Source organism: Microplitis demolitor, chromosome 1 (assembly GCF_026212275.2).
Source record: "Microplitis demolitor isolate Queensland-Clemson2020A chromosome 1, iyMicDemo2.1a, whole genome shotgun sequence".
NCBI classification, from domain to species: Eukaryota; Metazoa; Arthropoda; class Insecta; order Hymenoptera; family Braconidae; genus Microplitis; species Microplitis demolitor.
This window is the reverse complement of record NC_068545.1, coordinates 12,373,926-12,446,014: the sequence shown is the minus strand read 5'-3', so window position 1 is coordinate 12,446,014 and position 72,089 is coordinate 12,373,926. Positions and strand designations below refer to the sequence as shown.

Genomic DNA, 72,089 nt, shown 5'->3' with positions numbered 1-72,089 from the left:
ATCTCGAGTTGCGAAACGTCGTGAGATACGACCTGCACCGGTTGGTGGTGGCTCGGCTGAGTGTAGAGTTTTGATGATTTGGCAACATAGTAACGTTGCCGAGGTCAGCAAGAAAGACACATGGAGCTACTCGGCAACCGTCGAGTAGCCACGCATGACTTTAACATGTTGCACGAAACAAAGGCAGTTTGATTACACTCACAGCTGTCCATTTGTATGTTTTGTTATTATTAGAGGACAATCGCTAGTAATCACTGACAGATTCTGTGAGGCTGAGGAAAATTCCCTGGCTCCGACATGAATGGGTAGTGACGGCGTCTGAAAAGGAGATTGATGTCACTGAGGCCAAAGCATATATAGTTGGGTTAGGTGTATGCTATTCGAAAGCTGGGTCCAGCATGTGAATGATGTGCACAATATTATAGAGTTTTATGATATATTATGAATGCAGACAATGTTTTATCTGGTTTTTACGGAAGAAATGGCAGCAAGATATTGCATGATCAATTCCACTGAAATAATACTAATAAAGTATGAATTAATTTTCTAGATCGAAGGTAAAAGCAGAGTTGAGGCGCAGTAGTAAAAACACTTGGAGCTTTAATTGACTATTTACCGCGAGGACGCGACCATCATCAGGACAGCCGACTATAAGCTACTCTTTTCTAAATATCGAGCCAGTTGCTCAGTAGGCATCTTGAAGCTTGTAGCCTCTGATGTCAGGAGCTACGCCCAGCCTGTGAAAAGGTTCGAATCCACTAGAGACGGGCGAGTTGGACATCGAGGTGCACGAAGACGAGGCAATCCGACGGGACCCTCTGAAAGGACCCAACCTGACGTCTTCTAACTATTCTCACCCTTAACGTTTTTATATTATTTATTATGAACTGCCCATCTTATATGATTAGTTGTCGGGTTTAATAATTGTCACGATATTTTTATATCGCGGCAGTCTCGCATCAGGTCGGTGAGCAACAGAGGGCAGCACACGCTGCTCACACGTCTTATCCGACATTGTATTATAATTATTGTGTGTTTAAATGTAAGATTTTATTTAATTATTGTGTTTATAATACGTTATTGATTTCTTAGGTATAAATTGTATTGGAAGCAGGAGATTTCACTGATGAATTTGAGCATATATTTGGATTTTGTAGCGCTGGGGGAAATAGTTGCGCATTTCATTTATGTGCTTATGATTATTTTGAATTGGATGGCGCATGCGCGCCAACGCAACAATTAGCATCAGTAAATTTATTTATTATAAATAAACCTCTTAGTTTAGTAAATAAATCATTGATTGATTTATCTTAAATTTATATTAATACTTAATTATGAAAGGGCAACTGGTCATTTAGCGTCGGGAACTTGATAAATTACACGGCCACAGTTATGTAGTACGTTGGTGGTACTGTAAAAAGAAATAACATGCGACAGTTGTATATCTCCATTGGTCAAAGTGAGATATACGACAAAATGGCGTCGGCTTAAGTGCCGGCGTGAGATTCACGTGCTGCCATGGTCAGACGTGGGATAGTCTCTGTAAGAGTAGCGTGTGTGCTCTGTTACATTAAATTAATTATAAATTTGTCGCCATTTGGTATTTTGTGTAGATAATATAAACCTATTGGCATTAGTTTAGCATTTTGATAAATCACATAAAGGAAAATACATTTACCGTATTAGCGGGCAACCAAGGGAGTTGAATAATACGTAAACTGTAAGTACTTTTTGGCTAATACATTGGCGTGTAATTTTGGTTCCCGAGTTGGTGATCATTTGTATATAGCCTAAGCGTAAGAGAAATAGTAAATTCTGAGTATTAGTAACTGGTAATAAGCATATGATGGAATGCGTGAATGTTATACTCAGTAAATACGAGTACAGTCAGTGAAATTATTCAGTATTATTTTACCAAATGTTGAGTGTGGTAAATGTTTGGTTATTTTTCATTATGATTTATTAATAATTTGAGTTATAAATTATTATTTATTTGAGTATTATTTATGAATTATTATTGAGCTGAGTCATGAACTACTATTTACTTGAATATTGATTATGAATTATTATTAATTTGCGTATTGATTATTATTAATTTGAGTTGTTAATTATTGTGAATTTGAATTATAATTATATTTAATTTAAGTTTGATTCATCAAGTATTATTTAATTATCACGTGAAAGTGAGCAAGGTATAAATACCAGTCATAAGTATTATACCCAGTAGGTGATATTTATTTTATTATTATTTTGAAATACTGTAACTTTACCAGTGGAATTTACTGGGATGTTGTACTGGAAAATACTTCACATTCTTATATAAGATTATTTAGTTATTATTTCCTAATTTACATTTGTTTATATTCACGTGTGAGTGAGACTATTAATTATTAATAGATATATGTTTTGCAATACATTTATTGTTTATGCAATAGTATTATTATTTGAATTATAATCTTATATGCGCATACTACTATTATTAAATTTTTGTAAGTGATTTACTATTCTTTTCCGATATTATTTATGTGAGTATGCGATATATATATTGGACTGATTATTTTATTAATTAATGGATAATTAAAACAAATGGTCATCAACCCGGTATTTATTAAATTTTATTATTTTAATTACTGCTATCTTTCTTGCTATCCTTATTCCTAAACCTGAAATCGCTATCCTGTTATTTATTTTATTTTCATTTTCAGTTTTCTCCGTTGTGTAATTTTGTTCGTTGGGCACACGAACTGGCGCCCAACTAGGTTTTCTAACTCAGCCTGAGCAGAGCAGCCAGTCCAGGGAGATTCAGGATATCTCCAAGTGGGACATTTGTTTTCTGGGTTTGTTTATTTTCAGTTACCAACCAACGGAGAGCCATAACGGCTATTGAGCGTCAACCACACTCCGCCGTGGGACGCGTGAAATAGAAGAGAACGTTATATAATGATTGATTGCTAAATACGTATTTGGTTTTATCTACTAGCAAGTGAAAAATATTGGAGTATCCGCCTTACAAGGTATATTTTAATTTATTCGCCATTAAAAATTTCATTTGTTATAAACAAAAAAAGAAAAATCAAAAAGTAAGTTTCCGTTTTGTAACTATAACTTCAAAAATATTGAAAATATATGAATTTTAAACGACAAACACAAATAAGTATTTTCATTATTTTACTAATTATTTTGATATTTTACATATTATTTTGAGCAGCCACAAATGTAAACAGTGCACGGTAATCTACTTTTTAGTTTATTTTGAACTCCATTAGTAAAATTTCATCAAAACTAGAGTATTGATTCAATAAATTATTTAAACAGTACCGGTCGCTGGACGAACAGAAATCGGGGTTGAAGGCCCAACAAGATTTCAACGCTATTCGAGGCGAAGCAAAAATTTAATGGTCGACAAAAGACGAAGTGGCAAAATATGCGAAAAAACGTTTGGAAAATTATTGCCAAAAAAATAGTGGTAGAAAATCTCAAAGTATTTTTTATTATTATACAACAGGAAATAAATAGGTAAGTAAAAATTACTGCAGTAATAATGTAGAATACTTGGGTTCTCTACGAATGTTGTATGAGCAGTAATCGATAAACCTTTATACATGTAATTGATTTCAAAAGCGCGCTAATGTCATCATCGGAGCTAATATCTTACCGTATACTAGCTCTGATGATAGCATGACATGTATTTATGTATGATCTTTCAGAGGCTTCATATATTCAAACGTGGTATAGTACAGGCACTTGCGCGAAGCCTTGAAGTCCCTGCCATCTCGCAGTTTAGTTCTTCCCCCACCTCTCTGTTTTTGCGGATAATGTTATCAAATGTGTCGGTACTCGTGAAGTAGAGTTGGGGAAATTAAGCTGTGCAAATGCTTCGATGACCTTTGCGTCGATTACCGTTACTGAGTTCATATTTCAGACCAAGTGGGGGATTATGAACCTGCATCTTTTTACCCAATCACATCATCTTTCTACGTCATACGACAAGTCCAAACTCGTTTTTCGGCAACCGAGTGGGGGAATAAAGTGTTGAGTGGGCGACTCCTGCAGCCATATGCATCAGTCTGCTCAAGTGTTATAAAGTAGAAACAATTGTTGTGCTTTTCAAAACCTATAAAAAAGTAATTATCAAATGGACCGTCAAAATCTAAGGTATTATAAAAAAACATATCTTTTCAATTAAACTAGCGTACATCTTTCTCATTTGCAACCATATACCTGAACCACCTCTTTGCAGTCCTCATGTATGCACTGAACGTTGTGAACATTCAGCACAGATCGAATTCGAGGAAGTGAGTGAAGAAGAAGAAAATTACATTCATAAATTACTTACTAAAGAAATAGAAATTGTCTTACAAATCTTATATTGGAAGAACTTATTACTATCTTTTAAAGATCGTAAAGACTACGAACAAGCCTTTCACAGAATCACGTACGTTATAACTCATTCAATGTTCAAAACTAACTCATCAAAAAATTAAGTGTAGACACCTCAAATGGATCAACTAAGTGAAGAAGAATTAGATTATCTAATAAACCATCCGCCAAACGCTGTATTTGATGCCGATTTATTAACACGTTACTTTGAAGAACCGATTCAAGACTACATTAAAAGGTTTGTACGTGATATTCATCTTCTAGAAACTAATTTGAATATCAATCAAACTAGAAGTGATAAAAACGTGTGTCCATACTGCTGTGTATTTAAAGACTCCGTAAAAAAACTACATCTAGTGATCGAAAGTATCGAAAAACTAGAAGAACGTATCAACAAGAAATAAAAGACAATGGAATTCATCATAGATATCGCAGGGTTTGTTATGCCTGATGACACCTTAGTAGTGAAAGAATTGTGTGTAGTTGACATATATGAAAATTTCTCAAAATATAAGTGTAAACATTTTATCTTTCAACCACCATTGGAGTATGATGGAGCAATTCTGCAAGAAACTTTTGATGAGAGTGGGTGCGGCCATGGTATCCGGTGGGACTCAGGTGAAACACCATACGACAAACTCCAAGAAATTATTAAAGATTTAATGAGCAAAGTAAGTTTTATTTATGTTGACGGAAAGCAAAAATACAAATCGTTGACGGTCATGACCGATTACTCCGTACAAATTATCGACATCCAACTAATGAGACATTATTAGTACTATAATTTAATGCTTGAATTTTTTCTTTGTCTGAAAGGGTGACATACAGCACAATCCACTCGATTTTATGCAAAGTTAACTTTACTTCCTCAGCACTTGCTGCTTGTTGTATGTAAGCATTAATGTCACTGTTTGAAATTGTAAGAATTATCTCTAGCTGAACATTCATAAGAACTTTCAGATAATCTTCAGCAAAACCACTTAAAATATTCAGCGGAATCAATAAATCAAAGCTTCCTGCAGCGTTTGTTACTTTTACATCATCTTCCATTACCCAGCCAGCATTCTCCTTTTATGCTTGGTGCCGAATATTTATTTTTGCTATTTTTAAAATCTGTGCCGTATTTAGTTTGTTGGCTCTCTAAATACTTTTTTAAGTTCTTTGAAGCTTCGTTATTGGACATTATACTCAACAGCTCACCACCGAAGTCTTTCGACACGGGATTATGCAGCAGACATTGAATTTTATTTTGTGAATCTTCCACGTAAACGTAGTCCGAGACTTTTCAAGAACAGCTTGTTCTGATGTGTTAACGCCTTGTGAGGTGTTATTCGACTGATTGCGCTTGGCCATGTTGATAGCTTTTTATAGCCCGCACCACTTTTTGTATGATACACAATACCCATTTATATCGTTTTCATATGTAATCTTATGATTATAGTTTCACCCCTAAAATTTGCTAATTTTCCATCCTGATTTACTATACGTAGTCTTATATTACATATAGCATCTGCGGTGATTGAAAGGTAAATGACGTGTGATGGCAACTCAACGATCTTATATCCTGGTTGTACGCTCGGAAGAACTCATAAATTGTGTGAACTTCGTCTTCATTTATGTAAGCACCTGTGGTAATATTACACTCAACCCTTAAAGCATTTAGTTTTAATATAGCCACAGGTAATTTTGATGAGTGAGTTTTGTTTGGTTGAAGCCGACGATTCTTGAAACCTAACAGCCGACCAATAGAATCGTTAGGCATAAAATTTTTAACCTGATCACATTTAATTTCACTTCTTAGTTCATTATTATTTGCTTTTATACTGATGCAAAGTCTCGGCAATGACTTTTGTATGTATTTCTCAATATCTCTAATTTCATAACTACCGGATGGTATTTTAATTACTTTTTCTTTAACAGGGACGATTCTTTTGGGGATTGTATTTTTGGGAATCTCTTTTGCGGGTTGCACATCAATCTTCGGAACCAATGAAACATCATCATTTCTTGTCGCTATAGTCGCATCTCGTTTTTTCCTCTTTCCACCAGGTTTGTCGATATTTTCAACGTTGTTACCCTCAATGTCATTCGTAACTTCTTGTTCTTCATTGTCCAGAGGATAAGTTACATAATACTTATTAGCGCCAATGTCTATATTGGGTATCGAATTAAATGTCAGCAATTCTACAAGACCCAAGACATAATTTTTGTCCTCTAACAACTCGATTGGTGGGAAATAATTCGCCTCTAACACAGAGGACGATTCTGTCAGCGTTAACGTGAAAGACTCAGCCATGACTAATGTCCTGAGTAACTAGTCATGTCAATTTAAAGTTGTCCGGAAAGAAATTTTAGACACAAATGCCCACATATAGTTGTGTCAAAGTCTTGATATCTTTTATGATTATATTAGGTGTACAAAAAAGTTCTACCCGTTTTTTGTCAAAAAAAAATATATTTAAAAATTTTAAATAAAATACAAATTTTTGATCTTTTGTCGAAATGAAATCATCTATTGTTTTTTGCATTTCGTTTTAATTTTGTAAGTGTTTGTCAGCCAAGTAATTTTGCAATGAACGGAATAGGTGAAAATCACACGGTGCAAGGTCTGGTGAATACGCCAGGTGCGGTAAAACTTCCCACTGTAAATCATTTATAGTGTGGTGGACGATTAAACTTCTATGAGGCCTGGCGTTATCATGCTGCAGTATCACTGGTCGAGGTTTTTGTCCCGCAAATCGTCTTTTACTGTTGATTTCATCTGCTAATTTTTTTAATTGACAACTGTAGCGTTCTCCAGTAACGGTTTCTCCTGGTTTGAGTAACTCATAATATAGCACGCCCCACTCATCCCACCAAATACAAAGCAATATTTTTTTCCCAAAAACATTACGTTTTGGTGTTGATGTCGTTGGTTGTCCTGGGTCTACCCAATGTTTTCGACGTTTAGGATTCTCATAGTAAACCCACTTTTCGTCCCCTGTTACAAGTTTCCACAAAAAACTTTTTTTTTTATGTCGTGAAAGCAACGACAGGCAGGTGTCAACTCGTCTCTCTCGTTGTTCTGGAGTTAATTCATGAGGTACCCATTTTCCTTCTTTTTGAATCTCACCTAAAGCATGTAATCTTTCAGAAATAGCTTGTTGAGTAACGTTTAACTTTTTCGCAAGTTCTTGTTGTGTTTGTGCAGAATCTTGATTCAGTAATTCTTCCAATTTCTCGTCACCGATTGTTGAAGGTCTTCCAGAGCGTGGTTTATCATTTAAATTAAAATCTCCGTTTGTGAATTTCCGAAACTATCTTCGACAAGTACTGTCATCAATAACACTGTCACCATAAGTTGCACAGATTATTCTTTGAGCTTCAGCAGCACTTTTTCCTTGATGAAATTCATATAAAAGACAATGGCGGATATGCTCATTACTTACTTCCATTTTTAACTTAATAAAAAAATATATATATCGAAGATTGATATATTAAAAGTTTGATGAATTTAAAGAGAATAAACAGCTGTGCATGTACATATACGTATTCATAGCTAACCTATAAATAGCTGTTAGATAACTCCATCTTTGAAAAACGGGTAGAACTTTTTTGTACACCTAATATTTCACGCTACCAACATCGAGATATTTTATAAGGTCTTTCGGTGGTTGTAAATCACCAAGACTATCGAAATAAATTACATTATCACGACTTTTTTTGTATGCAACCCAATGAGTTCAAGATCCGAATCTGTCATCAAGATTGACAATAGCCGATTCGAATTCTTTAGGTCCAGTTTTGGGCAAATCGTTTCTCATGAAAACACCGCGGAAATTGGGTATCCTAAAAGCCTTGGCGTATTTCATCAAGTCTGTGTTTGTAAGTGCTCGATGTGGTAGCTCTACTTGGTTTTTGACATACATCCTCTACCAACCGATGGATATGGCTTCAAGTATAAGCCTTTACTTACAGCTATCTCTTCCATTTTTTAATTATGTCTCTTGCTCTCCTCTAACTGTCTTTTGAATGAACTAATATCGTTGACAGCCTTCGCAACCGCCGCAGCGCCACCAGCGAGAGCACCGGTTGCTGAAAGACCTGCAAATAGGGTTATCAAGAATGGAAGTACACCACCGATTTTAGATGGAACTGGTAAAAAACGTGGCTGTCGAACATTTTTCTTCCCGCAAGATTTTTTACCTCTTGTCGAGCCCCATTGAGTGCCGATTTAATTGGATCACCACCTGCTTGCTTAGCAGCCGTTACAATTTTTCTCAACGCCATCTTGGGTCGTCTGCTGGTACCTTTCTTCTTACCACACTTTCTCCTTTTCTTACCCACCATTCTTTCTTCTTACCACTCATTCCCTTCTTCTTCTTACTACCCATGCTCTTCTTCTTCTTCATTCCCATTCCGAAGCGTTTTTTTACATCTATGATTTTGTTTACACTCTGAGCAGCAACTTTTTCTCCAATAGAAGCGTCTTTCGCTTGAAAACGTTCCCACGCTCTGTCAGCTAATGTTTTATCAGCCTCGTGACGTGCTGCCAAATTTTCCCGATTTTTCGAATAAGCAATATCGTGATTCTTACACGCTGCATCCAAAGGATTGATGCCAGGATAACCACGAGCCAATCTCCTCTCTAACTTCGTTCCTGGTCCGCAATACTGATAACCGGGTATATGAAGTTCAAAAGGTAGCTTGTTAATGTTACTGTTGACAATACCTTTCCCACTAATACGTCCGCACTCCATCACAGTGACATAATGACTGATAATAAATCATTATAAATGATCATACTTATAGTCATAGAAAAGAGTTGTCACTCTAACAGTGAACCGTAAACATGGAGTTCAAAAAACACCACTCTAAATTACCTGTAATCAATTTCGATCAAATTGTTCAAGGTACAGGAGTACAAAAAATCAAAAAACATGGAGCTCTACTACCAAATACTGTACGAGCAGTATTTTGTGGTCCATCAAACTGTGGTAAAACAAATGCCTTATTATCACTTATTATACACCCCAATGATCTGAGATTCAACAACATTTACCTATACTCAAAATCTCTCAATAAGCCGAAATACGTTGTTAGAGGCGTTGCTGAAGCCCAAAGAGGGTGTAGGATTTATTCCATTCAGTGAGCATGAGGACATGATTAAACCTAAGGATGCAAAACCCAATTCACTGATGATATTTGACGATGTCGCTTGTGAAAAACAGGATCACATTAGAGCTTACTTTTGTATGGGTCGACACAAAGACGTAGACAGTTTTTATTTGTGTCAAACATATACACGGATTCTTAAGCATTTCATACGTGATAATGTAAATTTTTTAGTTCTGTTCCGTCAAGATGAAATGAATTTAAAACATGTATATGACGATCATGTAAATACTGACATGTCATACAATTCATTTAAAGAACTATGCTCTGCATGTTGGAATGATGGTAAATATGGTTCTGTGGTAATTGATAAAGATAGTGAGCTCAACAATGGACGATACAGAAACGGATTTGACTGCTTTATTAGTATAAATTAAAGTGTAACTATTAATATGAATCATATATGTAGTGAACTCTAATACATCAACATGAAGCCTGAAGCGATTTCAAAACAAAAAGATGCGCTGCGTCAGATATCTGAAGCAAATGACGCAATCAGACGAAAGCATAAAATGCTGAAGTTAGGAAAAGATAGCGCTGAAAAAGCTATGGGTGAAATTTTCAAACCCATAGTTACACCGTTGCAGAATCTAGTTGAAGCGTCGAAACAAATAATTAAACAAGAAGTCAAGAATGAAATTTAAGAAGAGGAGGTTACACAGAAAAGACAATTCAACACTGAACAACAAAACAGATTTTGATGATACATGTCATTATGATAGTTTTATTTCTGATGACGATGAGAGTAGTAGAACTCTTAATGAGAGCCAAATAAATCCTTCTGCTTTAAGTACTCCCGCTAAACCGAGCAGTTTAGTAAAATCCTATTCAGCCAAAGTGTATAGGAAAAGTAAAGAAATAAATTCGAAATATGGCGTCCGTCGGCGGTACAATGATTTTTACATTGGTGTTTCAGAAATAAATTTTGAAGTAAATACATTTTATGTTAAAGATCAGGAATACCCAATAACTCCTGGTTTATTGGAAATGTTATTCAAAAAATCACCCCATGATGCAAGTGTTACACAAGATGATAAAAATAAATACCTTGAGATCATTAAAAATACAAACGCTTATAGAAAAAATTACAAATCAGATGGTAGTATTTATGAAGACTCAACAATAATGTTTAATAATTATATTGCTAATTTTCTTACAAAAAATACAAAAGCATCTAAGGGAAAAGGGTTGCCTGAATATAAGATTGTAAAAAAGAAGAAAACACATATGGATTACGTTTATTGGGATGATCCAAACGAACTGGTTGATCGTCTACGTTTACTCTTGGCATCTCAAGCTGCCGGTTATCCAAGTCACACAAATGAAATTATATCGATAATCGAAGAGTTACGGGAGGCTGGAATTATATATTAACAGTATTTTTGAACTGTGTTGGCCAGTCTTTTACTGTTCATAGAAGTCTACAGAGCAAAAAAAATGAGCATCGACATATTTGGACGCTCGTTAACGACAGCTGCAGTTATTAGTGGGCCACCTCGACCACCTGGAGTTGGTTTTAAACTAACTCCTGGTGGAGATTATGATTTGGAGAGAAAAAAATTGTGTCGTGTTGGTGATCCTTCAGATGATAATGATGCAGCAAGATTGAAATTTACACGTTATATTGTCCATAAAAAATTGACTTTAATGTATGATAGTATGAAAGATGATCTGTCCGAGATCATTTCACTTTTGCGTGTTGAAGTGGTAACACTAGACTCTAGAGTCGTCTCATTAAAAAAAAGAGGTTCAAGAACTAAAATTAAAATTCAAAAAAACAAGAAAAGAATCACTTGATGACAATACCCGGCAAATAAAAAAAATTGGAAGCTAAAATTTTTAACGATGGAGGACAAGAAGTCAGTAATAGCTTATGAGCTCCATAAACAAGATTGTAGAAATTACCGGCGACGACATGTTGATATCCAAGGACTCAATGAAACCTGGCAGGCAGATTTAGTTGAAATGATCCCATTCGCTACATCAAATAAAGGAAATAAATACATGCTGTCGGTGATAGATATATTTTCCAAGTACGCTTGGGCTGTACCAAAAAAAAATAAAAGTGCTAGTGATGTTACGAATGCAATGAAATCTATATTCCAACAAGGACGTGTTCCAAAAAATCTTCATGTCGATCAAGGCAAAGAATTTTACAATAAAGAATTCAAAAATCGTATGAATCAGTATAAAATTAGTATCTACTCTACGTTCAGTAACCTGAAAGCATCCATTTGTGAGCGTTTTAACCGAACACTGAAAACTAATATGTGGCGTTAATTCTCTGCTCGTGGTAATTATAAATGGATCAACATGCTAGAAGAATTGTTAAATACTTATAATAATACTAAACATCGGACAATTAAAATGCTACCTGTTGATGTAACTGTTGCTAATGAAAAAGAACTGCTTAAAAATATATGCAAACCTCTTCAAATGCAGCAGCGAGTACGAAAATCTAAGTTCAAAGTTGGAGATAAAGTTCGAATTAGCAAACACAAACATGAGTTTGAGAAAGGTTACACTGCTAACTGGACAACAGAGATTTTCACTATAGAATCTGTACAAAATACGGTACCTACGACCTACAGACTTGTAGACTATCAGGATCAGCCTATAGAAGATGGTTTCTACGATGAAGAACTCAGCAAAGTTAAATATCCGGATGTTCACCTAGTAGGAAAAGTTATAAAAACACGTGGAAATGAATTATATGTAAAGTGGCTCGGCTTTGATAACTCTCACAATAGCTGGATAAATAAATCTGATCTGTAAAAAAATGTATTATACTTTTTAAATAAAACAAAATAATTTTTTAATCATGTATATAAGTTTTATTTTTTTACTTGCCTAAAATTTATAAATATTTTTTACATTTTCCGTCTTTTATTTGGTCTCGGAATAGTCACAATATCATCTCTTGATACTTTGTCACCCCATGGTACGGTCTCGGTACTGTTTAACAGAAGCTGACGCTTGTCATCTTCCCAATTTGAAGCTATCTTATTCCGAACTATTGTACTAACACTATGTTTGTTACTTTTAATAACATATTGTTTCTTACTTAAATTTACATGATCTTCTAAACATCGTTTGAAATCTTCAAAAGTGATAGTTCGCAAAATCGGACGTTTAATACCTTTGGCTCGCTTTTTTACCTGATCTTTATTATAAATTTTAAAAGCATACAACTTTGCTCTAAATCCAGTGAATTCTGTCATAATTTTGCCATTATTCTCATCCTTCATCAGACCTAAAACTTTCTTATTAACAAGTGGTATGTTGTAAACATTATCAGGTGGGGAATCAGAGGTGTCAAACTTGGTGATATCACGTTTGATGATCTCATAGATGTCTAGTACGATGAAATGGTAAATAAGACAATCAGAATCAGTGTACATTAGTTAAGATTAGTCATTTGAAAAATTTTGTTTTGCATAATTATAATGAAAGTCATATATGTAAGTTTTCGATAGATCTAATATACAAAAACCAACATAGATAGGTTTGTCAAAGCGTACTTTTGTCGCCTTTAATTCAATTATTATCATATTCTCATCAAAAATAGTAAGACTATGGAAGTTAGGCTTACAAATATAGTCAACAACGCTATATCTACCAGCCCATCTTGTTACTGTATGAACCTCTTTGTATTTTCTGACATTTTCCATAGTCTTACCAAAAACAGGATTATTCATAAGTTTATAAATGTCCGTTTCAAACTCATTTTAAGCAGCTTTCCTGCAATCTGTATTTTTATCTATATATGACTTGAGCCAGAGTGATTGCTCAAATCTTAAAACTCTGTGAATTTTTGTTAATTTTACTCCTAAATCTAAGCATTGTTTTAAATTCTTATAATGTATAACATAATTTTTCTTATCATATAAAGTAGTCGATAATTTAGTATACTTGCTACCCGGCGGTGAAAAGTGTTCAGGACATAGTGGTAAATCTTTATGTAGATCATGCAATTCCTGAGGATAATGTAGATCAACTTCTAATACATAGCCAACACTATCGATGTCGTTTACAAATTGATCTACGTTATCGACGTCAAAAGTAAGATCTTCAGGCGGGTAAACCCATTCAAATGAACCTTTTGGTAATGGCATACTCATAACAGCACCATACAAATTATTTACATCATAATACATTAAATAGGATTCAGCTTTATTAGGATCAAAGCTGGATACCATATAATTATTATTAGCCGCTGCATACCTATTTGTACACTGAGATACATCACCCCTTATCCCTTTTTCAATAAAAAGCATCATTTCAGGATCAGTAAAAAACTCGAGTTCAACATTTGTATATTTTAACATCGCATCGAAAGCGAGTCCCAGAGCCGTGTAGTAATGTAAAGGATCTAGGCTATAGGTAGCCATACAACTCTGTCTAAAATTTTGAAATATGTCCGCTAAATGAAGGACATCAGTCTTTAAATATAAATCTGAATATTTTCCTAATGTTTTAATATCAAATTTATTCTAAACTAGTTGAGGAAGGGCATAATCATTATCAGATACACTATTGTTCGATAATTTAGAATAAAATGAGTCCTGATCGGGCAGCTGTTTGTCATTAAGTTTGTCAATACCAGTTACATACTCGTATGAGAATATACCCTTACGATTAACTAATTTAAATTTTTCCGGATCACTGTAATGTTGTTGAGTAATTTGTTTATCACAATCATTTAAATTAGATGCTAGTTTATCAAGACTAAAAGCCATAAAACTGAATGAATCTATAAAACGTAAGCAAACTGATGTATTTTCAACATATTTCGTAAAAGATATATAACGTTCTTTGTTAATTGGTAATAATGTAATTTTACCCCTGAAAATTGATGATAAAGATTTTATTATAAAATGAGAATCGTAACCAGACAAATTATGAAATACTATTGGTATAGTGTGAGATTTTCTATAATTTATATTACAAGATAAGTGAGCTGGGCCACGGCAATTACTGGTAAAATGACAGTGATCGTAGCATTTATCTGTAGCAGAAGTAATAGATCTTTCACAAATATGACAAACAGTTGCTTGTTCATGACTCTCTTTTTGATGTCTCGACAGAGGTTTCATCACCAGGTTGGTAATCTCCGTCAAACTTCACCCTGAATCCTTTTGATTAAATTCTTCCACTTTGTTTAACATTTTTTCATATACAAAGTCCGTATACCACTCAGCTAGAGATGTTGCAGGTAAAATCGGCCGACTCTTAGTGTTAAAGGATTTCACTTCTTCTTCGATCGATGTATTTTTTTTTAATTTGCAGAAAAGTTCGACATTCACTTTGACACCTGCAACATTTTCCAGCATTTCTAGAATTTTATCCAAGACAATGTCTCTAGACACATTTAAAAAATCTCTCAAGTCAGTGTGAGAGGGGTTAATTATTGATCCTGTTTTGATGTTATTCGAAAAAGCGTTCTCAAGATCTTGCCATTTAATAAATGGATTATTTAAACTTGAATCACCACCTGCTACGTGCCCACTAAGTTGTAGAAACTGATTACTGTACCAACAAAGAACTGCTATGTTTGCTTGCACACTTCGTTGGACTTGAACGGTAGTATTAGGATCTGTCAAGATTGTATTGAAGTAGTCTATTGTATCATTACAAACACTGAAACACCTCTGACATTGCTCTTTATCAACCACCTCCGATTGCAAATCATTATATGATTGTGCTACCGTATTTACTAATGGAGAGCCATGGAGAGCTTTAATTAAACCTCGTTGAGACATTTTTTTTTTTTAATTGTTTGATAAAATAGTGTGGATAAAAATTTCGGATCACAAACTCTTGTGGAACAGGAATAATTATTTTATATAAAACTTAAGATGTGTTCACATAAGGATTTACAAGTCAACTGTAAATTAATTGCGTTCTCATAAGCTATTTAAGCTTTTGACTATAGGTGTATTGTCATCAACGTTTCTGAGTATTCAAAACGAGGGACACACAGAGCGTAAAAAAATAAATTTTATAAGACTGAGAATATCAAGTATTGATGATAGTAAAGATCTCATTAAGCAGCGTAATGGATATGTTATAAAAATGATTTACTTGGGTGGAATAGATTCAAAAGAAAAGTATACATCGACGATCGTTTAAGATTAAACATAGAGAGTAAAAATACATAACAAATTTAAGAATTATGAGTATCAAATATCGATGCTAGTACAAATCTCATTAAGCGGTGTAATAAAAATTGTTTACTTCCTGTGATAGATTAATATCGATGCTAGTACAGATCTCATTAAGCAGTGTAATAAAAATTGTTTACTTCCGGTGATAAAGTGATCGATGACAGATATGTTTAATTACGTAAAGTGTTACATATCAATAACACCATCAATCGTCTAAAATTTGAACAAAAAGAAGACGGAATATGTTTTATTTAGAAGGGTTTAATAAATTATAGAATTGATATGTGGATTGAGGTATCAAATATAAGAATTATTATATATACGGTTTGGATCATAAAAAAATGTTTATGTTGGACAAATCGTAGAAAAAGTTGTGAGAATATATGTAATTTAATATATGTTTACTTTAGATCGTAAGATCGATGATAATAATAATGTCTTTTAGGAAAGGTATATGTGAAAAAAAATGACGTTACTTAAGACGGATAAAACTGTTAATCTATGGAACTTTTTGTATGAATTGGATAATACAGATCCAGTATCGATTTTTTTCAGATAGATGCGAAAGTTAGCACGATTCCCTATTTTATCGATATATTCAAAAATTACAAATATATCATTTTAAATATATACCTTTTTTAATTACTATGAAAAAAAGTGATTTTCACATAGATACGATAAGGCAAATTAAATTATTATAGTTAATTTCGTAATGGATAATATGTTCATATAGATTTTTCAGAAAAAAATCTTGTAACATAAACGTTATTCCAAGTTAAAGTGAGACACCCATATCTAACACTGCATGTTAGAGTGAGATGCTCTATGGGTGTTTCTTACACATGCGAACGTTTTATGGGTTTGTTTATTAATTTTTGATACTCGACTGTGGTTTCATTGACAGACTATGTCTTGATCTCTCATTAGACAATGTTCACAGCTCGTGAAAGAGTCGATGACAATTAAAGTCAGACGTTTTAAAAAAATGTATTGTTTAAATTTATTTGAATCGATTTTAAAATTATTTCGGGAATTTACGGTAGGTGTTTTAAAGTGTTTATGTGCAATTCTTTAAATTATTTCTGAAAGATTCGGTGGATGTTGTAAAGTGTTTGCGGACTATTTTTATAGTATTGTAACTTGAAGCTTCTTTTATAATTAAGGAAAAAATAACTAAGGTAAGTTAGTTAGAAGTACTTCTTGTATTATAAGGTGGAAGATATTTTTATGTAAAAAAAATATAATTTGTAGATGGGGAACACATTTAGTTATGACATGATCATACCCCTCCGGTGATTAGGTTTCCAAGGTTGATAGACAGAGTAATGGATTTGATAGTAGATGCTTTGGAAAGGGCTGTTCGTCGAGGGAATAATTTAGACGGAACATTATTCCGATTTAAAGGATTGATAGCTGAATTAAACATTCAGCACAATGATCTTTGTTGGTGGTTCCGTATCCTTTATATCGATACTCATAGAACCGATCCGCGGTTCTACTATAATGCCACTCATGATCCATTTTTCGGAACCTAGCGCGAAGCGCTTAATAAATTCAAAAACCCCGGTCCTTCAGGTATTATTCTTTCATAATTTATCATTGTTATATAATACTTTTTTCACTATTGCTTTTTTTTACTACAGAGAATCATTTAGACGATTATTGCATCCGATATACGGTGTTACTCCTGAAACACTGGGTTCAGAGCTTTTCAGTTAAAGAGGTGAGATATTTTATCGAGCCTCAGTTATGGAATCGAGTGTCGGCAAATGAACCGATCAAAGATTCGATTGTTATCTTCTTCGATGAGGAGGCCTGCTTACAAATCAATGACGAAAAGGTTACGTGGCACTTCAAGCTCACGAGCGGATTCCAGGATGCCCGGAATTATATCACCGCTTATGGTTTGATTCCACCAATCTATTATACTTTGGGCGCAGCAGCATCCGAGTGGGAACATCGATTGTTCCATAATCGTGTTGTCGATGCTGTTACGGAGAAAGACCTTCATTGCTCAGAGGATGCTGATACTGTAATCCTCTCAGATCTGGAGGATGCTGACACTGTAATCCTCTCAGATCGGGCGGATGTGTAATCCGTTTTATTTTTTTTTTTTAAGTTTTTTTGAGTTTCTATTTTTTTAAGTTTTTATTATAGATTTAAAATTACAACAATGATATCATTATATTATTATAATTATTATTATTATTATAATTATTATTATTATAACTATTTTAATTATTATATTATATTCATTATTATTATTAATATTTTTTAAATGTTAATAAAAATTTTTTCTTTTGTATGTATGGGTTTAAAACTGATTTTTTTCGAGAAAGTCCTTCAACATGTGGCTATGTTTTTAATACGTTTTTATGGAAGGTTTTCATCGTATGATTCAATGGACCTGTGTGTGCTAGAGTAAAATCCCCAATGGAGGGCTAGAAGTTTTCTCACTCACTCACACAAGCGTGCATCATGGGCATGTTTTCGTTTTCTTACAAATACACACTAGCTGACATATTAAATAATGCTCTCTTTCAGCATTTTATTTAATTCTGTCATAAGTGTTTCGACGATCGTAGTGCAAGTTTCAACGGTTGTAGTGTGAGTTTAAAAAAAAAATTCCAGTAAAAACTTTTATATTGTTGAAAACGTAAATAATCATTCATATATGAATAATTTGAGTAGTTTCCTTTTTTTTTTTTGCAAAGTTATAATACTTTTTTATTTTTTATATCAGCAGAAAAAATATCAGAAAAAATCGGTAACGGATTAACTTATGGATACATTATCTCTGAAGAGTGGTCTACCGAGCCTGTAGGCTCCGTTTTCCGAGTTATCCTTCGAACCCTCAGACCAGTAATTGCATCTGGAAGGCGCTTGGAAGGGGTAACTGTTAACAGAAAAGATGTACCTGCTGAACTGAAAATCTGGAACTCTCGCCTGTGTTGGTGGTTTGCGAGACCAGCGGACATTGGGCTGACACCCCCAACTTACGTGTTCAGCCCCAATTTGATGTCGGAAATGTTTCCCGATCTGCAGTCTAGTTGGAGCATTCAATCTGCAGAATTCGATATGGGTGAAATTCTAAATGGTAAATATTTTTTTCTTTGTCTAGTGTTTATTGTTCTTGCGTTGGATTTTTTTGATGACTTAATATTGTTTTTATTTTTTTCTAGATGTTATGCTATTCAATGTAGTGCACATCATTATTATGCCAAAAACGTAGCTGAATCTGCATTTTGTGTCGTTAATTCCATTAATGATCCACTATACGGTGCCCGAGGATGACGATCCGGATCAGGCGATTTTCCGACTCGACGGTGTAAGAGTCAAGCTGGAAATTTCTTCGAAGGCTTTATGTTGGTGATTTCGAGCAATCGACGAGCCAGCGACTGAGTATTTCACGAGTGAAAATCACCTGACTCAGTCTTTAGTCGCTAATAACGGATCTCCAAGATTACGTGACGATAGCGAAGATGATGGGCTAAATAGCGAAAATGATTAATATATATTTAAACTTTATTGGCCAGAAAAAAATATACTTTTGTATCTACTGTTTTATTTTTTTTTATATTAATTTGTTAGTTTATGTAGAGATTTTTTTTAGTTACATTAAAATATATTTTATTCTTATAATATCTCTAATTTTCAAAATTTTTAATTTTTAATTTTTATATAGAGTCATTTATGTTATACTTGATAAATTGTTTTTATAGGATGTCATATTTGATTTTAATAAAGTTAAAAAAATTCATATTTTAACAATGTTATTTGCAAATATATTTTTTTAAATATCCTTTCTTGTTAAAATTAAAGTAACAGTAGTAAGGTAATTATCATTATTTTTTATTTCTATTTGTATGATTATTACTATAACTACAATACATTCTGCGCATGCGTCGATGTTAATCATCTTTGTCGAGTTATATGTTTAAGTTCTCATATCTACTTTTTGTCTTATAAAATTTTCTGGCCCTCGACAATTTTCTGGTGCGCAGGTGCCTTCGATCATATGACTTTTTTTTACGTAGAAGTAGGATCTCTTATTTGCCCTATGGTTGAGTGTTTTTACGGGTGATAACTGGAGATCTATTAGTATATTGAATTTTCTCTTAAGTGTATGATGGTAAGACTAACTCGAGATAAAGAAATTTTTTCACGATGATTTAAATAATGAATTTTTTTTCTGTGTGTTTATTATTATGTTCACGATAGTTATTGAAGATACATAGATATATAATAAATATGTGTGAAATTTACGTTTAAAGTATTGATACCCGAAGCTATATTGAGACTGGTGATTGTTCAGCCACAAATTCAAATTTGTTGTACTTGGTACCAAAAAAATGTAAGACAAAGCGAGTCTTCGGTCGCCATTTCGCTTAGGCTTTTCAACTTCTCTTCGTCAACCAGGAGTTCGTTGTTTGTACGGGTTGGAAAATAGATGGAGAATTCATTGTTGAGATGTGCAACGACTTTAGACCCGTACTTCGTGTTTATTTTTTTTATCTCAGTTATTTGATATAATTTTTCCGCTTCCAATTCTTGCATTTTTTGGTTGGCAAAATGTTTGCCAAATAGTAGACTTCATTGATAGCTGAGAGGTCGAATTTTGACACTAAAAGATAGACGAAAGAGAACATGTTTAAGGAATGCTATGTAAGACGTATCGGTGAGAGTGCGAATAATAAGAAATAGTACTTACTTATGGAATAGTTTCATTAATACACTCAAAGCCTTAAAAATATATGCACTTGTATTATCTACTTTTGTTTAGACAGAACAACATTAGTTTTTGCTTCAAAAACATAAGAAGACTCATGCATATGGCTGTGACATTTGTCCGCTCAACTCTTTATTCCCCCACCTTGTTACAGCAAAAACAAGTTTGAGCTTGTTGTATGACGTAAAAGATGATGTAATCAGGGTAAAAAGGCGCAGGTTCATATTTCCCCACTCAGTCACGGTAAACGACGCAGAAGGTGATGTCATCGTAGCATTTGCGCAGCTTCATTTCCCCCACTCTACATCATAAAAACGAATTTGATGATATTATTGGCTAAAACAGAGGGGTGGGGGAAGAACTCAACCGCGAGATGGCAGGGACTTTAAGGCTTATCGCAAGTGCCTGTACTACACCACGTTTGAATATATAAAGCCTTCGAGAGATCATACATATACATGTCATGCTATCATCAGAGCTGGTATACGGTAAGATACCAGCTCTGATGATAGTGTGACAGTATTTTTCGTCAAACCCATGATAATTGGCCGCTGGTCGATAAAATTTCACCAAGTGTCGGTATCAGCGACAATCGATAAAGATAATTCTTACTTTACCGAGCGAATATGCACTTTTCGCCTAGGATACGTACGAATTGCCGACCGGGGGTTTTGGTACATTACCGACAGGTGGTATTGGCGACGGTCGGTAAGGAAGTACCCTGCGTTATCGGGGGTCCCCCTGTCTAACTACTAGAGAGCTTGGATATCAGATTTCGAGGAGTGGCGCTTACATCTGCTTACCTAGAAGAAATAATTCACTGGTAGGAAAGAGCCACGTTACCCCAGTGTCAGTTAAACCAAGCCGTCCAGAAGTAAATCATCACAAAGCCCACTCTGACCAACAATCTTACATCACCAATATCAGGTCCATGGAAACTATCACTTCTATCTTCGGGCCTTCTCAAGTCGGCTTTATTTCATAAGATGACAGAGTTCGGGTCCCTATTTTTGACAGCCGTAGACAAGCTGGTACTAAAAAATGTTTTCACTGAGTATTTTGAACCGAATGCAAGTGATAGATACGCATTTGTGTCTCAAATATCCCGGTAACTTTTTTGTAGTTACGAATTTCTGAATAATAAAAAAACTTTTGTTCCATAATATCACTAAAAAAAAAATTTTTGCGCCAGATTCTTAATTAAATGTTATTTTATATGGGGAAGAAGGGGGGGGGGTGAAATGGGCTGCCTAAACTCCGAAAACCGACGAATATCTTTTCACCAAACGGGTTGCTAAAATTTTAAAAACGTTTTAAAACATAAAGCAAGCAAGAAACATACATTGAGTTTTGTTAGGGGCCCGTTTTAGCCAACTTTTTCCTTTTCAGGATTTTTAAATTTTGATAGACACAGCAGATTATCATCAAAAACTCACCAGATGTGAAAAAAAAGTGAAAAAGCTTAAAAAACACATTATAAAAATTTTTCGAGGGGCCTATTTTGCCCGACATTTTTTAATTTTTTATTTTTGATGAACAGAATAAATTAAGGTCAAAATCTTGCCCTTGGCAAGTACTTACGGTAGAGACGAAGTTTTTAAATTCGAACATGTGGATACGACAAAAATCAAAAGTCTCTAAAATAAATTCTAACATCATTATGAACGTTTGATATTTTTTCGCGTAAAAGAAGTGCTGAGGAATGTCGACTTCGAAAATCTGGAGTTACGTGGTTTCCGTAGAAAGGGGATGATATACCGATTCGTTCAATTTGAACTCACTTGATACATGAGAAAGGGGGGTAGGGGTCAGCCTCAACATGCCCTGAAGTCAAGCCGGGGAGAGAGTACTTAAAAACACGTAATAATGCATCACCCGATTAATGGACGCCCCTTAGATGACACTATAATGTATTCAGATTTTTTAATTAATATTGAGTGTTATAAAAAAATGATTTTGTGTTGCATACTTCGCTTAGACATCGAAATGGTCGCGTGAAGCCCAACTTTCAACGTTAAAATCAAATCATGAACAATCGAGCTACTACTCCAGGAGTTGAGACTCATTTTATTAGAGTTATCCTTTTTTTAGGATCTTTTTCCAAATTTCAGATATCTTTGATATTTTGGAAATTATAGCTACAAAACGGAGACTCCTTGTTTGTCTTTTCTTTTTTTGTTTATAACAAATAAATTTTTAATGGCGGATAAATTAAAATATACTCATTTTTCGGAATTTAATTCTGAATCCAATTCACTAATCCCCATATCTTTAGGAGTGGTCTAACGATTTTTCGCATAAAACTCACTTTTTGAATAGACTACATGGAAACATTATGACACACAATAATTTCCCAGGGTTGATTTTAATCCGAACTAAATTTTATTATGATACGTAAAAATCAAAATTTACACTAATAATTTTTATTCTTTTTTTTTTCAAAATCTAGGTATTGTATATGTTCTCGTGGTCGATTTTTCAAGGAATTTTGTGATAACCTATCATACTTGGTAGAGTAGAGTTCAACAATACCATTCGTAAAAAAACTTATATATGTAAGTGTTAAGATTCAATTTAGCATGATAGCCAAGAAATTGAACAATAAAAAATATTGGGATTTAGGTTGCGATTAAATTTATGATAATTAACACACGACTTCTTTCGTTTTAATATTAGACACTATTTATTAACACTATATACCTTTTGTTCTTATGATATTAGTATTTTGTTATTATATTCTTCCGAAATTAACTGAAAGACACTCGGGTGAGAGATGAGACACGTGCTTGCACGTGGTTTTTTTTTGGTTAGGAAGTGAATGATGAGATATTCTAGGTATTTGAAGCTAAGTACTGCACCGAAACGGCGTAGTATTAATATGCACAATCACACTAATTTAATTTTTGTAGAAAATCACTATAATTAACTTGTAGCAGATAGATAACAACTTTTAATGCAAAATCAGTATTTTCTTATTATTTTCGCTCTAAAAACACTTAACACACACACCTTCACCCACGTGATGCTAGCGCTCCACCCTATTATTCCCCCCAAGGGCCACAGGTGTCCTCATTGCCCGCTCGACTCATTACCACTTACGGGTAACTGAAGTCTAGTTGGGACTGATGATAAGTAGAAGTGTGGACGGAAATTTGAACAGTATGTATGTATATACATATATATATATATGTATATATATATATATATATATATATATATATATATATATATATTGTAGTTGTGAAGAGATTCAAGAATTTATTTTTTTTATTATTATTTTTATTGATTGAATGTTTAAAAGTTTAAAATAAAATTAAATTACCTAGATTATTTTTAGTTCCCGATCCACTGCTAGAGTACGAAAAATTCGGTTACGCGTTCGTTCAAAGATAGTTGTTCTAAAGTTATTGAAAGTAAAATTAAAAACATTTTTTTTTAACCTGATTCCGATCAGAGATTTTACCTGTCTTGAGTTCACTAATCGGTGGATTGTGTTCTCACCAATCAAAATACCTTGAGGTTGGTCCGTTGGGATAAAATCAAGGTAAGTTGATTTTACATTAATTAAGATTTTAGTTAGTGCGTATCGCTGAATACACACTTGCTAAAAATTAATTATTACTCTCCCAGTATCTTTACCTTCTGTCGAAATACTGTTGGTACGCAAACCGAGTAGGTAGGGCAAGAAGGATTTGATCCTTTTGTGCCTAGGGATTAGAGTCAGAAACTCCTGGACGACGCTCAGTCACTAAGAAGAGGAAGCTAGCTTTAAGTTCATTTAGTTCGCGAGTTGATTTACCGACCGTCCGTTTATTATCGATTATTTAAGTTTCGTTTAAATTATTTTATTTTTGTAAAAAAAAAAAGTTAATTAACTGCATTACTCTGAATTTATTTTATTAATATTCAATTAAATTATATTTTCTTAATCAACTGTTAAAGGCAATTAAGTTCTTTTAATTTTAATTATTAATATTCCTCAATAAAATTAACCCTGGTACGGCGAGCTTACGAGCTGAAGATTATACCTGTTACATAGTGACTGGTTTCTTAAATTAATGTCACTTATACACCACAATAATAACACACTTATATTAAAAATAATAACACCACGACTAACAGCAGTAAAAGAAAGCAAAGAGATGTATAGTTTATAGATATACAGATGTTTGCTTTCACGATGTCAATATAAGACTAACTGACTTAGTCGCTTATCTATAAAAACAAGAGAAGGCATTTGTTTTCTAGATATTCAAATATTTTAAAACATCAGTTTCACTACCCCCTTCTCAATTAATTATCGTCCCGATAAAAATTGTGTTGGGCGAATCGAACCTTATTGGAATTAAAATCATTTGCAATTTTGGATCGATTCCGCTATGGTCCCAGCACACCCCATCTATCACCCTACAGGGACAAAAAACCATAGCAGAAAAAACAACCCTGTAGGTTAACGCAAAGATAATAAAAAAATACAAAAAATAGTCTATAATTTAATTGAGCTAAGAATTGATAAAAAAATAAAATATTCTGCTAAGAAGTCAATCGACGCGCATGACTCTATTTTCCTATTCAACGAAGTAGAATAATAAAATTAAAAATGTAACCCTCCTCTTGAATAATGGATCTTCAATGGGAATGGGAACAGGTACGGGATGGGAACAGAAACTCCTTCCTCTCCTCCTTAAAGGACTAAGAATGGACTCCTTATCTCCTTCCCCAATGAAATTGGAAATATTATCTGCACATAATAAAGAAAACAAAACGAGTATCTCCAACATTTTATTAGATTTTATACCTAAACATATTTCATCGTTACATCTTATTATTTGTCAGTTGTTCATTTATAAACTTTCATTATCGTGATCAATTTACTAATTTCGATCTTAAATGCACATGTTCTGCCGTTCGATTCATTCAGATCAGTCTCCGATATGTCATCTCGAGCTAACATACCAATGATTCTGAATAACACACGTTGCAACGAATTCCATTTTTCTCCCTAAAAGCTCCTCGGAAACTTTCCAGGGCATCCACCTATCTTCCAGAAATCGTGCACTACTTAAGGAAGATGTCGACAATGTCAACTCTGGATGGATCCCAAAGTTCCAGTCAGGTTGCTCTTAGCCATTGATAAGTCCTCAAAATCAAACTTTTGATCCTTGTTGAGCGCACTTAGATCAAAAGCAATATCCAGTCTCCGACCAATGACTGAGGAATCTCGGGAACCCCTCTCACCGATTAATCGTTCAGGGCCCACGGCCAGACTTCCCTTCAGCTAATATACTCAAACCCAGAACATTTCCAGTCCTTATAGAATCCCGGGAATCCCCCAAACAACGTTACCACTGAAATCGTTCAGAGCTCTCTGCCAGATTTCTTTCAGAATCTCGGGAACTCATCAGCAACGTCTACAATGTGGCTATTCATGGTCTACTGCCAGACCTCTCCGAAGGACTATACCAGTCTTTAGTAAGTCGTCCAGACAAATCTTTCGATTCGATCAGTTTGAACGAGATATTCTAGTCTTACTAATTGGGTACAGAATCCCAGGACCCCTTTACAACGTCTATACTGAGATCGTTCAGGCTCCCAGTCGGACTTCTTCTTCATTTCATTTTATTGATCATAATATGGTGCAAGACGATTTAGATGTACGATTTTATATTTTCCATTGGGAATTTTTTTAATTCTATAAACTACATCATTCAATTTATTTTTAATTTCATAAGGACCTTCCCAATCGCATTGAAGCAAACAAAATTTTAAATTATTTTTGTTAATATTCACTTTTTTTTTTAAATATAAATCATGATAGTAATCTCAGTAGTTTTACTAAATTGCTTATTCATGCGTCTAAATTTATATTCATTGACTCAATAAAATACTTGAAGTATTACACAGCCCCGATAGGACAATGAAAAGACTATTTTCAAATTAACTATCTATGCAAAATTTATTTTTTTTTTTATCGATCGTTCTTTAACTCAAAATCATTAAATACGCCCGGTTTATTAATCACGTTAAAGGATTACAAAACAAAAAAAGCGGTTAGATATCACGATATTTTTAGTTAATTTGTGTCCGACGAAATGATGATACTTTTATTTTTAATTTTACATAACTATTATTATTAAATAATGATACGTCACCAAATAATCCTTTCCGAATTCTTAATTGTCCATAAATTCAACTCTAATTTCTCAATTGATGCTAAGAAAATATTTTTCCGGCTTCACTGTTTTTTTTTTTTAATAATAACGTTATCCGGCGTTCGATGTTCCGATCACTATTATTTAATATTTTTATAACACACGTAATTACTCACACCCGCACTTTGGATAAATTAATAAAAATATTTCCACGACACTAATTTATTAATCACGAAGTTTTTCTTTTTTTTTTTTTAAATGTAGTATATCACACAAGTAAATTCAAATACTCACTTTGACAACGATTGAGAAAAATATTTTCACAAAACTTAATTAATTAATCATTTAATTCATTTAAATCATTACACGCACTTAAATCTATATTATAAAACATATCCACAAAACTTATTTAAATCATCACCGAATTTATTCATATTACTACGCGAACCTTAACACTATAACATATATCCACAGAACTTGTAATTTCTCATCGACTTTATTTATATTACTACGCGCACTTTAATATTCATAAGACTTATTTAATTCATCACAAAATTTATTTTAATTAACACAAGCACTTAAGCACAAATTAATAAAGATTTTTTTCACCAAACTTGTTCAATTGATTACTGCATTTATTATTATTTGCGTCTTTAGTAACATCAAACGAATCACGATCATTTTCTTTTTAATCTTTGCCTTTCCCGTTGCATCACGATATTTTGACAGATATTTTTATTTTAATTTAATATTTGTAAATTCACACGATACACGAAGGTTACGCGCATTTATCCCACTTCTGACACCAAATTGTAGTATTTCAACTCATAATGAATATTGCTTATGCACTACAATGATAACACACTCATATTAGAAATAATAACACCACAACTAACAGCAGTAAAAGAAAGCAAAGAGATATATAGTTTATTGATGTACAGATGTTTGCTGTCAAGATGTCAATATAAGACTAACTGACTTAGTCGCGCATCTATGAAAACAAGAGAAGAACTCATTTGTTTTCTAGCTATTCAAATATTTTAAAACATCAGTTTCACATTCGTTACAATATATATATGTATATATACGTATTAGCCCGCTGGGCTATGGAGCTCTCTGAGTACGATATGAAGATCGAGTACCGGAAAGGGGTAGAAAATAAAGCCCTGGATGCCCTCTCGTGTACGAGGACCAGGAGCCTGTCATGAGTCAAGTTAACGCGCTTAGTGAAGCTGGAAATGATGAATGGTACAAAGAAAAATGCCGTTTGTTGACTGCTGATCCTGAGGCTCTACTCGACTACTATTACGAGAATGATAGACTGTATCGACGAAGGCCTGATTCGATGAGACAAATCCTTGGGGAAGGAGATAACGACTGGAAATTAGTCGTACCAGTTGATCGACGAGAACGCTTACTCGAAGAAGTCCACGATTATCCACAATCTGCTCACTTGGGTGTCTAGAAGATATACCCACGGGCATTATTGAGATATTATTGGCCTGGAATGTTTCGGGATATACAGAGTTACGTCAATAGTTGTGAACGATGTCTTGAGTCGCAACCGGTTCAGCGGATGCCTGTCGGTTTTATAACGCCAAGGATACCAAGTGAGCCTTGGGAAGTCGTAGCAGCTGATACGATGTAGTTTACGCGGTCTCGTTCGGGTTATTCATATCTGCTTGTTTTTGAAGATTTATACACGCGGTGGATAGGGTGTGTTCCAGTTCGAGCTGCAAACGGTAAAACTGTTGCAAAGAGTTTTCGACAGTTCATAATTAACCGTTGGGGCGTTCCGCGCGTGTTTTGGACCGACAACGGACGCGAGTATTTAAACCGAGATGTCCTTGACATTCAAGATTGTGGTCTTCAACATACAACCACACCCCCGTGCCATGCCCAAGCTAACCCGGTTGAAAGAGTCAACCGTAATCTGAAAACCATTGATCATGAGTTACTTAGGTGATGATCATCGTGACTGGGAAGTAAACATCCACGAATTCTAGTGTTCATACAATACTGCGATACATGAATTACTCGGTATGAGTCCCGCGTATTTGAATTTGATCCGTGATCCATTTCCCATCTTTAATTGTCGAATTGCAGATGATAATAATGTCGTTATTGATAATAACGTTGACCGCAGTGGCTGGATTCAACGTATAGATCGTATGTTAGAATTACGTGATATTGAGAACCAACGTATTCGACGATCATCCGAACGATTCGCGGCTTATTATAACAATAAACGACGTAATATTTTGTTTAAGATAGGCGATCAAGTCTATAAACCTACTCACGTCTTATGAAAAAAGAGTGAGCAGGTTGTGGGTAAGCTAGCACCTCGATATGCGGGTCCATTTGTCATCTCGAAAGTGGTAACTCCAGATATTGTTGAAATGGAGACCCCCGAGGGCAAATATATCGGACGCAGCCACGTCAAATTTTTAAAATTAGTTAAAAGAGCTGAGAAAGTCCGTCAGAGACAGGCTGACGCAATCGCATGATTACCTGTTCTATCTATAACTCCTACTTGATTTATCTGTGCTTATCTAACGCTATCTCTTGCTATTGCTGTCTGTTACTACTATTCTATTGCTGTCTACAACTACTACTGTCGCTTGAACATTCTTTTATATTTTATCCCAGGGGAATTAATGTAATAATTGATCATTATATAGGAATGTCGCTGACTAAAAAGGAGACCATGCGGTACATACAGACGTACCACGAAAAATACGGTATCGGCATGATACCCCGGGGGTCCGCTACTTGGAAGGCGCACCTCAGACTACTGTTGCAGTGGAAGATTAGAGGGTTGAAGAGCCAACCGACGCGCTGAGCTAACCTTAGACCTGGATGCGCTAGGTGTGGACAAACTGACACCCGGCTAGGTTGTGTACAAACCAACTCCTGGAGGACCGCCCCTTCTGTGAGAAGTGTTTGTGTTTCTACACCGGTAAATGCCAAAGGGCCCATGGCAGACTCTACTTGGCAGCGACCGACCGCTGCATGGGTTGTACGCAGTGACAGAAACAAGGAGCTTGTCCAAACAGTCACGGCGATATAGGTGACCAACTAAGTTTGATTCCATAGTTAGGATAGCTAACTACTGACGAGCGTATGCGGAGGGTGTATTGCCTGAATCAAATGGGCCCGAGCGACCCGAAGGTGGCCCAACTAGAGGCTTAGCAGATCTCGCGAGAACGGCACACGGAGATACTCGCATTGTATTTCTTTCCTTACTCATACAGCACGAGTGCTATATTAATATGTAGTTTTATGTATTTATTTTTTATGTTACTTGCTGTAAGACGCCCAGGTTCATTAAAACCTAATCAATAGACGCAACCCATCAATTGCTGCGTGACCCGTTTATTTGATTCAACAATGCCCCTTTCTCTCCATCATCTGGTTTGAGCAAGTCGGTAAGTGACTGGTTGGTAGAAATTTCGTTCAAGTTTTTTTGAGATGATAATTTACTATTGATGTATTATTTCGTTTTTATATATACCCGGCAAAAAGATCCAGGTATAAATGTTGAATTTAAGTTTTCAGGTATTTGTGCCGGCGAAAGGAATGCAGGGTCTCGCCGGTAATTTAGAGGCAAAACTTGGCTTGGCGGAGGGAGGGGAGGTTCCACGTAACGATTCAAACTATTTAATTTTCATTAGTTGTAACTTTAAATATTTTGATTGTAAGTTTGAATTTGAATCGTTACGAGTGCATCCTGCCATTCCGCCGGTTGAGAGACAGCAGTCCGTTCACAAACTAGCGCATACGTGCAACGTTTGAGTGAGAACGTGTGTGAAATAATTTTAATTTATAATTTAAAAATATACACAATTGATTTTTGTTAGTTTTAAGTTTTTGTTTATGGTTTTGAAACATTAGGGATGCATAATTCGTCAGGATATTATGCCTTAAATATTGTTTATCATCCGATTTTTATTAAACTTGTCATCCGATTATTTGATATCATTTGATGTTTGAGAAAAATATTAACCGCCGGGTAATGGAAAAATCGATAATTGGGGTATGTTCTCGACATCAACATGATTTAAAATAATTAATACTGGATATACTAGATGGGATAAAAATAAAAATGTTAAATAAGTAAATAGTACATGCATAAATGATTATAACTCGGTAACTATGGACTTTAGCGACTTAGCTGATAAGATTTTTTTTACAGGAATAAAATTTCCTATAAAATTTTCTGTAGCATTTTTGGTGTACTTTCAGTGGTTTGCGTTCTGCAAGCCAATAAAGATCAATTTCATAGGAAAAATGAGTTCCGCAACAAACACAAGTGAAACCGCTGGAATAACAGCTAAGTAACTATAGGCACTTTTGAAAAACAGCGAATTCCCTACAATTTTCGACTAAAACCGCGTTGATATTATGAAATATAGCTGAGTATTAGAAAGTTAAAAAAAAAAGTAATTCAATTTACGTGAATTTTAAATGGGAAAAAATCAAATTGAAATAGTAAGTACTTAGCATTGGAATTAAGAGCTCATATTTGGTGAGAGATTTTTGTTTTTGATGACGATTGAGATTTCGCTTGAGCATATAAAAAAAAACTATTGCGGAAATGAATCACCCTAATATATCTATATATTTATGGTAACGTAATTCTTTTACTTAAATAACTCGATTAAACTTGAACGGATTACACATAAATCTTATTCAATGAACTTACTCAAATACTCAAACTCAAAATACACAAATCGGGCTACGTTACACTTCGCCCACTGATCACTCCTCTCCTTTCCTCTAGATCCTGACGGGCGCCAGCCGACCTTTATGTCCCCGGTATCGGCAACCGGTCTAAACGTACACGTAAATTAAAACCTAATATCTAAATCCTTCGTAAAATGAGAGAAATGAACGGAGGTAGCGGCATGTCCTGGTGCGCTCAGTATGCTAGGTTGTGAAGAGAGGGTCGCGGTTTTTTCTACGTGGAAGAAGCCGATTAATTAAAATTAAATTAAGCAAAATAAAGAAAAGAAAACTACATAAAATATCGTAAAGAGGACGCGAGAGCGACGCGAATGGCCCAAGTGGCTCGCGGTCGAGTACTCTCGGTCCATCAGCCAAATAAATACCTGAGTATGACATCGGGAACCCCTCGTGGACGACGAATCACAAAACTTAACACAATTCTAGATAATAATAAAATGAAAATAAATAATGCGGTGACTCAAGACGGCGAATTCACGACAAACGGCTCCAAAACAACAAGCTCCAACGACATCAGCCAAGGGTGTGGTCGAGGCCTACCTTTGGTGCTCTCCGACTCACAACCACTCGCTCCAAGACTCCAAACTCGACTACTGGGTCGACTCGCGCTCGAGCGACTCCAAAATCCAACTCTCGGACACCATGGTCAGTTCTCAACTACTGTTCTCTCGTCTCCTACTCTACTCATGTCTACACTCTACTATTTCCAGTCACTCTCACATTCTTGCTTCTCCGTCCATTCTTCCCCCACCGCATTCAAGCCTTGGACTCGCGAGCCTTCCCGCGGTATCACTCCCCGTGATATCCGGAGCTAGCGAATCTTTGGCTTCCTCGAGCATTGCAAACGAGGCCTGCCATCCCTAAATAAACGTAAACGTACCCCAGCTAACTCCGGGTACCAACTTGCAGGGGCGGCGACATTTCAGTCACTCCTCCGCGATCACCACGTCAACCCCGAGGGCTAAGCCTAGGCCTAGTCATCATCACTGGTCAGGAGGCACGGTATTTTAGCCACTATCCGCAACACAGCTAGACCTTCCTCGTTGAATCCACGCTCAACCACACAGACACTCCAAGACATACCACAAACCGTACACGTACTCATACTCTCAACAGAGTTACTTCACCACACACACACATACCCTATACTCTCAACTCACTATCTCCTACACTCAGCCCGGCATACGTACTAACTTTCTCTCTCTAACACATAGACTCACGTTTGCTCCCTTTCTACTCCATCTCCTCGGCAATGTAACGTCACAATATATATATATATACACACGATGTTGGTGAAGCATGATATATAGTTATAGACATACACATATATATCTACAGTGCATTTACAGTAGTTGAGCAAATTCCTCAAGTACTGACATCATCATTCGGGTGAAAAATTCCCGAGTTATCTAAATTATTATATCTTTATTTAAAATATTTATTGGATATTGTTAATTATTATCTATATCATTGAAACAATAAATTGACTTCATTTGAGTTTATTTTGTGTACCCCAGCGGTCAAAATTATTATTGCACTCATTGTTAATATTATTACTTATTTATAGAAAGAAAAACTTATTATTTAAGTGTGAGTGAAAATAATTTCCGTATCTTTCTCTCCCTCTCACAAGTGTTGAGAGATAAAATATAATAAATATATTGTGATTATTTATTATTTACACAAATTTAAATGAAATAATTATTTCTTTTGTTTAATATTGAAGATTGACATTATAACATTATAACATTATAGAACAGGAATTTAATTAAATAAAATTATTTAATTGTAAATTTTATTTATAAATTTGAATTTTTGCGTTCGACTGCGCTCTCGGCCCACGCACCATCGTTGTCCCCACGCCGCTGATAATCGATCCTCGGTCTTCACTAATTGGCTGACACGTCGGGCCGTGCGACGAGCGGGTACTCTACGAGGGCCCCGAGTCCCGCCGTTTTTAGTGCGATAAAATTTCAAGAAAATCTTGGTGGCACGAGCCTGGAATGGATTGAGAGGGGGAACTGCCGGCTTCGCAGCACACGGAGCTAGACTGCAGCGGCATTCTCTGCCTGGAGCTAATTTAGAACAGTTGTTTCTAAAAAAAATAAGTTCAATTAATAAAGTCTTGGTGAGTCGTGAGACCCCAAAATTGAGAAATATAAATTATCGTTAAAAGAGAAACAAACGTTTTTTCAATTAACTACATCAGAATAAGATCGACGGTGAGTCAGGAAGACCCTGTGTGTTTTCTAAATATTCAAAAATAAACAGTGAGTCTGAGCTTGACCCCGGACACCAGTCTACAGTCCACAGTGGCCGTAGCTATTGAAAATTTTTATCTCGAGAAAATTAAAAAACAAATTACGCTGAGTTTGGCAACCGCGTAATTAACCTTATCATTTTAAATTAGTAGAAGCAGAGGGAAAAGAGGCTAGCTACAGGATCCTGCAGCAAAAGTTTTGGCGGCGTACCTCCTCCCATATCATGGCGTCGTCATCTCCATCATGGGTAAATTCGGTAATTTTATCAAGGCCATACTAAAAAATTATTTGATTTATCGCGCAAAAGTTAATATCTGCTTATATTGAAATTTAAAAATTTTTATGTCTAAGTAAAATGAAATTTTAAATTATTGGTTTATCGTGGCGTGGGTTCGAGAGCGTTCGGACGCCATTTTGTATACTTGATTCAGGTAGCGCAGTATTAATAAATTTATATAGTTGAGTCTAACCGACCACTTATAAATTTATTAATAAAATCTATATTTAGTCATAATTAAAACTTAGGTAGATTGACTAGCTGGAAATTCGTAGAGATTCTGAGTCTACAGACCGTCTCTCTACCGGGTATCAAGTCCAGCCTAGCGTACAATCTCGCTAGGTACAGTGACCTTGGTGCTGAGTCTCACAGACCGCACTAAGGGAAAACTTGGCTTAGTGAAAATTTGTATCAGTAAAATAAGACCAGGTATGGAATGATTGTACCACGAACTAATCGGCGTATTAAAGCAAAAATTGATAAGTGTGTGTGAGTGTGTATAATTAAGAAATTTTCTCGCCAGCAAAATTTGTTATATATGAAGGAGATCAAATTTGTTGTTATGACAGAAGGAACTTTACATTAAATTACAACCAAGATAAATATTAACATTCGTGTATATTGTCGGGTAAACTTAATGAAAATCTATTATTGTTAAGAAAATTTGACATACAATTAGAAAGCATATTTGTTTTGCCACATGTTTGTTATAAATAAAATTTTATATATATATATATAAATTAATTAAAGTAATTATTCTAAATCGATTAATGACGCTGAGTCTTACCGACCGCTCATTAAGGGAATAAATTATTCACATAAGAACCCCAGCTCTGCAGATGTGTGGTCCAGCCACGGTAAGGAAATTTTGAACTCATCCTTGGAGCATTCTCAAGTCTCTCCATTGTTACTGCCTAGCATACGATTTCCGAGGGATCGTGCAGCCCTTCACTTTCAGTGGCGCCTTTAAAAATAAGGTCTCTCGTGACCTCGTAAGCCTCGTCTTCGAGACCATTGAAGCCGAGGGGTACCCAGTTATAACATTATTAATAAAATTAAATTATATTTATTTTTCTTATGTTGAGTGTTACGTTCCCGTAATATTTTATTGATTAAATTAAATTAATTATTTTTAATTAAATAATTTTATACAATGAAACGGAAATCGGTTATGATAAGAGAGTCGCCGTGGCTCGCGGGTAGGCAAAACAGATGACGATGCATGAGACCCGGGCTACGACGATTCTCTCACAGGGAACCTGAGATGCAGTGTCAACATTTTGTCAACTCTGTTGGCTTTATTATATTTTTATAATGACGAAATAGTCAGTCCTTCGAGAGAGCTCATGGAGCTCGAACCTCTGCTCTCTAGCCTTAATAAATTACAATTAATCCTAAATTAATCCAACCTTATTTTGGGCTGCCATTAGGCAGCCCAATAATCCAAAAATCATCAATTAAATTTTGGGCGCTGATACCGGCTGCCCAATAATTTATCCAGTCCTGGACACTGCCACCGGCTGTCCAGAATTCCTCAAATCCTGCATCCTCATAAATAATATGAAGACCAGATCGCGAACATATTTTAAAATCGCGAAAATCAAATTAAATTAATAATTAATAAAATAATCGACGACCACGGCCCACCAGGGGTCTATAGACACTCTAACGAGGCCAAACCTGGATAAAATTAAATAACTAAAAATTATTTTGATTTTTAATTAATTTTGGGTAATTTCCCAAAACGTAACAGTGGTGCTGTGACCAGGATGGTCTTAGATTATTTGTAATTATTAAATTGAAACTTTGTGGCCTGCGATGATTTGTGATGATATGTGAAAGTTAATTTTTCAATTACAATTCACGAACGTACAGTTATGTTTATTCGTGATCTTCATAGTATTTAAATTTTGGTGAAGTGAGTTGAAACTAATATTTAAATTCATTTATAACTAAAATATTTGTGAAGTGACATTTGTTAGCGAAAATAAATGAAAAGCTGACGTTTATAATGATTTTAGTAATCAGGTGACTATTCATAGGTGATTGATGAAACTAAACGTGTAAAAAGAAAAGTTTTATAAAATAAATTTTTAAGTGGATGTCAGTTTTAGAATGTGTCTGAATTGTAAAAACTAAAATTCAAGCAGTTTAAATATTTAACTGCTGGACTATCATCAACATTAAGAGTTTGTTACCTTAGTGTAACATCACAGTCATCAACTAACTGTTTAAAGGTCTAACCTGCCGTGATGCTGTTAAATTTTCATTTTGATAAGCTAGACCAATGGACCAATCTACAAACTCACCAAAAGTAAGATTATTCTTATTAAAAATACGTTTTAATTTACACGTTGGTAACTGATTGCCGTTGGAAGATGTACGTGCAGTAACTACAAAATATATATATATATATATATATATATATATATATATATATATATATATATATATAAGTGAAAATATTTTAAAAGTGTTGCTACGGAATTTAAACTAATTTATCGCGAGTTTATAGTAATATCCACGCGATATTATTAAACTATAAATTTTATATGTGAAAAATATTTTTTATTTTTTTAGAACTATTTGACCGCTAGACAAATCACTATTATAAATATTATAATTGAAAATAATTCAAAACTACGGATTTGTAAACTAAAAATGTTGCTACGGACTTTCAAGAATTTCTCGCGAGTAGTGTGCAGAAACAGTTCTTCATTATATTGAACTTATTAATTACTAAATGACCGCTGGACGAATTACAAAGAACATTTTAATTTAAACTAACGATTATGCTTTGAGAATTGTTTTATTTTATTTAAATTAATCTCTATGAATTAATTATTTTTATACTTGAAAATATAGTTAAAATTGTTGCTACGGAACTGTAAAGGTGTTTTCGCGAGTATATTTGAATATATTAGGTGATAAAAATTATTTTATTATTATGCGGAAAATACTGCGTAGATATTTTGGGTAAATATTTTAATTATTGTTTCTTTAGCAATCATTTTAGTTTCTTTTGGGATCAGTTGAGATTCTCGTCGCTGATTTGACGAAGAGTATGTCCAGGTATATTGTGAAACCAAGACGTAGTCGTTATATCACGATCAGGTCTCAAAGCTGATCTCAAGTAATTTTTTTAGCATAATTGAAATATTTGCCGACCACCGGTTATTAATAGGAAATTATTAAATAGCGAAATGTTTCCGGTAATGACTCACGACAACACCTTGTTATAAAATATTTCAGAAATGTGCATAAATAAGTATGCTTATAATAATTTACATTGGAATATGTAGTAAATATTCGCAATGAACTATCAATTAAATGTTCCGATATCGGAGACGGAACTCCAAACAGTAATGGAAAAACAAAATCGTTTACGCGCTCGATTACTTGCGTTTCGGGAACAGGAATCGAGCCGATGTAGAACTTTACCGGTAGTAGAATCGGAATCTACAAAACTAAAAGCCCGTCTTTTAAACGAGGCTGCGATAAGGGAATTTCGGAAAAATTTAAATTCAAAAACTCATTCCGGAATTTTCAATAGATCAAATGGATCTAGTAGAGTCAATACTGTCCATAAGACATAATTAAACTCAAATACATTTGTGCCTGAAAACGTTCCATTTAAAAATAATTTAAATAGAATTTCATGTGATTTGAAGCCGATGATTGACTTTAATTGTTTAAATGGTAATGATTCGAATCACGCGTATGTCGAAAGGGAGCTGCCTGTATTGGCTACGTCAGGAGCTCGTATTGTTCGGACTGCTCAAGGTTTATTGAGAGCCGAAAATTCAAATAGCCGGGTTGGCGAGCTTATTGTTCTCGCAACCACGGAAAATGAAATTATGCCGATCCGAGCCAGTGGAGTCTTCGATATCGAGCATATGGGTAAAAATGACCGCCTTGAGTTCGTGAATCTGAAAAAAGAACTACCTTACTGCTCAGTGAAGAGTAAAGAAAAAAATAATTACGGTCAATCATTGGGCTCAAAAATTTATTCGCCAGCGTGGGTTGTTTCAAAAGGAAATAATCCACAAATAAAAGGCAACAAAATCTTTATAAGCATTATTGTAATAAAGGAATAAATAAATTTAGTGGTTCTACGTTTTCAGGCTCAGACTTTATAAGAAATATATTTTACATTATGTTTTATATTAAAGGTATGTTTGACCTATCAATAATGATGAAAAATTGTTTACGATTTTGTTTCAACATGACTGCATTTAAGAAAGATGTATTTAAGATAAAATTGAAAGAACCTCCGGATAAATATAAATTATTGGAGATTAAATCTGACAATAAGAATATTATATACTTAAAAATAAGCGCTAATTTGGATCGGAAGAGATTGGACATTAACGATTTATTTTCGATCTTATTAAATATAAAGAAATCGAAAGATTATTTAACGTTAAGGTTGATTAGGCAAATTTTGAATATCACCATCAGAGCCTGACGGAAGAACATCGTGGTGTGAAAAATGAATTCTCCAAAATAATCAGCAATGGTGCTTCCAGCTCTACGTATGATGTCAAGTCACCTACAATCGGTTTACTCACGTGTATAAATATCAAATTTATACACGTCGAGTTATCTATTTTTATTAATTTTGAAGACTTCCACTGTTTAGCAGAAACAGTTGGAATGTCGAGTTCAACTACGTTAATCAACACCTTAAAGGTCGTCGCCGAGTCAACGAGGAATCAGGGCTTCGATCTCAAGAAATGAAGATTAGGATAATAGTCAGCCGATCCAATCAATCACAGTTATTATATTGACCGCCGAATTTAATCAGTTAAATGAAAATTTTTTCTTTAAATTAATTAAAATTTATACTATATTTTAAATTAGAAATAGTAACTGACTTAAGTCGGGAGGTAGCTACCTCATTTTTCATTATGAATTTCGACTTGAGCAGTTACTTCTTACGTAATTTATAAATTACCGCAAAGCGGAAGTATATCTGTACAAAATATATTTAGAATTAATCATTCCAATAATACCAAACGACCGAGTCGGGAGGTAATTAAATTACTAGATACTAACGTTTAATTTCATATTACTAAGTTTAAGTAACATTATAAACGTTGTGTCTCAGGTTTAGGTTAAAATTTTACTGCTAAGAACTTCTTTACTATATTCAGAATAAATTTTAATTTTTGGGTTTATATAGAGTCATTGAAACATTTATTTTTAGTTTATATAGATTCATTCATACATTCAATTTGAGCTTATATAGGGTCAATAACACCTTCTGTTTGGATTATATCGAGTCATGAATTTCATTTTCAGTCGTAGCGTTATTCATTTAAAACGCTGCGACCTGCTTAAGTCGGGAGGTGTTACGTTCCCGTAATATTTTATTGATTAAATTAAATTAATTATTTTTAATTAAATAATTTTATACAATGAAACGGAAATCGGTTATGATAAGAGAGTCGCCGTGGCTCGCGGGTAGGCAAAACAGATGACGATGCATGAGACCCGGGCTACGACGATTCTCTCACAGGGAACCTGAGATGCAGTGTCAACATTTTGTCAACTCTGTTGGCTTTATTATATTTTTATAATGACGAAATAGTCAGTCCTTCGAGAGAGCTCATGGAGCTCGAACCTCTGCTCTCTAGCCTTAATAAATTACAATTAATCCTAAATTAATCCAACCTTATTTTGGGCTGCCATTAGGCAGCCCAATACCCTACAACTCCATGGTTATTTTGGGCGCTGCTACCGGCAGCCCAATAATCCAAAAATCATCAATTAAATTTTGGGCGCTGATACCGGCTGCCCAATAATTTATCCAGTCCTGGACACTGCCACCGGCTGTCCAGAATTCCTCAAATCCTGCATCCTCATAAATAATATGGAGACCAGATCGCGAACATATTTTAAAATCGCGAAAATCAAATAAAATTAATAATTAATAAAATAATCGACGACCACGGCCCACCAGGGGTCTATAGACACTCTAACGAGGCCAAACCTGGATAAAATTAAATAACTAAAAATTATTTTGATTTTTAATTAATTTTGGGTAATTTCCCAAAACGTAACATGAGTTTGAATATTTTGTTTTTTAATACTGAAATTGTTTTGTTCAAATTTCACCCCCAGAGGAGAAACTTATAATACTTTGAATTGTATTCAGCTAAATAGCCAGGTATTATTGTTTGAAAAAACTGAATATTGTAACAAATTATTATTTACTATTGTTTATAAAATTAAAACTCGGAAATCAACAGGTGTCGAGGAAAAGTTTAGTATTTATTTCTCTGGATCTTTCCTACTGCTTAATTTCGTTTTTCCTAAACTTATTTATCATGGGTCTGTAATTTTTCATTATTTATTTCATTTTTATTATTTCTCTAGTGCGTTTTATCCACCTCGTTACGAACGGCTTGCTCGGATTTTCCCTCGGATTTCCCCCTGAACAGTTATTTTGTCCGTTTTGGCATAAGCGGTCTAGCATCTGCGTGCACTAACCCAGCCTGAGGAGCTGGTTCAGGCACAACAGTTATTTATTTGTAATTCTACTGTTTGTTTACTTCTGGTGCAAATTTATTATTTTATTTATAATTTTATCTCTGTATTTATTATTATTTATTGTTATTTATATTGTTCATTTATCACACGTGGGTAGCTGCCTACGATACATCGAACTGATCCGCGTCTCCGTCGCGGAATTTCGGTACAGTATACGTTATTATATATATATACTAGACCGGTTGAAAAAAAATCGACTATTTTTTTTTTTTTTTTTTTTTCAAACTCGCAGTGAAATATCTTTCTAGATATAAAAAAAGAAGCCTGTGACAACGGGAGCTTTTAATATCAATTTTAAAAGGTTACTCATCGTAAATTTCTATTTTACGTTTAAATAACATGGAAAAAAAAAATTTTTAACTTTGTAATTTTACCACTCATTTTGGAATTAACATGTCAGGGTGAGAGATACATATTTTCGAAGCAAATTGAACATCCCAAATAAATTGTCTCTTATGTTTTTTCTCTATGTCTACTCCTATAAAAGTTATTTGAGTTTAAAGTTCAACATGTAATTAATTTGAGCTTTTTTCCTTAGTTTTTCTTAAATATTTCATATCTATTATTGAAAAAAAAATTTGTCTTAAAATATTGAATTATCAAGTTTAACGTCGTTGACAGAGTAGATCTTTATTGTTCTACTATGAGTAATAAATGACTTTTTAATTTAAAAATTTTGAAATTAATTCTCTCTTTGAAGTTTAAAAAAAATTTTAATTGTATATACATACTTTTTCGGAAGAACGACCAACTGTAGTTTGTAGGAAATGTTTTCCAAATTTTAATAAAGAAACATTAAAATAATCATTAATTAATTTTATAATGAACTTTCTACTGTAATTTATAAAAAAAAAAATGTTTCAAAAAGAATTTTCAAGAAAGTGTTACTTTAAAATTTGATATTATAATTTCAATAAATAAAAAAAGATTGTTCCTGGATAAGTGTCGTCTTTTCATAAAAATGTCATTGTCGGGTTATTGATATTTAATTGTTGGTGTAGCATTTCATTGTTCATAATTTTGATAGCTGACAATCTGTAGGAAATTTTTTGCTCTCTAAAGTAGGTCTTTTATGTTTTTTTTGTGAATCCAACCGTTTAAGAGATATTGAAGGTCAATGATTGGTTTGTTTAAAAAAATTGGCGCTTTGGGTTGCAATTTGATAACTTCCTAACACTTAGAAATAAAAATAAACGCTGTAAATTTTCTTGTAGGAAATTTATCGCTCTTCAAGAAGGTTTCTTACTATTTTTCTGTAAATCCAACCAGTCATGTGATATCGGAGCTCAAAGTTGACAGATTTAAAAAATAATATTTTTCGATTAAAATTCTATAACTCTTCAACAAACGGATACTTACTCAGGCTTCTGCAATATTTTTGTCGGAAATTTTTCGTTTTACAAAAAATGCTTCTTGATTTTTTTGATAAACTCAAACATTTAAGAGATATTTAAGCTTTAAGTAGAAAGAAAAGTTTTACAAACCAACTCAAAATTTTGCTCTGATGATATAAAAAATTTCTATCAACTTAAAGCTTAAATATCTCTTAAACGGTTGAGTTTATCAAAAAAATTAAAGAGACCGTTTTTTATAAGGCGGTAAAATTCCTACAATAAACTATTGAAACCTCAGTAAATATCCATTTGCTGAAGAGTTATAGAATTTTAATCAAAAAACATTATTTTTTAAATCTATCAACTTTGAGCTTCGATATCACTCGAATGGTTGGATATACGGAAAATGTGTAAGAAACATTTTTTGAAAAGCGACAAATTTCGTACATGAAAATTAATAGCGCTTAATTTTATGTGGAGGTGTTGGAGAGTTCTTAAATTTCAAGGAAAATCGCCAATTTTTTCAAATAAATCAAACTTTGACCTTCAATATCTCTTAAGCATTTGGATTCACGAAAAAAAAGTATGAGATCATTTTTGAAGAGCGGAAAATTTCTTACGAAAATATATATTAGTCATTGCTATGCACTTATTTTTGAGTAAGTCATAAAATTTGTTTTATTGTACGAAAATGAGAATGTATCATTACTTAGGCAGGTTTAAACGGCATTAGAATAAACTTTTTTAATTTTTTTTTATTATTTTTTGATCACAAATAAATGATTTATATCATGGCCAAGTAAAAAATCTAATTTGGTAAATAATGGACACCCTAATTGAAACATGTATGTATATATACATAACATATATGTGTGCGTGCGCGTGCGCAAGCGCGCGCGCGTGTGTGTGTGTGTGTAAGCATGTAATATTACATAGAAAATTTATTTGATGTGCTGTAAATTATAAAAATTTTATATTAAATTTGAAAATTTCAATTCATGGATGGTCAAATTACGATCCATATGCAATAATTGTTGCAACACAGATAAATTTGAAGTTGTGTTCTTTAGTTTCTTTTATATATGGATAGCCATTATCTATTTTCTGGATATTTCTTAGTGATAATAATCTCGTAGAACTTTATTTTATTACATTTCTTTGGTTGTCATTCCGCTTTGGGCTTAAGCTCTCACTCGAAATTTAGTTCCATGATTTAATCCCGGAATGATTATTATTTTTGTTTGTCTTATAAAAACAAGCTTACGCCCATCGTACACTAGCCTAGCCTGAGAAACTGAAGCAGGCACATCTTTAGCATTAATATTTTGTGTAATTTTCATTATTTATTATTTCAATAAATTAATTGCACGTAGGTTATCCATAACGGATTAGAAGGAACTATTTGCGTCTCTGTCTGGCAAATACTATATAAATTATTACCTCATATTTTCCGCTAACAGAATCTAATCGTTGTAATTTCGATAAATCCCGACAAAATAAATTTAATTAAATCTTGATGTCTATTATAAGTTAGAAACAAAAAATTAATTATTAATTTATTGTTGTACATGCTATTTTTTTTGAATTGCTATTACAAATCATTAAGCCATTTTTTTAAGCAGTAAATCATCTGTTACTTTTTCAGGTGCAGGTGAGAATGAACCAAAATGTTTACGACCGTTACAAGTAAGTTTAAATTGTCCTCCATGTGTCAGAAAACAGAGTACTGATAGCGATAGTACATCAACAGAACTTTGTGACGAACATGAACATTCGAGTGATAGCGAAGATCAAGCTTCTTTGTCAGACAACCCCGGTGCAGAATTAATTGATGAAAATCATCCACAGTTAAGTGATAATCCAACGTACTGTCCTTTAACTTATTGTCAACCAAGTATGAAAAAAGATTTATTGGTCGATAAAGTAAACGAATGTAAAAACAAAATATGGTTGAAGGCTGGTTCCTCTTCACCCATCATTAAAATTACCGATAATATCCGAAGTCTTTCTGCAGAAAATAATTTAATTGACATTAATACGTGCATTGATAAAGATAATTTGAGAAACGAAAACAAAAATGAAATTCTAAAGTTACAAGATGAAAATTTTATAATATGTTCAAAATCATCTGTCCCAAAAAATATTGAAGATCAATTCAGTAACTGTTATCATTCAAGTTCAATCAAAACTAGTTTCCGGGAGAATGACAATAATACTTCAATAGACGAACATTATGATAGTTCTAAAGATCCTTCCATTAGCAACACATTAGTAAGAAATGACGTTTTAAACGAAAACTCAACTATTTTGGTGAATAATGAATTATCAAGTGATAGTATTTCATCTGGAATTTTCATTCCTAAAACACTGAGTAAAGATGATGCATTAATATTCGATTCTTATTCATCATCCAACATAAAAAAAAATATGAAAGATACAGTAGATGACTCAAATTATGATGCCATAAATTTCTTACCAATGTCAACAACTATCGTTGATCGAAAGATACTATTAACTGACTTAGAACTGTTGACAAATAAAATCACTGAATCTAATGAGCAGATAAGTTATGATGTTTTACAAAAAAAGCATACATTTATACATAACCAAGCAGAACCAGAGATGATTCCTAATCACTTTTGCTGTCTTAATGTTGACGAAGGTAGACAGCAGGATAACCATAAACTCAATAAGATAATTTGTAATTCTAAAGAATCAGCTAAATCAGACTCGAATGGTTTCTGTATTATAAAGAATTCTCAATCACAAAAGAAACAAAATTGTTATCACTCGAAACATTATTCTGTAAATGGAAATTTAAATACATCGCAATTGGTCTTGACTCAGTCAGATAATGTACACTCAAGGTTAACTTTCGACTCAAGCTTACTTGAAAATAGCTCTAGATTGAAGATTGATGGATCTACTTCATCAATTAGTTTTAATTTGGATTCTTCCGATCATGAAGTTGACGTTTCTCCTATTAAATCCAGAACTGAATGTTTGAGAAACTCATTAGATAATCATATGGTAGCCGAAAATAGTGAGAAATTAGTCAGCTCCATACTCCATTCATCAAAAAAAGGTACCACAATTGAATGTGCTGCGCACTACAGACACCAAAATGACTTTTGCAAATTTCCATGTAAACCTAGCCGTATAATTTCACCTTTTTTTCCTATTATAGGTCCCATTAAGAAATCTCCATCACCAAATCATGCCAATGAAATGGAAACGAATAACAATCAATTTAAAAATATTTTACCCACGAGAGCGACAAGTTTAAAAGAGTCTAGCCAATCAAATTTTTATGATCGATGCAAGTTGCTATCATTCCCACAAACTATCGATACAAAACCTATCCATGATTTTCGCACAGAATGTTTTGATTTTGCAAATACTTCTGCAACTCAATTCGTAGATTTGTTGTACTGTGAAAAACCAAAAAACGAAGAATTGAATATTCTGGACTTAGATATGAATAGTTTGAATTTTAAAAGGCTAACAGATAATGTATCTATTTCACAAATGAAATCTGACGATCAATCAAAATATTTGAATAATTCAAAAGAAATTGATTATTCATCACCTCAATTATGTGAATCAAAATTATTTGAACAGAATTATCGTCATTGTAATAAAAATCTTAGTGAGCTGCATATATCTACTCCAATACGAGAGTCGGTGACAACTAAAAACATTTCTAGGACTTTTTTTGAAAATTTAAAACTTACTGAAACTCAATCATCCATAGCAGAAAAAAAAACCGACATTCTCGAATCTACAAAAAAGTCAAATGAAAGTAATGATATAAATATTTTCAAAGAGAGGTGTGAATATTCTATACATGATTCTGCTTGTCAATTCTTTGAAGGTGAAGTCAAAATTCCGGATTCCCACGTGTTAACCAATCCTAGTAAAAGTTATGTTGTTGAACCGAAAATTCAAATGGATGAAAAGAGTGACAGCTTTCTAATCAAGTATACCAAAAACAAAGATATTGAGGATTCAAATGGTGAAATTGAATGTAAATTAGGCGTTTGGACTAAAGTTCAACCACGAAAAAAGGGTCAAAATGGGCGAAGGGATAGTTGTGATCGAGCTTTGAAAATAATACAAGAAAATTCAGCAATTCTTCACAAAATCCTCAGTTGCCAGGCTAAGAAATGCCTACCAGATTTGGAAGAAATATCACAAGAAATTACAATCAGTCCTATTAATGAGGAAATATCAAAAATTTTTAGCCCAATCTTAGAGCACATCGGATTAAACGAGTATGAAATAAATGAAGAATTAGCGACTATTAATTTCAATGATTTCAATTCAATGAGTGGTATTGGACAATCTGAATATGATAAAAAAATTAATATCGAACATTCTCAACTTTCTGTAAATGATGATAAAGAACTTTGCCATTTTGATGAAGATAGAATCTCAATAACTGATTTCTTGTATTCAAGAGAACCTTTAATCCATAATAAGATGAATAAGGAACGCTCAAGGATGATAGACAAGTGCAAGGGAAAATCGCCAAATAATTTATGCCTCTTCAATGAATTTTCTAAAAAAAGCCCTAGTGATATAGAAGCTCTGAATATTTGTAGCTGCTCATCGAATAAATTTTCCCAAGAATTTTCTGAGAATTTAGAACACAAAAGAGATCACCACTTCTTCAAAGATACTTGCAGTCATGCTGAAAAGTATCCAGATTATATAGATAAATTGAAAGAGTATAGTACAGAATCAATATGTCCTCGAGCTGAAGATTTATTTTTCAACAGTGATATTGACATTTATCGTGAATTAGAAAAATTGGATAAAATGTCACCACATGATTCTATGCAATCGAATTTCCCTAACATGATTCAGGAATCAGTGTCACCACTCAGCCCTATTATAGAATCATCGGCGCGGTCTAAAAAAGAAATCGCTGTGAAACATCATGATGAATTCGAAAGAACATCTAATTACATATCTCCAGATGTTTCTCACACTTCCCATGAGCATGATAATGTTCAAGTATTAAAAAGCATTCCTTTTGAATTTTCGAGTAAACAATTTTTTTACACTAGATGTAATAAATCGTGGGATTCTCACTTCGAGCTTAACGACGATTATGCCACAACTTCTAAAAATTATAAAATGAAAAATAAGGATGATATTTTATTGAAAAGTTCATATCAGTTTCGTGTTTGCTATGAAGATGAAATTTCACCTAGTCGAAAAATATGCACGGATATTTTTTCTCTGAACTCTTGTAAAACCGATCAAGAAGCAGTTCATTTAAGTAAATCGCCTAATCTTTATGATGACCATTTAAATGTCGATAAACAAAACACTTCAGTCGCTTCAATGATATCACCTAAAAAAAATATAGATGTCGACAAAAAATTTGATTCTCAGTTATTGATACTTCAAACTCCCTATCATAAGCTATCAGCTGATTATGAATACTCTAGAGAAGATGATTGTACTCCGAATAGTATGGATACTTTATGACCGTTATCAAATATAGAGATAAATAATGAAATGAAAACTGTGGCACATGCAGAATTTGAAGACAGATAATGGTGTTTGGAATGTACAGAAAAAAAGTAACAACTTTGATCAAAGTCTGATATGTTTTCAGAATCAACAAAAATTCCGAGTGAGAAAGCCCAAGTGCGATTAAATAATACTCTGTCTCACATTGCATTTTAAGACGCATTCTACTAAAAATACAATGAGGCGACGATTAAAATTAGTAATGGCAGTTGAAATCCATTTAAGCATAAAATCTAATCAAAAGAATATCAATAAAGTTTTAATAAATTCGAAAAGATCACTAACTATTGATGATAGACAGAATCAGGAATCATTTAATGTATATGAAACAATAAATATATACAATGAATACCAAATTGATTTTCTTATAAATACAATAATGATAAAAATTGACAAAGTTATTTAAACTATGCTGTAAATTCAAAAAATTGTAGTACTTTGATACAGAGACATGGAAGTGTCTCTCGTTAAGTACGAATTTAAACATATTTGTGAATATCATACATGAGTAACGAAAAAATGATCGAATTATTATTTGAAGTATTGATTAATAAAGAGTATTGAAACATTATTTATTTTAATTGAACAACGTTCATCTATTTTCTTCTTTCTTTTAAGTATAAATCTTCACATTTTTGATTAGTTTTTTTTTTGTCTTGCAAAAAAAAGTTGCAACACTATTCTTGCTGTGGTCCCTTTTAATCTGACAATATTTTAAGACATGTTCGTCGTGCAATACTAAAAATTGTACGAATCATGCTAGGTTATGCCACTGGACTGCAAGGTTGCCAGATATTTATTTTTTCGAGTAGCTGACTTGCAGCGCTCATGTCATGCCCATAGTAACTGTCATTTGGCGTTAGTGTCGTTACTTGAAATAGGCGCGAACATTTAACTTTCAAAAAGATTCTATAATATCTTTTAAGTTAAAATAAGACGATACTAATTCCAGTATCAATATATTACGAGCAACTTGTTATCACTACGTGACTGTCCAAATAACACTTCTGTATTTATAAAATCTGCAGAAAAAAAAGACTTTTTGCCGCAAAAAAATTGTTAATTGCACCAAGAAATTTTATGCATTATGAATTGAACACAAACATTTTTTTGTGCCAAGTACTTTTATTCTAGTTCTAAGTAAATTTCTAATTCACAATGTGAAAAAATTTCTAGAGGTAAATCAAAATTTTTTTTAGGTGAGTTAAGATTTTTTGCTTCAGTAAATCCTTTTTGTTCTGTGTACAATCTTTTGGCTTTGAGAAGCTTCCTTCCTCAGAGGGGAGTGAAAAAATATTTAATTCAAGAATTTGTAACGCGATATAAATAATATAGCTATAATATATATTCAGTCATATTCAGTCATATTTAATGACAGACTAATTAAAATATCAATTTATTTCGCGAAAATAAATGCGATGGTATTTTTTCTCACGTACTTCGAATGATATAGATAAATCTATTTACATTAATACTTAGCAATGAAAAAAAGTATAAACTATGAATAAGGCACAAATGCAAGTCAAGAACTTTTTAACGATACCAAATTCAATAACATTAACCGATTCTATCATATAGATATGGCAGGAACAAAATTTTTCTTATTCTCTTAATAATATAGATTATAAGATAAAAAAGTGTACTTATTTATTATATTAAGTATTTATTATATTAAGTAATTTTAGATAGACATACTAAGTAACTATTGGCACATAACCAGGCATATTGAACCCATGTCTGGTGTATGTGTATGGTCATCTGGGAAGACTTAATGACTCCACCGTCTATCTTACGGCTTGAAATAGTTATTTCTATCATCACAAGTTTTTAAGACTAAAATTTTTTTGTGCTGAGTGTATACTAAATTTTTTGTCGATACAACTATGTGGTTTTTTAGTCATAAAATACTTATTAAAGTAAAAAATACTTATGATTAATCAACATTAACAAACATTTTATCACCATAGATGAGGAGTTATTTCTATCTCCACACTAAGTTTTTAAAACTAAAATTTCTTATGATTAGTCAAAAGGAAATTTTGTATCAATACAACTGTATCGTTACTTAAACAATACAAAATTACGTCAGTATTTTTTTTAAGTCCTTCGTACATTTTACTGTTAAAAATTTTCAGCTTGTACTCTGAAGGCGGATAGCTAGTGCAGAAAACACCTGTTACTTTCATGTGTATGCGAACAAACATAAACGCAGTAAGCATCGGTAATAACATACGATTCCGAGTTTCAGTTTTAACAATACTCATAACAATCAATTTGCGTGACAATTTTGTCAAACTTCTCAGAAATATCATGAATTCTTAAAGCATTTAGTAGACGCCACTCTCTTTCAATCACTTCTTTATCTACGCCTTCATTTTCTAAGTCACATGGTAAATTTTCAATTGCTTGACTTGAAGATAAACATAAACAATGGTGTAAAATACCTTAGGTTATCAATAACAGCGAGATTGGATGGTAATCTCGTGACTAGTTTTTCACATAATACGATGATAATATTTAATGATCAAACTTTTACTTCATGTTAGTGATCAGGGATAGTTTTGGATGTGTAACGTCTTATCTCTCAGTTTAGGCAGTAATTTTGTATAAATGAAACTATTTAATTAACCACACAATAAAAATACAACAAATTTTTTATAAAGCTATATATTTTAAGGATATTGCACTACAAATTTTAAATCATCGATTCAACAATAGTTCCATCACACTAATATCATCATTGGTCTATACAAAATATTATATTTAATTAATTAAAGGTCCAAATTCAATGCGTAATCAAAAATTTTATCCTTAAAGACTTAAACCCTACTAGGTTTCACTATTTCTCTAGGTAATCCCTTCCACAGTCGTATGACAGTTAGTATAAATGAGCGTTCCATGCAGATAGTCGTGAAATGAGGTAGTTCAAAAGAGATGTGTTTCTTCACCGTTAGTCTGCTTGAGCGTCTGACATCCGTTAGTTCAACAAATAAGTCTTTCAGATAACTAGGTTTACTGACTTCCAGTATTGTAAAAAAAAGACAAGTCATAAAATCCATTTTGCGAAATTTGACAGGTAGCCAACTCAGTACTTAACGGCGCGGTGTTATATATTCATCCCGTCTGACTATGAATGAATCGTATGGAACTGTTAATCGCACGTTGAAATTTCAAATCATTTTCAGTAGCAGTAACGAATACCTTTCTAAGTTCAGCTGTGAAAATGTTTTTCAGAATTTTAAGACAATGCAAGTTTAAATTCATTTTACAAACAATTTCAGAGACATGAGTATTCCAAGACAGGTTTTTTGTCAAATAGACTCCCAAGCACTTTGAAGAGTTAAGATACGGTATAACGACACCATCTATTCTGACAGAAGGAACATCATTGTCCCGCAAATGTTTCAGTTAACGGATCGAGCCTAAAATTGTAGCCTTCGTTTTCATTAATTTGATCTCTAATCTATGAGTTTTAGCCCAGTTTGCGATTGATTGAGCATCAACCTTTACTTGCCTAATGGCATCTTGCTTCTGGTAAGTAACAAAGTGCTGATAGAAATACTTATCATTAGCAAACAACCCGTACTTGCAATACATCAGCCGAAAGAGAGATAGAAAGAGAGAGAGATTGAGTGATTGATTTTATTTATGCAAAGGCACAGGCCTATTGGCAATTTTAGATACGAGGTAAGTACATAAACAATAATTTAAATACTAATCATATAATAAAAAGTACATATAAATCTTGATTTAACTGGTAAATTCACAATTTTAATTTAGATCAACATTTGAGACATCTAAGAAAAATTCATGACGTCGGATAAAAGATTTTCATTAGAATTTCAATAGCAACTTTTCCTCTGGAGTAATAAAAACGTAATTAATAGTAGGCACTAAATCTCGATAGCATGGAATAGTACTTATCAACACTTGAGATCATAGAATCACAATCAAAATACGTGGTTGCTAAATTAGGCATTTTGAAGGAGATATACTTTTTTGCCGCCAACCTGTTTAAACGTCTAACATCAGTCTCCTCAATGAATAAGTCATGTAGATATCCAGGTTTGCCAACATCCAGTAGTATTCAAAAGTAGCAAACCATGAAATAAAGTCTACGATATTTGACAGACGACCAGCCTAACTCCCGATGATGTGGGGTGATATGCTCGTCTTTTCGTAGACTGAAGATAAACCTTATCGAGGAATTTATTACACATTTTAGTTTCAGATTATTCTCAGAAGTACAGTCAACAAGCACACTAGTACAATAATCAACGAGAGGCAGGATGGTAGCTGATACTAACAAGTTTCTAATTTGAGAAGAAAATATGTTCTTTCGGACTTTGAGACTATGAAGGGCTGAGTACTTTATTTATCAACTGCGAGATGTGACCTTTTCAGACAAGCAGCGACTTATATGTACTCTCAAGCAATTTGCCGAGTCTATATATGGTATAATGACACTATCAAGTACAATAGGAGGTACTTCCAAAGTTAGCATTTGCCTTAGTTTGCTACTGGTTCCCAAAATCATAGCTTTGGTTTTCGACAGATTCAATTTTGATTCATACTCTCTTGCCCATCCTGAGATTGCCCGAGCATCAATAGTGATTTTGCCTGATTGCTTTCTCAAATTGATAACCGAAAAAGTACTGATAGATGAATTTGCTATTAACAAATAGACCATGTTTGCAGAAAATTATCCACCTGACCACAGAATTCATGACTACGAAAAATAGGATGGGTTAAAGGATAGATCCCTGAGGGACTTCAGATGAAGTTTTTAATAATTCAATCAGAATGCCATACTCGTTCGATACAGATTGTAATCTATTTGATAAATAAGAAAGGAACCACTGTATCTTCTCCATTGAAAAACCAAGTTCAAATATAGCACTCATGTAGCTTTAGGATCCACATAGTCTAATGCCTTGCTCAAATCAAATAAAACCAAAATAGTTCAATAATTCTTGTTCATCGCCTATCTGATATCGTCAGTAAGCCTTATCAATGCTGACTGCGTGATGTGATGTTTTCTGAACCCTGATTGAAAAGGATCGATCAACTCATTGTTTTCTAAATAAGTTGTCACCTGGCTTGCAATCATTCTCTTGAAAACTTTTGCCAGAGACAAGTTTGCTATCGGTCGAGTATCTGATTGGAATTTGGGTGATGTCACCTTATTTAAAGGTACTACGTAGATGGCTTTCCAGACAAATTATCTCTTAGTCACCTCGAATCTATCTCATCAGGACTATTCCCTTTTAATGTCAACAAAGTAAGATGCAGGGCTTTTGTGACGACAACAATGCCAATTTTAGACCAGTTGAATGAGCAATCAACCTTTTTGGTATAGTTGTCAGGTAGAGAGTTTACGAAGTCAAGGCTGTAAGGTGGATGTATCTTAACTATATTGGCATAGAACTCACGTAGATCAAGTGAATTTAAGATATTTAGTGAAGATGATGGAATCGATTTTATGAGTCTGAGATGCTTCAATTTACTACAAACAGTTAAACCATGGGGCAGATTCGAAAGAGCTACTTTTAAATAATCTTCATGAGCATGATTCAATTCAGTTTTTAATTTTGTCCTTTTTAATTTATAAGAGTCAAGTAAGTGTGGATCTCGGCGTCATTTTGCTCGCTTATAAATTTCATCACGCTCCTAACACTTCATTTCCAACTCTCTGGTAAACCAAGGATTGCCTGTAGGTGGAATCTTTTCAGTAAGTGGAGGTGCATACAATTCAAAGAAAGATAAAACTTCAGTTTTCAAAATACTCAACAATTCATCTAGAACCAAGATTTTGAACACAGTACTTTTAACTTTTAAAGAGTTCATCATTACTAAAATGAAAAAATTAATTTTTTTTCGGATTTTCTGCCATTTTTACGGTAGTTATTCGGTAAATGTAAGGTAAAGAGGGCGAATAAAATTTTTTCCGAAAAACGAGGAAATAACCCCGAAAATAACGTAAAAAAAAAACAGTTAAAAATTCTTGTTTCATCTCGTTTTTTGAAAAAAAAAAAAAAAATTTCTCTTTACCTTACATTTACCGAATAACTAACGTCATCATGGAAGAAAATCCGAAAAAAATTAATTTTTCTATTTTAGTAATGATTACACAAATTAAAAAACAAAACTTGTTCCTTTAATTGTTTTATAAAACTCTAAGCAATCGGCCCAGACAAACGGTTTAATGGATCAATCTGAAAATTTCCAGGGTTTTTGGGGGTACATTAAGCTGTAAAATCACCTGGTGTTCCGTCGCGGAATAATAGTCTTACATTAGTTTATTATTTTACGTATATTTAACAAATTCAATTTACTCCTTGTAATATTTTTGTATTTTTAGTTTAAAATATTTGTCCCTGGAATTTAGGAATTACCCATCTTTTTTTTTTTTATCCGCAATTTTATTTTATTGTTATATTAGCTTCATTTATTTTACCTTATTTAAAACATCTGTTTAGGATTTAGTTGAAAACTTATTTTATATCTGAATATTTTGCTCAAGTAAACGGCCAAACATCGGCTCTATTGTTTAGGGATTAAGTTTAAATTTTTAAAAATGTAAAATACTCTCCAAAATAGTCCAGTCACCATCTTTTTTCTGTATTTCACTCTCTCGGCTCGTCCTCTTTCACTTTCGTTTCGCCCCCCTTCTACTCCGCCATACTCCCACGACGATACGACCCTTCCTCATTTTCTCTGGCCCTTCTAATGCCCTCCGCCCTCCAATCACAACCCTTAGTTGTCCACTTTCCTTTTAACACGCCCCTTTTTCCCTCAATCTTAGTTCTTTAAGTTTAACGCTAAGATATTTTTGTAAAATGTAAAAAACCAGTTGTATTCGATACTTTGAAGAGATCAGCATTGCGCTCGGTCTAATAAATTAACAACAATATTTATTTAGCAAAATTGCTTGTTGAATATTTATTTCTTAACAAAATTACTTGTTAAGATTGGCTTTAATTTAATTGTTTAAATTATTATTTAACAAAATTAATTGTTAAAATTTATTCTCGCGGCAAACTAGTCGCGAGACATTTCATGTTCCTTCGAGGATATTAAAATTGATTAATTCTGGCATCAGTTCACAATCGTTATCATTAAATAAACCATAATTGCGTACTATTGTTCGAGTAGTTTGTGAAAAATAACAGTGCTAGTTATTCAGTGCATTATTTATTGTGGCTGTCACAATCGCCAGTATATTCACTGCAAACGCACGACACAAATAAGTGTAGTCATCCAAGTTATTACATCAGTGATAGCCTGCAGTTCCGGAGTTCAACGCATCGTCACTCCGGTCAATATCAACTTCCAGTCTACGTCAACGTCAACATCATCTACATCAGCGGCAATCCAGCATCCCGAGAGATCGTCGTAACCAGATTTGCAGTCACGTGGTCATCAAAAAGTTAGTCAGTGTGACACCAATCAATATCATTCCATAATTAATCCCATTTATTATTGCTTTCGTTTTTATCGCGCTACTCTCTGCATGAAATATTTTTTATTTTTTTTTTTTTATCATTTTTATTTTTTTTAACTTGTTAACCTCATTATTAAAATGACTGCTGAACAAATTAAAGCGTTAAAAACTAAGCGCGGTAATGCCAAGCAATCGTTAACGACATATGAAAACTTTCTAAAGAAATTTGATCCGTCGAAAGATTTTCCAATCCTTGAGAAGCGGTATAAAGAAATTGAGACTGTTCGGAAATTATTTGAAGAATATCAACTTGAATTAGAGGCACTTTTTGAGGAGTCTGAAGAATTAACCGCATATCGTACCGAATTCGAAAATCTATATTATGAAACTTACGCAATCGCGACGAACCTTCTTTCGGAACAACGCAAGCGAGACACTTTTTTGGTTCCGTCTCCAACAACCTCGAGTCCTTCTGCAACCTCCAGCTCTTCACTCTCGGTATCTCAAAGCGTTGTATCGTCAATTGCAGCTCAGCTTGTTAATACCGTTCCTATCCCTTCTGTAACTATCTCTCCTTCGAATCAATCGGCTGTGTTATCAACTCCCACACCGGTTAATAACAATTTTACCGCACCTCATGCATTTAACTATCCTATGAGTATGTTACCTGCTTTACCGACCATCACTCTACCTACCTTTAGCGGGTCCTTTGACACTTGGTTGGGATTTTATGATCTGTTTAACTCGTTGGTCAACGAGGATCACAATATTCCACCTATACGAAAATTAATCTACCTAAAGGGTTGCTTAACTAGCGAAGCGGCCAACGTAATATCTTCTCTTGAAACTTCATCTCAAAACTACGAGGTAGCGTTGGGCTTATTAAAGGAACGGTACGATGACAGAAGATTTATACGGGACAGTTACATAAACTCTTTACTGGATACTCCTCCAATCTAAAAGGAGTCTTCTATCCGATCATTTCTTGATCACATACAACGGCATCTGCGTGTCTTAAATCAGCATGGTGAGCCCACCGATTATTGGGACTCATTATTGATCGTGCTATTCGTAAGCAAATTTAACAATTTTATGCGGGAGCGATGGGAGGAATTCAGTTGTGGCGTAAGTAAACCCACAATGAAGCAGATGCTTACCTTTTTAACAAAGCGCGCTCAACTTGAAGGTTCTAGGGCTCAAGCACCTGTGCCTCCTCCGAAAAATTCTAGGCAAGCGCCGTCAAACGGACGAGCTCAATCGCGTTCTCAGCAATCGTTCGCAGCTTCTACCTCTCAAAATCGCTGTCTCTATTGTCAAGGTGGCGATCAATATATTTATTCGTGTAAGGGCTTCGCAGATCTATCACCGTTTGCTCGCTATGAAGCGGCAAAGGGGTCTAATTTATGGACTAATTGTCTTCGTAAGGGTCATCACTCTTCACAGTGCCCTTCAGGAAAGTGTCAAGCGTGTGGTTATAGACATCATACTCTACTTCACTTCGATAAATCAAAACCTGAAATGCCGCCGTTGAATGCATCTGCGACTGCCTTCGATATGCCTAAATCGACTATAAATATGCACGCTCAGGTCTCATCTGAAGCGTTGCTAGCTACAGCTATTGTAGACCTTGTAAATAAGCAAGGAAAAATCAGGCAATGCCGAGTATTCCTGGATGCAGGATCTCAGGCGCACTTTATCACAGAAAAGGCTGCTAAGTTCTTAAATTTGGATAAAAAGGCGGTAAACATCTCAGTAACTGGGGTGGACAACACCTCTACGAGTGTCAAACATTCTGCTCGCGCCACTTTAAAATCGCGTCATAGCAAATTTCAAAAAACTGTTGAATTTTTAATTGTTCCCCAGATCAGCCAGTCAATGCCGTCCATTGCCATTAATGTAACTCAGCTCGAAATACCTAAAAATATATCCCTCGCGGACCCAGAGTTCTATAAGCCGTCTGAGGTCGATGCTCTGAACGGAGTGAAGCTCTTTTATAAGCTCCTTAGTGTGGGACGAATTTCCCTCAAAAATCATCCCGACGCTGTTCTGCACAAAACGCTGCTTGGGTGGATAGTTGCTGGAGAAATAAACAGCAATTTGAGCGTTTCCAACGTGTCGTGTCATCTTAATTTAAACTCATCATCGTCTGATATCTCTTTAACCCGATTTTGGGAGGTGGAAGAAATTACGTCTTTTGCAATCTTATCTTCGGAAGAAATAGCTCGTGAAGAGCACTATAAGCTCCATACCACTCGGACTGTAGAGGATCAGTATGTAGTTCGCTTGCCGTTCAACAGCAAAAAGAGCAGACTAGGCGATTCATATTCGTCAGCCTTGAAAAGATTTTTTGCGCTAGAAAAGCGTTTCCAACGAGACCATGCAATCAAGCATGATTACCTCGAATTTTTGCGGGAGTATAAAGAGTTGGGTCTCATGTCGGTGTCCGATGACTTATGTGAAGATCATTTAGGGTTCTATCTTCCTCATCATGATGTCCTAAAGGACGACAGCATCACCACTAAGATCCGTGTAGTCTACGACGGTTCTGCGAAAACATCTACAAGAATTTCCTTGAATGACACTTCAACGGTTGGTCCACAACTTCAGGATAGCTTATTTACAAAACTCACTCGTTGGCGATCTCACCCTTACGTGCTCACTGCCGACGTAGAGAAGATGTACAGGCACATCCTCGTACACCCCGAGGATGCAATCTACCAAAAAATTCTGTATCGCGAAACCTCTCAAGAGCCTATTAAGACCTGTTTGCTGAGCACAGTCACCTATGGCACTGCTTGTGCGTCTCACTTATCAGTGCGCATCCTTCATCAACTTGCTTACGATGAAGGTCCTGCATACCCTCTTGCTGCCATCGCTCTGCTGAGGGACTTCTACGTCGACGATTTGTTTACCGGCGCTAAAACTCTCGCATAAGCAGAGTGCATACGTGACGAATTAATTAATTTATTGAAAAGGGGCGAATTCCGTCTTCGCAAATGGGCCTCCAACGAGCCTGCCCTTATCCAAAATTTACCTCAGGCCTCAGAGGGAACCCACATGTCCCTGGATCCTGACGCTACCATCAAAACTCTCGGTATACGGTGGAGTCCTCGGGACGACACACTCTTCTACACTATTAGCGCGCCTGCTTCCGAGGTCACTACCAAGCGTGCAATTTTATCACAAATTGCGAAACTATTTGATCCACTAGGCCTCCTTGGCCCTATAATTGTCTATGCTAAGATAATAATGCAGCTTTTGTGGAAGGCTGGACTAGCCTGGGATGAATCAATCCCGATCTCAATTCACTCACTGTGGGCCCAATTTCGGGCCCAGCTGTCTATGATTGAAGAGCTGCGTTTCAAGCGCAGCGTTGCGTTCTCGGGAGCAGTCGATATCCAATTGCATGGATTTTGTGACGCAAGCGAGCGAGCATACGGAGCGTGTATCTACATCTGCTCTATCGATGAGGCTGGGCATGTTCGTACTCATCTGGTTTGTTCAAAATCACGAGTTGCCCCAGTGTCGTCACTATCATTACCTCGATTAGAGCTCTGCGCTGCGTTATTACTTTCCAGACTCTATGACGTAGCTATTAAAACCCTATTGTTGGATATTAAGGACGTCTTCTTATGGTCTGATTCAACTATCACACTTCATTGGATAAATACCCCTCCTCATCTACTAAAAACCTTCGTTGCCAATCGAGTGGCGGAGATTCAGAGGCTTTCTAATCGTTGCCATTGGCGCCGCGTGTCTTCTCAAGACAATCCTGCGGACTCTATTTCGCGTGGCCAAACTCCGGCTGAGTTCGTTGCCAATAGCATCTGGCAGACTGGCCCAAGTTGGCTGCAGTGCGAGCCTAGCACTTGGCCCAAGGGAGCTCTCCCTTCAATCGACATTCCAGAAATGAAGCCTATGATTCCCGATCGCGTACTTTGTATGACAATAGAGTGCGGACTCAATGATCTGCTCGAAAAATACCACTCTAGCCATAAATTAAAATGGGTCGTGGTTTACGTAATGCGTTTTGTTTACAACGCTCGCCATAAAAATCATCGCAGATTTGATCGATTAAGTTTACAGGAGCTACAACAAGCTCATGATCTCATAATAAGAATTACTCAGCACTCAGCCTTTCTGAAAGAAATAAAGCAACTAAAAAACAATGAAGTTATCTCCGACAATAGTAAATTAATTCCGTTAAATCCCTATCTTGACGAGCAAGATCTCTTAAGAGTAGGAGGAAGGCTGGCTCGTTCCTCGCTAACTAAGGAGCAGCAACACCCCCTGCTCTTACCAGCTAGTCATTGTATAACGCGTCTTATCATAACCGAAGAACACGTGCGGCTGAAGCATGCTGGCACTCAAGCCACCCTATATTCGGTGCGTCAAACATATTGGTCCTTAGACCGTCGCAACATTTCGCGAAAAATTATCTATCGTTGCATTACCTGCTTTCGAGCGAAACCGCGTGCCGCTGATCACGTCATGGGAATCGTGCCTGAACCCCGTGTCACCCCCTCCCGTCCATATGCATGTCAACCAAAGCAGTTCACTTAGAACTAGTAAGTGATCTCATTACCGAGGCCTTTATTGGCAGCCTCCGAAGACTGTTTTCAAGGCGTGGAAAATCTCTCGAGATATACTCGAATAACGCCACGAATTTCGTCGGGGCAAACCGTGAGCTTAATGAACTGCAAACATTGTTTATTTCGGAGGAGCATAAGAACTCCGTCCTAAGTTTTCTCACGTCCGAAAGGATAACTTGGCATTTTATTCCCCCTCGTGCCCCCTACTTCGGTGGGCTCTGGGAGGCCGCCGTAAAATCTTGTAAGCATCATCTGATTCGTACAGTTGGTGATACGCTGTTAACATTTGAACAGCTCGAGACGTGCGTTATAGAAATAGAAGCAATTTTAAATTCCCGCCCTATTTCTCCTATGTCCTCTGATCCAAATGACCTGCTCTCCCTTACCGCTGTTCATTTCCTTGTTGGTGGCCCTCTGACAAGCTTTCCTCAGGACGACCTCACCGACACACCATCTAATCGCCTATCAGCTTGGCAACATGCTAAGCAGCTGAAGCAACATTTTTGGCGCTGGCACAAGGAATACCTACACCAGCTCATAACCCTGAGCGGGCACCTCGACAAATCGAACGGTCTACAGGTTGGTTCACTGGTGCTTATTGTGAAAGAAAATCTTCCTCCACTTCAATGGGCGCTAGGGCGCTTTTCCGCAGTACATCCCGGAGCAGACGGCATCATCAGGGTAGTTACCGTGAAGACTTCCGCCGGCGAATACAAACGCTGCACCAAACGCGTGTGCCCATTGCCCCTTGACTAGTTGCGACTGCACCAACATTTATTTTGAACGCAGATCCGTTCAAGGCGTGTGGCATGTTCCGTCGCGGAATAATAGTCTTACATTAGTTTATTATTTTACGTATATTTAACGAATTTAATTTACTCCTTGTAATATTTTTGTATTTTTAGTTTAAAATATTTGTCCCTGGAATTTAGGAATTACCCATCTTTTTTTTTTATCTGCAATTTTATTTTATTGTTATATTAGCTTCATTCATTTTACCTTATTTTAAACATCTGTTTAGAATTTAGTTGAAAACTTATTTTATGTCTAAATATTTTGCTTAAGTAAACGGCCAAACATCGGCTCTATTGTTTAGGGATTAAGTTTAAATTTTTTAAAATGTAAAATACTTCGAGTCCCGTGTTTACGACTCCTTTGCTCCTTATCCTGAAATTATTTAAGCCCTATCATAAATCAGTCCGGACATCTGTTCCTAATTGCACTCGTCTACTCTCCAAAATAGTCCAGTCACCATCTTTTTTCTGTATCTCACTCTCTCGGCTCGTCCTCTTTCACTTTCGTTTCGCCCCCCTTCTACTCCGCCATACTCCCACGACGATACGACCCTTCCCCATTTTCTCTGGCCCTTCTAATGCCCTCCGCGCTCCAATCACAACCCTTAGTTGTCCACTTTCCTTTTAACACGCCCCTTTTTCCCTCAATCTTAGTTCTTTAAGTTTAACCCTAAGATATTTTTGTAAAATGTAAAAAACCAGTTGTACTCGATACTTTGAAGAGATCAGCATTGCGCTCGGTCTAATAAATTAACAACAATATTTATTTAGCAAAATTGCTTGTTGAATATTTATTTCTTAACAAAATTACTTGTTAAGATTGGCTTTAATTTAATTGTTTAAATTATTATTTAACAAAATTAATTGTTAAAATTTATTCTCGCGGCAAACTAGTCGCGAGACATTACACCTGGCAACATTACTTTTTATATCGATATTTACAAAGTAGCGACGAGTTGACTAAAAAACCAGAAAATGGCTGTTTTTTGTGGGTTTTTCAAATTGATATGAAGGATGAAAAAAAATTCTTTTGTATTTTTAATAAAAAATGGAGCTTTCAGGGTAATTATTTGTTTCTCAAACTGCCTTTTAAATTCCTGTGCGACCATTAGTTGCTGAGATATCGATAATCGAATACAAAAGGATCCTTTCCATTTGAAGACTGATATCTCAGCAGCAAATTGTCGTACAGAGAAACAAAAAAAAAGAAACTTGTAGCTGAACAAATTTTCTAAACGAGCCATCAATTGGTTTTTTTAAAAAAAAACAATTTACCAGCCTTGTAGACCTAAAAAACAAAACCAAAAAATTTAGAAATATTTTGTCACGATATATTTCTTACGATTACGCAAAAACCATGGCTCAAAAAATTATTTTGCTGGAAGATCTTTAAACTAGAGAATCTAAGCTTTATTTTGCTTTTTTTTTCGATACGATCATTTTTCAAGAAAATAAAGACTTCCAAAAATCGCTAAAAATTTTATAAAATTTTTTTGTTCCTTTAATTTTTTGGATAAGTGTACGTCAAAAAATTTTTTTTTCCGATTATTATATTCAACAGTCGTGTAGGAAATTAAATTCTTAACAAAAAAAAGTTTTGTGTGTCATACTGTTCAGTGAGGAACCTGCCGGTAGTGTAGCTTTTTACTAAAGTGAATTTTTAAATTATATATTTGGTGGCCTTCAAAAAGGCTGGTTTGTTCTTGAAAAAGATCGTTTGAGTTTTTCACGTTCTAACTCGAGATGATTGTAAGAGTTTTGATGAGGGTCCTGATGAGAACCGTTGCTTTAGGTGAGTAGTCTTACGTTAAACCCGGAGGTCTGGTTGACTAGCCCTGACAATAACTAAGCCAACGATAGCTCTGAGAACAGCTATTAAAATTCAAAGCAATCTTACAAGACCCGGAGATCTAGTTGGCTAGCCCTGAAAAAAGCTAAGACAACGATAGTTTTAAAAAGAACTGGTTGGAATTTGAGAAGTAGCTGGAGGATATTCAAGCTTTGCTCGCTTGAATATTTTGTAGTTATTTAGCGCTGATAGCCTTGCTCGTTATTTGAAGAGTTCCGTACAGTGAAACTGGTCAGGAATGAATACAATGCCGCTCTCAGATTACCTCCTTCTATACGCGAGAGCCAGGTTTTAGAAAGTTCTACGCGGAGTGAGAAGAATCGGTATCTGCGCTCAAATGAGATGGCTGGCTTCAGAGTAGACGGGGTTGAGTTAAGACTCGGCTAATGAGAAGTCTTGATTTAGGCTGGAGGGGGTAGAATCTGCATCTGCAATGCTTTGGTGAGCTGAGAGTGAGCGGTCTGTCTCCATGGTCTACGTGAAGTTAATGCGTCACGATATCTCTCCATAGTCCGCGTAAAGTTGATGATTTACTTTTAAATACATACGCTTAAAGTTAATAAAAAAAAGTTATGGGAGTTGAAACTTAGAAGGGAAAAGGCGAATGTTTCGGATGAAAAAATTTTTGTTTTTCATTCGTTAACTAGCAGAAATTTTTTTATAATTTTGCAATAAAAGTGCTTGTAGAGAATTGAATTATCTATGGAAATAGTCCTCAGAGTCGTTTTAATAAGGCTTTTAAAAAGAAAGTTACAGAGCTGAGCTCTAAAATTGAAAAAAATTCAATTATTTAAAAAAAATTTTGTAGTCTAATATCAGTTTGAAGGATTATAAATATGAAAAACCTTAATTAATAATTTCAATGACAATAGCATTTCGTAAAATTGAAGAAAAAATGAAAACAAAATCTCCTTTTTTCATCCTAAAAATTCGGCTTTTTCCCGTTAAGTTTCAACCTCCATAACTTTTTTTCTATTAACTGTTAGCTCATAATGTACAATACTTTTTTTGTAAAAAAATTAATTTCTTGCACGACTTTTAAATTCAAAAATCGGGAAAAAATTTTTTTGACATAGTTATTTACAAAATAGAAACAACAAATTTTTTTTAATGTATTTTAAACGGGAAAATGCGACCCTCTGTAGGCCAGCTCAATTTTTGTGATATAGGGCTGAAATCTTAGAAAAATTTAATTTTGTTTTTGTTAAAGTAACTTTTGAGATGTATTTAATTAAAATAAAAAATACATTTTTTTTTTCTGACAGTCTAATCTGGACGCTTTAGAATTTGCTCTCTTCATATTGCGACGTAATTATCAAATGACAAGATACTATTGTCTGACAAGAGCTTTCGCCAAGTTTGAGCAAGAGAAATGGTATCGTGCTTAGTTTGGTTTACAAATCCTAAGAATTGAGCTGAATAACCTACAAGACTATTTATGTTTAAACTGTGTACATTTAAAGGTGAAGATACATTGCGAAGAATGTTCCTAGTTAAATCAGTTGAGCGTTAATGAAGCTTATCAAGATCAGAACCGCAATTCATCACAAGTCTTCCAGAAGCTTCATCTCTTTCAGCAAAGAGTTGCCCACTTTTCATCCAGACAAACTCGAATTTTTAGCGAATGCTTTTTCCTTAGTTCTTAGCCGCAAATGACGAGTCTCCAGTAGTAGAAATTCATTTATTTAGATCATACCTCTATCAGTTTGGTCAGTATGGGCCGGAAAAACAGTTTTAACTGGAAGATTGTATCGATGATTAAATTTCGGATCTGTGAGGACTTCAGATTTACCAAATAATACTGAAAAATGGATTTATTTTGAGTAGGCTTTATAACGTTAACCGTAATTAATTTCCGCGACGGAGACGCGGATTAACCGGTAAACCGTATGCGGTCACCCACGTGTGAAAATAAAAATAATAAATAATAATAAATAAATGATTTTAAATGTTTTCTCCAAATTAAAATAAATAATAAGTTATAAACAATGATGAAATTATAAATAATAAACTCTCGGAGTGCCTGAACCAGCTCCTCAGGCTGGGTTAGTGCACGCAGGCGCCAGACCGTTTATCCCAAAACGGACAAAATTAAATTCAGGGGGAAAATCTGCGAGGAAAATCCGAGCAAGTGACACACGACAAAGCGGACAACAATTGAGAAAAATAAAGTAAAATGAATAATAATAGAAAAAAAGAAAAATAGTAAATATATAATAAATAATTAAATTACAAATAATAAATAAATCAGAAAAAGTAAATAAAGTAATAGGGAAAAGATCCAGGAAAATAAATATGAAATTTTCCCCGATGGCTGTTGGTTTCCGTATTTATATTGAAACAATACTCAATATGATTAATATTACTTTACAATAAATAATTTTGTTAAATTTTCCACAATAAAGACACTCGGTGGTAATAAAAAAAAAATAATATTACATAAATTAAATCAAACACAAATATAATTTAATTTAATTAACACTGTTAATTAAATTATTAAATAAAAAAAAGGAACCAATTATTTTCTTAAATTTTCAGACAAAATAAAAATAATAATTTTGCTTAGTTTTATCTCTCAACACGCTTGAGAGAGAGAAAGACACGGAATATTTCCTCACTCACACTTAACAAAAAAAAAGAAATGAATTCCTCTATATGAAACCAATTTGTAAATTTTTAAATAAAAATCTCAATAATAATTTATATGACCGCTGGGGTACCAGATAATCAAAATAAAATAATACAATGCTTTGCAATTATGTTAAACAATAGTAGATGTAAATAATAATAATTAATAATCTTATACAAATATTCGAAATAAAACAGAAAAATAATAATTATATCAACTCGGGAATTTTTCATCCGAGTGCTGACATCAGTGTCTGAGGAATTTATAAGTACAGCGTGTATCGTATAGCTATATACACTACCTATGTGTATGGGTATATATATATATATATACCGGCAACGTTTCACGACGTTGCGTACGCTTTTAATACGAATATATATTTAATTACCAAAAATCTTCACCAACCTATCAAATAATATTGAATGATAATTAATAATAATTCTATACTGTGTCATACGATAAATAATCAATAAATATAGATAAATAATTCACCGCGGCGACCAACAACTACCGGGGGAGGCTAGCACGTGATAGTATATTATCCAGCGAAATAAATACAAAGTACTTACTCAAAATCAGCAATAATCAGCAAAATAACAACGAACTTTTTAACAATGGAAAAAAAACTACTATCAATTATTCGGTTTTTCACCCAGTCAACTTATTTTCTTTCAACAATAAAACTCAGCAAAATAAACGCGTCCGTCCACAATGCTTGTCCGTATCTTTCTAAACTAATTGTCTAAACCTCCACCTGTTGGTCGTCGCATACATGACACTACTGTCCCCTTAATTTTTAGTATAATTACATTTGTCAGTCCTGGGCCTCACTTAAATCAAATAAATATAAAACACCAACCATAAATCCTCAGACGACTGAATGATACACAATTAATTAATTAAATATATGAAATATTCATCTAAATCCTTTATATCGGATAATAAATTTAATAATAGTAACCCGCATAATAAACATCAATTCATGTCATCAGTTGGATGACAAGTTTAAATAAAGTAATGTGTTGTCAATTTTTGGGGCATAATATAATGCTGGATTATGCATCCCAATTAATTCAAAATTATAAATACATAATTAAAACAAACAAAAGTCACGTGTTTGTGCTTAAATCATAAATTATAAAAATAAAAATAAATTAAATCACACATGTGCTCTCTCATACCCTTTGCGCATGCGCGAGCACCGTGTACGGACTGCCGTCTCATCGGCGAAATGGCGGAATGCCCGCGCAACGATTCAAATTCAAATTTGTAATTAAAATAATTAACTTAAAACTAAATAGAATCAATTAATTTGAATCGTTACGTGACACCCCCCCACCAGGCCGTGTTTTGCCCCGAAAAATGCGGGCGAGACTCTGCATTCCATTTCGCCGGTACAATCACCTGAAAACCTTAAATCTAATACTTACACCTGGATCTTTTGTACCGGATATATAAATAAAATAATCAAAATCAAAATCAAAAGAAAAACAATTCTTACCAAGAAAAACTCAACGAATAATTGACCAACCTGTCACTTATCAACTTGCTCGGACCATGGGTGAAAGGGAACAAGGGTATTTGTGTCACACTTTACTACAAATAAAGCACTCAGTAATTAATTGGGTTGCGCCGTTTTAATGCTTAGGATAGTACACTAAATTGGGCACCATGTGCCGGGCGTCTTACAACTAATAACAAACAAACGAAATAAACACATATAATAAATAAAGAGAAAAAAAAATGGACTGTTCCCTAGGGCTGTAGCTGAGAAGTTTTTGGGTCACTTGGTCCACGTTGGTCCAGGCTATACACCCGACGCATGTGCAAACTAGGTGTGAGCCAGGCGATCCAATCCAGCTCACTGAGCTGGTCTCCAATTCCCCCATGCCCGTTGAGGCACCGTCCGTTGACTAGTCTGGTGGCGCAGACCATGCACCGGTCCCGTGCTGCCAGGTGTAGCCGCCCGTGGGCTCCTTTACACTCGCCTGTGTAAAAGGCGAGGCATTCCTCGCAGAATGGCTTGTCCTCCAAGGGTTGGTTGGTGCATCGGCGTGCTGGGTGGCCAAACTGACCGCATCGAGCACAGCCTGGTGGTAGGTTCTGGCGACGAGGCTGTCGTTTTAGCGCGGCGATTTTTAATCCGACTAGTAGGGTCAGGTGGGCCTTCCATGTCTCGGACCCCCGGGGTATCATGCCGATTCCACGCTGCTCATGATACGTCTCGACGTACCGTATCGTCTCCTCCTTGGTCAGCGGCATATCTATTTAATTATTTAAATCATTGTCAATTCCCCTGGGGTAATCGTATAGGACACACAGATAGTCGTAGATGTAGACTGTAGTAAACAATAGTACCCAGTAACAGTATAGTGGTAGACAGCGACAGAATAAACAATAGTGGTAGGTGGCAATAGATCAGTAATAGACAACGATAGTAATAGATAGATGTGGATAGAAGCATAGTAGTCAAGTAGTAGTAATAGATAAAGCATTTAGCCATGCGACTGCGTCAGCTTGCCTCTGACGGACATTTTCAGCTCGTTTAACTAGCTTTAAAAATTTCACATGACTACGACCAACATATTTGCCCTCGGGGGTTTCCATTTCAACGATAACTGGAGTTACCACCTTCGAGATGACAAATGGGCCCGCATAGCGTGGTGCTAGCTTACCCACGACCTGCTCACTCTTTTTTGACAAGACGTGAGTAGGTTTATAGACTTGATCACCTATCTCGAACAAAATATGACGTCTTTTATTGTTATAATAGGCCGCGTATCGTTCAGAGGATCGTCGAATACGTTGGTTAACAATATCGCGTAATTCGACCATACGATCCATCCGTTGAATCCAACCACTGCGGTCTAAATTATTATCGACAACAATACTATTGTCTTCGGCGACTCGACAGTTGCGAATAGGACACGGATCACGGCCTAAGTTCAAATACGCGGGACTCACACCGAGTGATTCATGAATCGCGGTATTATACGCGAACTGGAATTCGTGTATATTTACATCCCAGTCGCGATGATCATCACCCAAGTAACTCATGATCATTGTTTTTAAATTACGGTTGACCCTTTCAACCGGGTTAGCTTGGGCATGATACGGTGGTGTGGTAGTATGTTGAATACCACATTCTCGGATGAGCTCAACAACGTCACGATTTAAATATTCCCGTCCGTTATCGGTCCAGAATACGCGCGGTACGCCCCATCGGTTAATTATGAACTGCCGAAAACTTTTAGCAATAGTTTTCCCGTTTGCAGCTCGAACTGGTACGCACTCAATCCACCGCGTGTATAGGTCTTCAAACACGAGTAAATATGAATAGCCCGCACGAGAACGCGTAAACGACATCGTATCAGCCGCTACGACTTCCCAAGGCTCGCTGGGTATCCTTGGGGTCATAAAACCAATTGGTTTGCGCTGAATTGGCTTTGACTCGAGACATCGTTCACAACTGTTGACATATCGCTGTATATCTCGAAACATTCCGGGCCAATAATACCTCATTATCGCCCGGGCGTATGTCTTCTGGACACCCAGGTGACCAGATTGTGGATGATCATGAACTTCCTGGAGTAAACGCTCTCGTTGGTCAGCTGGTACGACTAACTTCCAGTCGTTATCCTCTTCGCCGAGGATTTGTCTCATGGAGTCGGGCCGGCGTCGATATAACCTACCATTTTCGTAATGGTAGTCAGGTAAAGCCTCAGAATCAGATATCAACAAACGGCATTTTTCCTCGTACCATTCATCATTTCCAGCTTCACCCAGGGCATTGACATGACTCTCGGCAGGTTCCTGGTCCTCGTAGATTCGCGAGAGGGCATCCGGGGCCTCATTTTCCGCCCCTTTCCGATATTCGATCTTCATATCGTACTCGGAGAGCTCCATAGCCCACCGGGCTAATTTTCCCGTCGGATCCCGAGCGTTCATGAGCCACCGGAGGCTGGCATGATCAGTCACGACTGTGAATTTAAAACCTTCGAGGTAATGCCTGAATTTACGTACGGCCCAAACTACCGCCAGACATTCCTTTTCAGTCGTACTGTAATTTGCTTCAGCACTGTTCAGTGCCTTACTCGCACACGCAATCAAGTACTCACGATCGCCGTTACGTTGAACTAACACTGCTCCGAGGCCACACTGACTAGCATCCGTGTATAGCGTAAACGGTAGCGTGTAGTCAGGTGTCGACAAAACTGGAGCTTCCGCGAGTGCTTTCTTAAGAGATTGAAAAGACTCTTCTTCTGCCTCAGTCCATCTCCAGGGTACATCTTTCCGCGTCAAACGATACAATGGACCAGCTACGCACGCGACGTTTTTCAAATGGCGATGATACCAGTTTATCATCCCATTGAAACGACGTATCTGTTTGACGTTTTTCGGCCGCGGGTAATTCAATATCGGCTCAGTTTTCTCAGGGTCTGGCCTGAGTCCTTCTTTATCCAGTAAAAAGCCCAAAAATCGTACCTGTTGCTGGCAAAATTTACTTTTGTCGAAGTTCAAAGTAAACCCAGCGCCTCGTAACCGACTCAACACGACTTCTAACATCTCCAGATGTTTCCTGAAAGTCGGGGTCACGATGATTATGTCATCCAGGTACGCGAACACAAACGGGGATAAATCAGGTGTAATTATTTTGTCCATCACACGCTGGAAACTCGCCGGGGCGTTACATAGTCCCATCGGCATACGTTTGTATTGGAAAAGACCGCGACCGGGGACCCAAAAAGCAGTGTATTTACGACTATTTGGACTCATTAAAATCTGCCAAAACGCTGAGTTCATATCGAGGGTCGTAATATAATGTGCATCACGACATTTCTCGAGAATCTCGATCATATCCGGCGGTCGATACGTGTCTTTTTCGGTCACAGTATTCACGTCACGGAAATCAACGCACATGCGATATGATCCATCAGGCTTCTTAACCATGATAGGCTGACTGGACCATTCCGATGCTGGCGCAGGCTCGACGATGTCATCTTCGAGCATTTTGTCGAGTGCCTCGTGTAAAGCTTGTAAAACGACTGGTGATCGACGATACACCCGTTGTTTAATCGGTCGCTCGTCTTTGAGCCTAATCTCATGCTCAACCAACGAGGTCAATCCCAAACCAGGTGGCATTAGTTTACGTTGATGGTCCAAGAACTCGCGTAACTGTTTGGTTTCATCTCCAGTGAGTTCATGTACAGCTGCCACATCTTCTGGTTTCGAATGAATTTCAGGCTCGAACGCCAACTCGTGCCAGGTACCACTGCGTATACGCCAAGATCGGTTACTCAGGTCTAACTCCATATTGACATGGCTCATGAAGTTAGTACCGATTAAGTTTAAACTTCCCAACCGAGGAATATAATGGACCGGAAATATGACCTCTTCCACACCATCGAGGGTCATTTTCACGTTGACCACGCCTCCACTCACGTCAGTCGTTCTGTTGGCCATACCAAAGCGAGTTGGTCGACTTTCAAACATGCATGGAAAACCATCGGCCATTAATTCTCTCGCGAAGTCCCCAAAAGCAGTTGTTTTGGCCCCAGTATCGATTATCGCGATCCTTTTACGATTACCCGCGCGAATAACAACCTGCGGTCGGGGTTTACCATGTCGTAACCGCCAAAAATCGTCATTTTCATCACCAGGTTGATTTATAAGAGACACTGAGACAGCCGTTCGATCTTCTACCGCGGTTAATTCATCAAGTGTGGCATCTTCTTCACACTTGGCCTCGCACGGTGGATCAGAAACAGCATGAATATCCGCCTGAACAACAATACGACGTGAACTCATCGAATCCTGCTCCCTGGTGACTGTTTTTGGAGGGATTGATGAACGTCCAGCCCCGCCACCCTCTACTGGCGGGCTGCTTCGTCGTTTTTTGGAAGTTGGAACGCATTGGGACGACTGTCGACGTTACAGACACACGTAACAGCTGTCTTTCCAACTTTTCCGCATCTCATGCAGACATCCCGGCGTGGTTCTTGGCAAAAGTAGCCCAAATGTTCTAATGAGCCACAATTATAACAGAATCTTGGACGCACGACTCTGTTTTGTCCCACTTGACTCGGATTACGGACTAACGGCTGGTTACTGGCGTTGTTGTATCCAGGAGGCAGTCGATTACCACCTTGTGAAGTCATTACACCTCTCGGAGGACTATTTGTTGGTGAATTTGACACCCTCGGAGGTTGTTGCTGCTGTACTGGTGGATTTCTGGGAATCGCACCGCGATTCTGTGCATTGAGGTTCTGCTGCTGATTCGCTGGCGGGTTCTGTGGATTCCCACGCTGATTGGCAGGCTTTACAGGTGCCTTAGTAACCTGTTTTGCTGACTGGTCGGGTCCACCAGGTGTGACAAGTGCCAAGTTACGCTCAGCAGCCCTCTGTTTACGAGATCGACGAGATTTTCGCTTCTTTTTCGTCCCTTGTCCTGACTGAGAACCACTGGTCGAGTCAGAGTGTTCGACAGCCGTGTCAACCGCGTGCATGACGGCTCGGTGATCCCTGGGAGGTCGAATGCCGGCAGAATACGAACATTCCTTTATGTTCGCTTCTTCCCTCGGCGGTGGTTGGCGATGATTGCGCGCGGCTTTCCATCTTTCTTCAACCTGAGTGGCTTTCATCAACAACGAATGATAAGTATCGAAGTCACCGAGTGGACAGTGATCCCAATACGCGGGTAACAACCCCTTTGTTGCCCGTCTGACTTGCGTTCGCTCTGATGGTGGGTGTCTCAAGCGAGAATATAGATTCTGGAGACATATCAAGTAATCACGAGCACTTTCTTTCAGGCCCTGATTACGTGCGCGAATATCAGCCCTGATTTCGCGTTGACGACCACCACTCTTGAACCACGTCAGAAATTCCGACCTGAATGACTCCCAATTCGACCATCGGTGGCAATTTGCGCTGAACCAGACCTCAGCTTTGCCTTTAAACACCTCAGGTAGTACCGCAAGACGATCAGCTCGGCGAATTCCAGCGCTGCGCATTAATACGACCAAGCGTCTCAGGAATTCATCGCTAGTCATAGAACCATCACCAGAAAACGATAATTTCCAGTTCCTTGCAATGGCGCCATGGTCTCGGGCGAACACGCGGGGTGAATGGCGTTTTTCACCGCCTGAGCTCCGATGTGAGTGGTATTCGGATGACGATGACGTGTAACTATCGTCTGAATCTGGCTCGCCAGACGAACTGTGATGATGTCGGTCAGAATCGCGACCTCTGTGTGAGTCTTTGGGTGTCTCGAAGTGAACACGCGACGGTGGGGGATTAGCAGGACCTCCAGGCCCCGTGCTTTGCCGTCGCTGGTCATTGAGGTTGTCCTCAGAATTTGGTGCCAGCGGATTGGTCCTGGGATCCCGTACACGAGTGCCCTGAGTAGTGGCAGGCCTCGTGTTTCGCGTAGAGCTCGCGGCAGTAGTGACAGTGGGAATTACACTGACTTCCGGGAGTGTTGCG

At 35.5% G+C, this 72,089-nt stretch overlaps 4 protein-coding genes across 4 annotated transcripts; all 4 read left to right on the top strand.

The window, feature by feature from the left end:
* Window positions 1-37,180: 37,180 nt before the first annotated feature.
* Window positions 37,181-47,254, top strand: LOC103574300 (uncharacterized). The gene is made up of 5 exons (XM_053740608.1): window positions 37,181-37,309; window positions 37,538-37,766; window positions 43,401-45,404; window positions 45,582-46,774; window positions 46,910-47,254. Exons 1-5 carry the CDS (start codon window positions 37,181-37,183, stop codon window positions 47,252-47,254), a joined length of 3,900 nt encoding a protein of 1,299 aa, XP_053596583.1.
* A 7,627-nt stretch (window positions 47,255-54,881) lies between these two features.
* Window positions 54,882-55,703, top strand: LOC128668215 (uncharacterized). Its single transcript, XM_053740604.1, has one exon. The coding sequence runs from the start codon at window positions 54,882-54,884 to the stop codon at window positions 55,701-55,703; it is 822 nt and encodes a 273-aa protein (XP_053596579.1).
* A 180-nt stretch (window positions 55,704-55,883) lies between these two features.
* On the top strand, window positions 55,884-57,677 carry LOC128668214 (uncharacterized). Its single transcript, XM_053740599.1, has one exon. It carries the CDS (start codon window positions 55,884-55,886, stop codon window positions 57,675-57,677), a length of 1,794 nt encoding a protein of 597 aa, XP_053596574.1.
* A 123-nt stretch (window positions 57,678-57,800) lies between these two features.
* On the top strand, window positions 57,801-59,306 carry LOC128668212 (uncharacterized). The gene has a single exon (XM_053740592.1). It carries the CDS (start codon window positions 57,801-57,803, stop codon window positions 59,304-59,306), a length of 1,506 nt encoding a protein of 501 aa, XP_053596567.1.
* Window positions 59,307-72,089: the final 12,783 nt, after the last annotated feature.

Bases quoted from the DNA above. Each gene is read 5' to 3' on its own strand.
- LOC128668214 (XM_053740599.1), top strand. From the start codon at position 55,884: ATGAAGCAGATGCTTACCTTTTTAACAAAGCGCGCTCAACTTGAAGGT.
- LOC103574300 (XM_053740608.1), top strand. From the start codon at position 37,181: ATGAACTATCAATTAAATGTTCCGATATCGGAGACGGAACTCCAAACA. The intron at 37,310-37,537 runs GTAGTAGAATCG...TGTGATTTGAAG, and splicing joins GCCGATGTAGAACTTTACCG to CCGATGATTGACTTTAATTG. The intron at 45,405-45,581 runs GTGAGCTGCATA...ATATTTTCAAAG, and splicing joins TCATTGTAATAAAAATCTTA to AGAGGTGTGAATATTCTATA.
- LOC128668212 (XM_053740592.1), top strand. From the start codon at position 57,801: ATGTCCCTGGATCCTGACGCTACCATCAAAACTCTCGGTATACGGTGG.
- LOC128668215 (XM_053740604.1), top strand. From the start codon at position 54,882: ATGACTGCTGAACAAATTAAAGCGTTAAAAACTAAGCGCGGTAATGCC.